Raw genomic sequence first — 72,089 nt, 5'->3', positions numbered from 1 at the left:
AAATGTTATCTCTAGATTTTATCTACTGTAAAATAGAAGGGAAAAAAAGAGTGATTCTTGAAACTATTCCAGTGACAACTGAACAGATTAGAATCAGTGAAGTTTTCCTTTAACTAATTATAACCTAGGATGAGAATAACTGAAAAAAAATATTGTTTACATTGGAATATTTCCAAAGAGCGATGGTTTAATGTTCAGTATTTCTTGCCAGTGTTCTTTTAGCTTTGCTCTCAGAAGACTCTTCCAGGTAAGAAGTAATTCTTTGACAATTATGGGACATGGAAGAAGTGCACTTAGCTGAAAACTGCAACCACTCTCACCACCAACACTCCAGATGTGTATGACTTTTGATGATTCTCATGAAAGTCTTAATCCCCCACTCATGAGTTCTCACTCTTAACAGAAATATATGTAAGACAGTGAAATATAGTAAAACATTTTAAAAAAATCTTGATTAATTATTACTATTATTTTTTTGCAGTACGCGGGCCTCTCACTGTTGTGGCCTCTCCCGTTGTGGAGCACAGGCCCCTGATGCGCAGGCCCAGCGGCCATGGCTCATGGGCCCAGCCGCTCCGCGGCATGTGGGATCTTCCCGGACCGGGGCACGAACCCGTGTCCCCTGCATCGGCAGGCGGACTCCCAACCACTGCGCCACCAGGGAAGCCCAATCTTGATTAATTTTTAAAGAAAAAAACAATACTTCAAAATTTCCATTTGTTTAATGCTATAGAGTTTTTACTCCCCAAAACAATGAACCACGTATTTTTAGGTACACATCCTTATGTAATTCTACATATACTGGCCCGAATACAATAGTAAGGAAACATTTCTGATAGGATAATCTATCTTCACTCAGTCACTCCACACTTGCCTCCCTGAACAAACTGCCCAGTGATTCTCACAAGATTCTGCCTTAGCTTTCCACAGAAAAGTAATAAAAGTAGTCAAGAGGCAGACAGCTATAATTTTCTATCTTTATTTAAGATTATATAGTGGTCGGATCAGCTTGTGTTTGCTGATTTACCGTTCTTGATTTCATGTCTGACCTCTATACTATATTGTCTGACTCTTAAATAGCATTTTGAAAAAAAAAGTTTTTGTTACTATTAAACTAAATATCCTATCTTCAGGTTCATTTACCAAATAAGAGTAATTTCTGACTTTTCTAACCTTTTTCATTTAGCATATGTTCTCTAACAAGTGGCCATATGAATTATAAAGAATGCAAGATAAAGCCAAGAGCTACACTGCATTGAATTCCTAATGCTTTACATATATTTTCCCCCAATATTACCCTCTACATTTGAAACTTTGGAATTTTCAGATATTCTTGAAATTATTTCCATATTTCTATTATACACCTAAAATTATCACTCTCTATAAATTAGAAATTTAACTATATATATTTTTTCTCTCAACTAAATCATGACACTAGTAGTAATCTTTTTCTGTTAAATGAGTATTGATCTAAACTTTTCTTGTCTGCCCCTAAGTGATTTGTCTATAAGGCAGTCTTAGAATTTTTGTTTATGAGAAATTTAACAAGATATTTTTAAAAGACCAAATCATGTTCATTAGATTTCCCATATAGAAATGTTTTCTTTCCTCTAGACTGTTCTACTAGGTTTATATCAAATAATTTCTGTTATTATTAATTCTACTAAGATAGGCATTTGACTTATTAGTGACTAGTGCATGTATGTTCAGAATCATTTATGAATTCTTATTATATAAAGCACCCACAGAGTCACTTTAATACACTTTGTGGAAATGGTAATTTATAATAATGACCCAGAATTTGTATTAGCATAATTTTATCCTTGATTGTTCATGAAATCCTCAGGCTCTTGCCATCTGATTTTAGTATCTATGCTAGTCAGAGAGTTCTAGAAAAAAAATCTATTCTCTAGGAAAATTACAAGTATTTTATAGGATGGAAGCCTTATAGGATATTATGATTTGACATGAATATGTACAGTGAATTCTCCATGAGGAAATTGACTTATTTTCTTCAATACTTAAAAATATTGTAAAATAGTATATTAAAGACACTATTTACTTAGAAGTATTTGATTAAAATATGATAATAAAAATAATATCCCAATTATTCTTTTTGGTTTCCCTAGGTTTAGATTTTCAAAAGAAGCAAGAGTAAGGATTTGTTACTTAAATTTCCTTTTGTCATAAAGACCAGAGCATTACCTAAATTTAACTGAAGTTTCATTAGTCAAACTGATGTAATTATACATCATAGAATATAATAAACAGAATATAATAAGCAGTCTGAAAGTGTATATCTTATCTTTGGGGGAAATATAATTTGAGAATAGTTCAGTTAAAGCTACTATTTTTATCTTCTAAGAATGTACAATGAGGTGGTGCCATAAGAAAATGAATTTCATGCTGTCATTCCATTATTTCACTTCTGTTTTAGGATTAACCTGACACCATGTTAAACTTTACAGAGGACAGAGTTATCTTTAACTCCACCTCAATTATTATTTTCCTTTCATAAAAAATGCACTTTTAGGGAGTTTAAGCATTTGAAGCAAAATAAGATCAGAATAAAATCAGTTATATCATCATTATAAGGAGGAACAACATATTTGGACTCAGTGTGTATTCGTTTTATTCGTTTGCTTTTGTTTTGCTTTGACAAACGTAAGCAGAAATGTTGCTTCATTTTGTAGTTAAATTTGGATCAATTTTGGAAAGAATTGTTAAGATACATAATTCATATTATAACTATTTGAAGGAAGCAGATGATCTTGTAATAGCAGAGACATATAGACACTGGAGTCAAAAGAGTTTACCATAATTATTTGGGACCCTAAGAGTTTACCATAATTATTTGGGAGCCTAAGAACAAAAGACATTTATTCTCAGTCACTGTAGGGCTTATATAGGGGTGGTCATGACTAAATGAAAAGATACTTGAACTTTAGGGTGAAAAGTGGAGGAAGCAACTAAGATGTCTTTTAATAGGTAAATGAATAAACAAATTTAGTGAATCCATATAATAGAATAGTATTCATTATAAAAAATGAGTTATCAAGGTATACAAAGATATATATAAATTTAAATGCATATTGATAAGTGAAAGAAGCTAAATTACTGTTGGAGTGGTAATCTACAGACAAGCAAGGGAAGAGGTAAGATTACTCATGTGATAATGGATTAGAGATGGAGACATCTGTTAAAACTCATGTTAAACTTAGTAAGTACAGAGATGGTACACATAGAAATATTCTATAGATATGTGTGTATACATGGATTAATATGTAGGCATATATTCCTTTGTTCTGTCCACTGACAGGGCCTGGAATCAATGATAATCCAACCAGTAGAAAAAACATTCCGAGCATCCGGATTTTGATTTCTAATACCATTCTCCAATAAAAGGAATCAGAGTAACTTGGATAGATAGTTCTAGGACTGGAACAGGACATATACAAGGGCCTGGAGCATCTTTTAAAGACAGAAACTGGGCTTCCCTGGTGGCGCAGTGGTTGACAGTCTGCCTGCCGATACAGGGGACACGGGTTCGTGACCCTGTCTGGGAGGATCCCACATGCCGCGGAGCGGCTGGACCGTGTGCCATGGCCGCTGAGCCTGCGCGTCCGGAGCCTGTGTTCCGCAACGGGAGAGGCCACAACAGTGAGAGGCCCACGTACCGCAAAAAAAAAAAAAAAAAAAAAAAAAGACAGAAACCAAGGAAGTGTTCAGACAAAATACAATACTGAGTTATGTCAAAAGGGCACAGGAGCCAACAGAAAGAGCTCCAGTGGCCAAAGCTGGGCTATTAAAGCAACAAAATTAATAAAATAGTACTAGATTATAAGCCAAGGCATAAAATAAGTATCCAGTGGTCCATAATAATTCAAATAAACAATTTAATAAACAAATAAATGGAAACGGAGAGACAAATTTCCTGTGCAGAAGAACTGCAAATAATTTATATAAAAACACTGCCCTCAACAATGGGGAGAATTACTCCCCACTCTTTGTGTGTGAGTTACATATAGTGACTTCCTTTCAATTAGTACAGTACAGAAATGGAGAAAAAAAGGAAAGAGTAGTTTTATAGTGGAGAAATCTGGCAAACAGTAACTCAGCCAGGTGATCAAGGCCAACATAAACATCAATAAGTTATGTTGACAGGATGTGCCCTTGATGTGATGTGATGAGAATAGCACTTGACTTCTGAGCTATTCTCCTCCTTCCCAAAACACAGACACAGACACACACACACACACACACACACACACACACACACACACACAATCCCTGTATAATCATAATCAAAACATCAAATTGTGACTGAGGGATATTCTACTCCTCAAATCTGTCAAGGTCATTAAAAGCAAGGAAAATCTGAGCAACTTTCACAGTCAAGAGGAGCCTAAGGAGACTTATAATTATAATACAGTATCTTGAGAGAGAAAAAGGACATTTGGAAAAAAATAAGGAAATCTAAATAAAGTATAGACTTTGGTTAATTATAATGTGTCAATATTGGTCCATTGACTGTGACAAATATAACGTAATGCTAACGTAATACTTTAATAATAGGGGAGGCTGAGTGTAGGGTAACTGGGAACTTGCTATTTTTAAGTTATTTAAATATTTCAGGCATTTTTCTAAACTAAGGAGAATGCAGTGGATATAGAAAGAGGTACATGGATTTTGCACATAGGGAGTAAAGATCAGCAGGACTTGTTGGTATACACAATATGGATATTAGAGTAAATGTAACTTGTGTTTTCTACTTTGGGCCAAAAATAGGAATTGAATTGTCTTACCAGATTTCTTGTGTGACTGGATTAGCTAAATGGAGATGTTAAATAGATAGTTTCTACAGGAGATATGAATTTGAAACTCCTACACACAAGTTATGTAGAGAGTTTAGGAATAAACCTTAGTAATGCTACAATTTAATGCCTGGATTGATCCAAGAAACCTGAGGAGGAGAGGTAAGAGTGGATAATGGAAAACCAGAATGTCTTGTTGTTCCAGAAGGAAAGATAAAAGAATGTTATAAAGGCGAACTAGTTAATAGTAGCAACTTGTTATTAAGAATTCAAGTAAGTAAAAGACTGAAAAATATTTTTTATTGGATTAAGCTACAAGCTGCTTACGAGAGTCATTTTGGCTGAATGATGGTGGAATGGTGGGGATGTCAACCAGATAGGCTTATGGTGAGATTGGTTCACCTTAAACCTCACTTGAAGGTCCCAAATTCCCTTCATCTGTCATCTACACAGAAGCAACTGTACTGAAAAGAGAGCAATAAAACTTGAGTTGAGATATGATAGGATTAAAGGAAGAATTTACCTAAAGTTTACTGAAAACACTTTGTACAAAATTGTCTGAAGAGATAGTATATCTTCTGGGGTTACATTTACATCCATGGCTTCAATTATCTGTATTTTAATGACTCAAGCTGGTAATTTTCATAGTCAATCTATTCTCTTAAGCTTTGAGTCACCTATATGTGTCCTACTGATATGTCTATATTTGTTACTATTTAATTACTTGCTTATGATATGGAAAACACTGGGTTGACATCAAGTATAAATTATTTCCAAGTTTCCTGATACTCAGTAGTGATAGCTTTTCCATTTTACAAGTGAAATAAGTGAAGTGTGGAGACAATTAACGTGCCTGAGATCTCAGAGTTAAATAAGAACCAGAAGTCATGTATGTCTACCTTCAAAGCCCTCACTATTTTGGTGGTGTCATCCTACATCCTAAATAGAAGACATTGGATTATTATTCCCAAACTTTCAGTTCCTCCTCCATTCCATATTTCAATTAAAAGATCTTCCCCAACCCAGTCATTTAAGCCTGAAAAATGGCCAAGATCATTCTCTCTTCTTTACTTTCACAACTGAGTGCTGAAACAAAAAAAAGTCACCTATTCTACCAAATATCTGCCTGTTCTACATTTTCCCATCTACCCCATGCCACTGCCAAATTTGAGGTTATAGTTTCTTTTTCCCGAATTATATCAATAACCTCCCTCTTGGACTGTCTTTAATCTCTTCCACATACACAATGCATTCTTCATAGAAATAAATAAAATCTCTGCATGTGGGTTCCCTGGTGTTTCCAAGTGAAATTTCTCCATGGTGCTCAAGAATAACTGAAATCTCATAGCCTGACACAGAAGCTTTATATCACCTGGTCCCAGTGTAATTTGCCAGCATTATATTTTACCATATATATCCAGGCATATTTTCTTTAGCCATGGGGAACTATTTTAAATCCCATGAATATGCTGTGTTCTCCCATATGTCTAGAACATTGCTAATTCTTTTGCCTTGGCCTGAAATACCGTTTTTCCCACTTCCTATTTGTCTGCCTGCATAACTTTTATTTTTCTTTAAAAACACACAACTTAAGAATTATTTCTTTTTAGAATTTTTTTTTTCTCTGCCACTGCTGTGTTGCATTGGCTGTGACAACTGCACAAACCGTCCTTGTGTTGATCATCTTGACATTGTTGAGAAGTCCTGGTCAAGTTTTTTGTTTTTTTCAGAATATAACTCACTTGGGGCTTGTCTGATGTTTTAATCATGATTGTATAGGGGTTGTTTTTTATTTGGGATGGGGGGTAGGAATATCACAGAGGCAAAGTGCCATTCTCATCACATCATATCTAGGGTTACTTTTGCATTTTCTGCAGTACATTCACAGCCTGCTTATATCATGAATTTAACCTTTTAATTCATATTATATTTTGTGCAATTTTTCCTCTTTTGATTGTGAATTCTGAAGACATGTTCTCTTGAACATAGTAGCTGCTCCATTAATGTTTGCTTTCCTTGAATGAAAATGATAGTGCAGATTTTAGAAAATGCCTCAGATATTATTAGAAGCTTGAAGTTAAATAATAAATAAATTTTTAAAAACAAATAATCACCAGTGAATATGTTTTCCATCAAAGTAGATATAACTTGAATCTGATGACACAAGACAAAGGAAACATTAAAGCAAGAATAATAATGGTTAAAAGTTCATCATCAGTAAGAAAATGGTGGGGACAACTCTATTGGCCATGCCGTCTAGTAGTGGCATATAAGAACTTGAAGAGTGTTATTGTTATAATAAATGTCGAGAGCATTATGATAATATAAATTTCCTGGGTGACACTAAAACAAACCTTATATTTGTATATTAATGTGTGTTTCAAACTGATGACCTAACGATCATTTAGTGTTAAAAAAGAAAAAAGAGGTATGCTTATTCTAAAAATACTTCTGCTTGAGTCTAGCGTGAACTAATAATACAGTTGAACTATTTTCTAGTTTAAAACACATAATTAAATAGTGAAGTTGGGGAAAAAAGACAAGGGGATAGGAAACTAGAAATGACAAACTAGCAATGAAAGCTATAAGATGACTAAAGTAGAAATGGAGAATAGAATCCACTTAAGAGAGAACTCAAAACTGTCGGTAACATAAGAATTGCTAAAATAAACTACTTATTCAATATGGAAAGGGAGGCAAGAGTAAGTATCATGAAGTTGCTGAGCAAATTAATTTAATTTTAATTTCAGGTTAGAAGGGTTTTCAGGACTTAACATACTACAAAGAAAGGCTCTAGTGTTCTCATTGATTGGGAACCTACTGAAAATCACAGATTAGCCCAGCCTACTTTCAACGTGCTCAGAACACTCACATTAGCCTACAGCTGAACAAAATCAACTGACACAAAACTTATTTTACAATAAAGTGTTGAATATCTCATGTAATTTATTGAGTACTGTACTGAAAGTGAAAAACAGTATAGTTGTCTGTGTACAGAATGGCTGTAACCATATGGGTTGTTTACCCTTGTGATCTCTTGGCTCACTGGGAGCTGTAGCCGCCGCCCAGCCCAGCATTACCAGGGAATACCTTACCACATATTGCTAGCCTGGGAAGAGATCAAAATTCAAAACGGTTTCTACTGAATGGTATTGCTTTTGTACCACTGTAAAAATCATAAGCCAAACTATCATAAATTAGGGACTCTCTCTAATTGCACTCTAATAAAATAATTTCTTATCCATATCAATGGCTGCCTCCTTAATTGAAAATGTGAAAGCCTTGTCATACTAACGGTTACAGGAGAGCAGTGAGGAGATTTGTCTCTGGTTACTGTAAAAAGAGAAAAAGCTTCTAAACCCTATCAAAAGTTAGCTACAATTGTAGACATTAGATAACTGTCACAGTCTTGTTTTGGCGGGGGGAAAAGCATAATCAGACTAGTAAATAAACTTTTGTCCTCAGCCTCTGAGTGCCTGTCATCTAGCAGTGGTTTGAAGGTCCAGTGCTTTCCTTAAGTATGTGTTTATTCCTTGTTATTTGCATCATTCTTCCATCTCTGTAAAGTTTTCCTTCCTCTTAACTTCTCTTTTGTCCTTAATCTTAACAGGTGGTAAGGTTATTCGGTGGCAAGTACCCCAAAATATCAAACATTGTCCTAAGATATTTGTTCTGGGATAAACTTTATAAACTTAAAAAGATTTGCTAATTCAGGAAATACACACACATACACACAAACACCCATACACACAGCAGCAGAATTTTGAGCTACAACAATTCTGATGACAGGACAATCAATTGCTTTCATGACACTACAATATAAATCAAAATATGTCTTGAAGAAATTTTAAACAGAATAATCTTGCAAAAGTAAAATTCTAAAATACTGTCATCTGTGCAACAAAAATTTCATACAAGTAGATATCGAATTTAAAATTTCTTTATATTCCTTGGTGTTATCTGCTAATTTCCTTCTTACATGAGGTATTTAGTGTAGCATATTTGTTAAATGATGGGCTAGACAAGTGTCCTATGATAGGAATGCATTATTTTTTGATGTTTTATCATCAATTATTATTTAATTTTACTGAAAAACCTTAGTGGTAAAGAAAACCTTTACTTAACTGTAAAGCAACCTTTATTTAAGTTTAAACTGACGTTTCCTATCAGTGATCTTTCCTATCGGATGAATTAATAATAATACTATTGATCAAAGGAGTAATAAATTTAATATATGGAAATGTCTGCATTATTTTACTGTACAGAAAACAAAACCAAAAAACTTTTGAGAATAAACAAGTCTCTTCATATAGATTCACAAAAAAGAACTATACGTATATTATCCATGTAAAAATAAGCTATTTATTGAACACTGAAATAAAGGTAGTGAGAGAGCTTAGGGAATGTGTGTGAAGAAATAAAAAGGCAGATGGTTTCTTAAAGGACAGCATTGAAACAGTAATAATGCATGTTTTGATGATTTATTATTATATATATGTTTTAAATACATATTAACATATACACAGGTTTTAAATATTATATATATATTCATATCTATCTACATCTATCTATATACAAATGTAATATAAATAAATAAATCCCAGGTAGTGTGGATACTGATGGCCAGTGGAACGAAGTGTTACAGTAGAATCACCTGGAGTGCTTTGAATAAATACTGATTCCTGGAATCCACTCTTAGATAATCTGATTCAGTTGTTATGGGTAGACTTCATATACCGATTTACTATAAAAGTTCCATTTGCTAATTTTAATGTGAAGTTGTTTTGAGAAATAGCATTCTTGAATAGTTTGGAATAATCAATCACAAATATGTGTGAGTGTGTGAATGCATGTGTGTGTTTGTGTATGTGTGTATTTGTTAATTTGCAGATGCTTTTTCGCTTTTTGGTTTGGGCTGGTGAGCTATTCGAATAAATCCCAATGGTGACAGCTCTCCAACAATTAGGAATCTCCATCTTATAAAAAAATCTTACTAGAAAATAATCTTGTTTTTTGTCTCCTTATAATCAGCTGTTAAAATTTCCATAATTAATTCCATGTTATGCAGTTTTTAAATTGGCAGATGATTATGTAAAGGAACTGCAAGAGATAAGGCAAACCATGCTGGAAAGCAGATTTTTTCCCCAGAAAACCAGACTTCAATTAAATAAATACAGCCTGTTTCCACTATTCAGTAAATTGTCTTTAATATAAGTTCTGTTTCTTGGACCAGTGTTGAGATCAGAATATATACAATATATACTTTGCTCTGTAGTATTTGTCTGAATAAATGTATACACTCTTTGCTTTTCGGGATGCATAAATTGAGAAAAATTCAAAAATGAATGTATTTTCTCCAAACTAGAACACACATATCTTCTTGTATCTTTTGCTTATAAAATGTTTTGCTGTTCAAACTTCTCAAGATCTGTGGAATGTATTTAAACATAAGAAACAAATGTTTAATGATAATAATGCTTATAAGTAAAATTTATCCAAATTAATCACCAATAACCAATAATAAGGAGATTTACTGAATATTGATTTGCATAAAAACCTCTATATGAAATGAAAGGAATGGGTATCTGAGTACTAATGTATGTTTTTTTCCTTACTATATGCTCTGTAGTTATTTTATTTTGACTACCACTCAGGGATTGATGATTCTTCACCACAGCTCTCAGGAAGGGTGGCTTAGTGAACAGTGAAGAATCTATAAAAGACAATAGACTGAGCCTTATCTTCAAACATGGGAGTGGGCAAGTGCCTTATAACATAAGGATTGCACCCTAAAGAAACAGAGTGCTTTGATAATATTCATATATTAGGCAACTGCCACAATCACAGTAAAGTTTAATATCTAATTCACTTAAAATACAATGTCAATAAGACAAATTTCCAGATGCCAGCACCTACAGATCAAACAAATAATTATTCTACTTCTTTATTTTCTACAAAGATAAACATTGCATGATATTTGGACTTTACCAAACTGATTTTAGCCTTATGCCTGTAGTTCAATTCCTTTTTCATATATCTAAACATAACTGGATGCCTCATATTTATGATAAGAGGGCCAGATGGCTTTTCCCACAACCAGGTATATAGCTTCAAAGAGAGAAGCATTCTGTGCCTCTTTATAAGTGCTCTGTGGACAATGTGATTGGCAGTGATGATGTCAATCATAATTCCATGACCTCATTTAAGCAACATTAAACATCACCCTGGTATAATTTCTTATATAATCTTTGCAAAGATTCCAGATTTCATGTATTGAATTAGTTTAAGGCTTGTTTTTGATAAACATACACACAAATTTCTGAAGGACTTAAAAACAGTAGCTACTACTTAATAATAATATTTAACAATTATAATTTATTACTTTTGTTTTTTCCCAAGAGTAAAGAAAAATTCATTGCTAAACTGCTTAAGCTTTAAAATGACTAATGTTATCCTGCAACAATTATTAAAATAAATAGATGAAAACTTTAAAATGAAAAATAACTAACAATAATCTTCCTAAACACAAAACTAAGCAAACAAAAAAGGCCTTAATCCACAAAAAGAGTTTCATAAAACCATAACTTGCCTGAAAGCAGTGACTCTCAGGTTCTGTTTCACCAGATGTGGTGGGTGATATAGACAGGTCTAGGTATACATAGGATTGTGTGCGATTCTGTGAACTCCTGCTTTAATATCATCTATTTCTTATCCATTCAAGGGAGCAAATCCAAATGTGCATGACCGTGAAATAGAGTCCACTATATTTTTAAAAAGTATGTCATGCACACATTTAGGCTTGAAATTGGTAACTAGTTACTTGTGAACGGCACTATGCTAAATTTAGTACACCACATACCACGAAACTGAGACAAAGCCTCAGTCTCAGAGATATTACGAGGTATTCTGTTCTCATCTTCCCTCCCCATGTCACGCTTGGAAATAAACTCTGGGAGCTGGGAGATGTTCTAAGACCTAGAACGATCTCATTGAGAGAAAGACCCAGAAGAGTCATCATTAGCAGCAGTTAACATCTAAAACCAGGAGCTGCTTCTAACGACTGTAGGTTTTGTAAGGATTGCCTTGCCAAGGGGGACTTTTGAAGATACTGTTAGGAGTTGTTCATAAATTTTATATGCACCTCTCCAATGGGGTTGACACCAGAATTTTGCCATTGGGAAGAATAGAGAGAGTAGGCGCGGAAAGAGAATTTCAGTCTACGTATCGGTTCTGATCCATTAATAGTATTCCCAGAAATACTACGTTGAAATTTTATATAGGCTTACTGTGAAATAAGTACACACACCTGGGTCGGAGGAAGATATGAAATGTTTGCTAAACCTGGACAAGTCTTATTTTATAGCTAAACATAATTAGTAGGATAACTTTAAATATTTGAGCTCCAAAAAGAAAGAAATTGGTGACTGGCTATATATATATTTTAATAAGTGAGTTATATATATATATATATATATATATATATATATTTATTTATTTATTATTATTTGTGTGTGTGTGTGTGTGTGTGTGTGTGTGTGTGGTACGTGGGCCTCTCACTGCTGTGGCCTCTCCCCTTGTGGAGCACAGGCTCTGGACGCGCAGGCTCAGCAGCCATGGCTCACGGGCCCAGCCGCTTTGCGGCACGTGGGATCTTCCCGGACCGGGGCACGAACCCGTGTCCCCTGCATCGGCAGGCGGACTCTCAACCACTGCGCCACCAGGGAAGCCCTATATTTTATATTTTTGATGAGTAAGTTTCTGCTGGAAATTCAGTGAACCCAAAAACACAGTTACACAGACGACAAAGACCCTGAACATGTCATTTATACTCTCTGTGCCTTAATGTCCTCATCTATAAGATAAGACTTCAAATCTATTTTACAGAGCTGCAGTAAATGAGTGACATAGTGGAAAAATCACTGAACTGAGAATCAGATAATTTTGTGTTAGTTCTTGCTCTGCAACCAAGTAGCTGAATTGTTTAGACAATGCATTTGATATATCTGGCTTAGATCAATATCATCCTCCTCCTCTTCATCATCAGCGAGGACTTATCGGGCACTTATTATTTGCCAGACACAGTTTAAAATACTTTAAATGCATTAACTTATTTCATCTCCATAGCAGACCTATAAGGTATATAAATACAAAATGAAGTATTTTCAAAGTATAAATATTTATAGTTCTTTGATCCTGACTTGATTATATCCAAATGGAACAAGCATTCCCTCACAGAAACAAATCAAACAATGAAGTTAAAATACAGAAAGAGAAAAGCAAGATAATAATTATGTGCTACCAAAATAATCATTCAAATAAGTATAAAATCATTTGGAATTTGTCATTTCTTAGTAAACATCAATGTCTATTTTGTTAATTTGTTTTCTACAATATATATCCATTGTTATAAACTTATCTTAATAAGTTTTATATAGAAACAATATTGAATATTATACTTTCAGATTCGCTACTTCTTATTACTTTTAAATTTCTAATACATTATTTTGCATAGAATTGATGGGATGCTAGACACTGTTGAGATAAACAGAGGATTATACAAATTTAAATAGGGTGTCAGATGTTAGAAAAAGACATGTAAGTTTTAAGAAAGAAAAACAAACTCATTGGTGTCTAGTTAACCCTTCTTCAAAATCTGACAAGAAAACAGCTCCATTACATTTTGCATTAGAAACACCAAACAGACAGACAAACAAAACATAACCTAAATGTAGATTTCTAATGATCAATAAATTAGTTAGATAATTAACTCCTCTTTTTTCTAAAGGATCCTTCCAAGGTGACTGTTCTAAATTTTCACCATTTCTGAAATGAAATGTTCTTTGGTACATTTATCTGTCTATACACAATGTATTGGCTATTTATGATAGGGTTGAAAATGATCACAATGTTAAATTAATGTAAGTTTTAGGTACATTTGAAAAAATTAGAAGCAAAAAAACTTAAATGAAACAATATTTACATATTAAAAATATAAGTAATATAATGATTAATTAAAATAGAAAAGATTAGAGACAGTTGGTTGAATCAACTCTTTAGCACATTTTATTGCTTAGAGAAAAAAAAAAGAAAGCAATTTGACCTGAAGCTAGTGTGAAAGGAAAGAAAAAGGAATGAGAGTCTGTTTTATTCTCACAATTCAGTTAACACCACATACTTAGTTCCCTCCAGTCCTGAGGCTGAAGGACTGTGCTCTACACTCTTGGAAACCTGCCTTGACAGATGGTCTTAGTAATTACTACAATCATGACACCCCCAACTTACACCTCTCACTTCAAAGTCACTTTTGTTTATTAAAGCTATACCAGAAAGAGGGGCATTGGAACTACTGCTTTAAAGACAATATTTTTTCCCCACAAAACATATGCAAAAATTAAACATGTAGGAAAATCAGGAAGTTATTATTGATGCACTACATAGATATCTTGAAAACTTTGGGAAATACAAAACAAGTTATTTAAGATAACAAAAAATTTATGCTTCAGTATAAAACAAGTGTGTATATAAAATCCCTCAAAAAAAAAAAAAAAATCCCTCACTGTCCCAAAGAGAACTATTAAAATAATAATTTAGCCAATAACTAAAGAAACCTAATCAATCAAAAATCTTTTTGTATATTGAATACAGCAATTGAGATACAAATACATGCTTAAAATCACACATACACATGCATGTTCATATATGTATATATGCGTATGTGGAAATCTTGCTTAATCTGTCAAATTCATGAAATAATTTAATTTGCACTTTGGTCTTCATCATCAGAGTTGTGTTTTGACTCTAACCCAGTTTCACGTTAGTCATCTTTACTTCCATCTAAAGTCTTTGAGCGTTTGTATTTTTAGACTCCATATATGATGCCATCATTGAAAATTTAATCCAGAACTACTATTAATCATATTTAGCATTTTTTGTATTGCAAAATATATACTTTGATGTAGCATAATCTTGCTTTTTCTATTATTTTTTAATTTGCTAGGAATAACAAATCCAAATTTTGTAGAATTGTTGTAAAGAGAAAAATTTAACAGAAGGCAGTAAAATAATTTGTATCTGCATTCCTCACGGGAACATTAGACTCCACTGTTGCTCCATGCAACATTGCTTAGCATAGCAAAAATATGAAACACTTTAACGATCAGTGATGTGGTGATAGGTACAGTTAATTATGGCACATCTACTAAAGAGAATAATAGATACTTTGCTGTCATTTGAAATACAGTGTAGAGATATGTTTATAAACATGATATTTTAGAATTATATTTCCATATAGATATACTCACAGTATATAACATAAAATAACAGGATTTAAAATACATTTTGCAATTTTAAATATATATATTTATTTAACTATATAATACATACTATACACACATTTGAATAATGGACACATTAAAACAATGTCACACATTAAAAAACTCTAAGTCTATGAATCAGTATGTCAAAAATTGGTAGTAGCCAGGTTATAGCATTACCAATGGTTTGTATTAACTATTTTTTGCTCAGTTCTAATTATAGAAGTTAAAATAATAAAAACAAATATGTTAATTTTTCCAAAAGAAAAAAAGTCAATGTAACTGACTGATATCTGTGAAATATAAAGATATAAATAAGTAGTCAATTCAAAAGTAAAGCAGCATTTGGTGGTATTTCAAAGTGTGCCCATTGATTCCCAATGTCTCTATACCTACTATTTTAATTCTTTGATTACAGTTTCTTCCTTAATGTAGTGACTATTAGTTTTGGCAGTTTGGTAATTCTCAACCCTTTGGTTTCATCTCCCCTGAAAACTTCCATTACACTAGATCCTAAATCCTCAGTAGCTGGTAGAAAAAGAGAAGTAGTTAGTGGGAGGAGTTTTTAGAAATCATATAAAATATATTTTAATATAACTTAATTTGTCATCACCACTGTCAATTCCTAATCTTCAGAACTTTGGAAAATTTTGGGGTTTTCATTGAAAACCCAAAAACTAAAGATTTTTAAAGCTTCATTGTGTCTAAGAATCACGTGGGCTGCCTGTTAAAAATAAAAATAAAGCGTCTCTACTCTGGAAATTCTGTTTATGTAGATCTGGGCTCAGCTCTAAGGACCTGAATTTTTAACAATTAAAGGATTTTCATGTGAGTTATTGGCCGACCACATTAAAGATATTGTATCACCATTATTTTATAAATAAAAGGCAGATTAAAGAACGGTTGTAGACGTGAACTTCTCTAAAATGCTTCGTTAGAAATATGCTTTCATTCTCCTGTGTGCTCGATTTTATAAAATACTACTGATACTTACTAGTATTTTAAATGATTTGAAAAAAAAAACTAACAAGCATCTGAAATGGGGAAGTGATTTTTTTTTCAACACTTCTGTGGAGTAAATTAGTTTTGATCATACTCCCAACTTGTTTGCCATGATTGATAGTCATATGGTCATTTTTTTCTTTTAAAATCATCTATTTATAAATAGCTGTTTTTAAGTTTGAGAATGACAAGAGGTACACTAGTTTTATGCCAGGAAGATCACAGAACAAAAACACGGAAAACCTAATAATTTTCCTTCAGCCTTGATTGCAGAAGCAAGTTTAGCAAGACCGTTCTTTACTGCCGTTTAAATATGGGTACTTTAGCCTCAAAAAAAAAAAATGGTTATAATGTTGGCAATGAACATAGAAATTACTCAGGGGAGTCGGGGGGTGTGGAGACGACAGTGGTTTGCCACAAAACTATTTCAAAACTTTAAGGGAAAAAAAGCCCTGCAATTAAAGAGTACTCTTTTAAAGAAAGGTGTATTTACTTGGATTTTTAAAAATCCTAACCTTTGAAAAATTATTTGCTACTGAATGTCTTAACACAGGTGTTCAGGTGTTCTGTATAAACAATTTGTCAAGAATAATTGGTGGGTTATGTTACCTTAAAAATAGGTAGTTATTTCATTGGTGAATAGAAGAGGAGGTGTATGGGGGAAGTTTTATATTCTTCTCAGTGCGTCAGGTTTTTAAAAAAAGTCATCCATTGATTACATAATTTCCCTATATATTCATAACTAAGTTAAATTAAAATAGGTGACATTATTTGATTTTGCAGTCCCTTTATGGGAAAGTTTTCTTAGATCTTAAGGATATAAGGAAGCCTTTAAAATAAATCCAAAACTGATATAAAGTAAATTAGGAGTTTTTCATAGTGACTGCAATTTTCCTGAGTGCCCTCCATTCTATAAACCTCATCTGCCTTCAGGGAAAATATCTAAAGTGTCTTTCTGTTATCATACGGGTTTGATCAAACTGCATTCTTGTGTACCGAGTCTGTAATTCATAAGCATCTTATCATTTGCCATGTATGGAACTTATGAACTTTCCTTATACCATTTAGATTCAGAAGACTTCTAAGTCCTGTGATATTTTTTTTTATTTCTAATGGCACTTCCTTACCTCAGCATACAATGGAAATGTGATATAATATAGCAGGGTATTTACTAGAGGGGAGCAAACTGAAATCCTTATTTTTACTTCATATATGCCCAGAATCAACTCATGTCTAAAACGGTACTCTGAGTTCATATCAATTTTTTATACAATAAGGTGAATTACTGTTACCTTAGTTCCATGTGAAAAATAAAGGGCATGGGCTCAACATGCAATAGGACTCTAGATTAACAAATATTGTACCACCATTTTATTTAGGAAAAATATTGTAAGGAGTTTCATTTTCAATATTCTTTAGAACAAATTCCAAACTACTTGTCTGTATTCAGACAAGTAGTTTGGAATTGAATATTTTGGAATTTAATATTATTTGTATTCTGATTTCTTCAAATACAGAAATCAGCTATTAAATTACATCATCAGTGACTGGAAAGATTAACCCAGTTACAATAACTTAAATCAAAAACTGTGTCCAAATCTTTTCTATAACCAGTAATATTCATGAAATCCCAGTCTTACAGATTCTAATAATATTAACTCTTCAATTATCTGAACAATGAGAATTAAATCTCTTCATTTATAAATTTACTCAACAGAAATGATTTCTCTCTTTCTATTTCTCTCCTCTCCCTTCCCACTGTCTTTCTTTTTCTTTTTCTTTCAACCTGGGACCTTTCATTCAAATGTAAGTTTTATTTAAAACAGTATGTGAAAAATATAAAAATGGAACTAAGCTGGTTGAAACAGACTTAGATGCCCAATCCCCTTCTTCTCCCTTTTCTCAACACCTTCCAGGTCAAAGAGGAAGGTCTCTTGTGCATAATTCAAATTCCCTGATCTAAGACTTATGAAAAAAAAATTAATGAGGAAAAGAAAAGAGATAACACACTGGTTTCACATTTTATTTTCCTTTCAGAAATCTGAAGCCAGAACTGACTTGGAATTACCATAATTTTAAAACATCTTTCAAAATATTACACATGCTAAGTGTACAGAGTTTGAAAATATGATTAAAAACAAAAATAAATTAATTAAGCTTACTACATAAGTAATCAATAAAGGAATTTTTCTATAATGTTAAAAAATACATAGATGATAACATTCAGTGCTATTTTTCTTACCCCAAAGGGGGTGCTATTTGGAATAGGTCTTCATCATCATCATACACACGTATGCACACAAGAAAATATAGGTAGTAAACTCCTTGACATTGGTCTTGGCAGTAAAATTTTGGATATGACTCCAAAAGCAAAGGGAACAAAAGCAAAAATAAACAAGTGGGACTAAATCAAACTAAAAAGCATCTGCACAGCAAAGGAAACTATCAACAAAACTAAAAGGCAATGTAGTTAATGGGAGAAAATATTTGCAAATCATATATTCAATAAGAGGGTTAATATCCAAAATATATAAAGAACTCATAAAACTCAATAACAAAATAAAAATTAGATTAAAAGGTCGGCAGAGGATCTGAATAAACATTTTTTTTCTGAAGAAGACATATAGTTGGTCAACAGGCACATGAAAAGATGTTCAACATCACTAATCATCAGGTAAATGCAAATCAAAACCACAATGAGATATTATCTCACTCCTGTTAGAATGGTTATCATCAAAAAAAAAACAACAACAAATAAGTGTGGGCAAGGATGTGGAGAAAAGGGAATCCTTTTGATCACTGTTGGTGGGAATGTAAATTGGTACTGCCATTATGGAAAACAGTATGAAGGTTCCTCAAAAAATTAAAAAAATAGAACTACCTACCATACTATCCAGGAATTCCACCTCTGGGTAAAGAAAATAAAACACTAATTCAAAGTCATGTATACACCCAATGTTCATTGCAGCATTATTTACAATAGCCAAGGTATGGAAACAACCTAAGCGTCCACTGATGGATGAATGGATAAAGAAGATGTAATATATAGAAATCACACACACCTATATATGTAGACACACACACACACATATATACATATAAATATATGAACACTACTCAGCCATAACAAAGAATGAAATCTTGTCATTTGTCACTACATGGATAAACCTTCAGGATATTATGCTAAGTGAGATAAGTCAGACAGAGGAAGTCAAATATCACATGGTTTCACTTATATGTGGAATCTAAAAAGCATAAAAAACAAACAAAATAAAACAAAACAAAACTCAGATACAGAGAATAGATTGGTGATTACCAGATGAGAGGGGTGTTGGGAGGTCGGGAAATGGGTGAAGATGGTTAAGAGGTACATACTTCCAGTTATAAAATAAATGTCATGAGAAAAAATCTGTCAGAAATGTTGCTTTTTTTTTTTTTTTGCAGTATGCGGGCCTCTCTATGTTACATAAAGTTGAATAAATACACTAATGACTGAGTCTGCTGCAGTTTATGCTTTTAGAACTGCCACTTCACATCTGAGTAGAAATCTAAGAGGCAGTATTTATAGTATATAAGACTGCCCATTATATATCCAGTACTGTCCAATACAGTCATATTATACTGTCCTTAAAAGTAGAGAGGTGAGGGTATAAGGGGAAATATGTATTAAAAGCCAATAGGTAAATCAACAGCAAACTCCACATCTTTGGCTACTAAGCAATCTTATTCATGCTACTACCCATATTTAAACTTCCATAAAGTAATAGCAGTGATAATTTGGCTTTGTCCAGCATGATGGAACTATTTCTCATGCAAATGAAGGTATACTAACACTTCTGCACAAAGAGGATAATTACAGGTGCACATCAGTCACTAAACGCATTTCTGGGTGATGCTAATTCCTCTCTTATTCAGACACCTGAATATTCTATGACCTAAAAATACATTGTACAATTAATCATGACCAACACTCCTTATATAAAGTAGTAGGAAAAATGGTAAGCAGAAAAATTATTAACGTCTACAAACAAATACCAAAAAGCAAGGAAGCCAAAGTCCATAACTGCCAAGGTCTTCAGTTTGGTAATTAGAAGCAAGTGAACAGTTGATATTTACAAATTACACATCTAATGTTCTTCTCATGTGCCCTTTGCCTTCAGACAGTACCTAAAACTCATCATAGTTCTTGAGCTGGTGAAGTGACCCAAACCTCCAAAATGAAGGATCTGAATCTTTTGTGGTCTTGATTTTATTAGGTTGATGCCATCTTACATTTACTTGCTACACAACATGAAAGTAATAAGAGAATCTCCAGATAATTTTTAAGTTCAAGGCGTAGGCCTCTCTATCTCCACTGGACAAAGCCAATCCTATTTCCCCACAGCTTTAGGATTAAGCCCCTCAGCCATTACACTGAACCTTTTCTGTGCATACTGATTCAGTCTTATATGGAGCCCAATATAACCATTAGGCTGTCTTAACTTCCATCCCAAGGGAACTATTGCTGTGCTCCTGGAAGAAGCATTGGGATATAAGACCTTTGAATCACCAGAGACCAGAGTTGACATATCACACACCGAATATTTTGTGAGTGGCTTATCAGGTGTAAGTGAAACCAAGCAAGACCCTGCTGGGCCCTGCTGGGTACAAAAGCCTTTCCGTGTCTCCCATTTCTTGTTTGAAGGAAAAACGCTTTTGGCCTCCTAGACCTTCCCTGAGTTCCAAAGGGCAAATTCAAACAGTTACTAATTAGGAGAGCGAGAGAATGCAGAAATAAATAACAGTGCAGCAATGGGGCCTGGTCCTGCCTGGTTCCTCTTCAGGGGGATGTGTATAACAATCTGACACACATCTGTAAGTTCTTCTGCAGGAACTAAGGTCCCCACCCAGATGGAGGATGGTAACATCAGGCTGAGCACAAGCATGTGGACCCCAGACTGGTTGAAACCAGAAGGGTGACGACTGAGATTCCTGGAACCCCACCCTGTTACCTCACCACCAACCAATGAGAGGAGGGTTTACATATGCTGCCGCCTTCCCCCCTAAATTTTGTCCATAGAAACTTCTTCCCTGAAATCCATGGGGGAGTTCGGGTCTTTTGAGCATGAGCCACCTGTTATCCCTGCGTGGCCCTTGCAATAAATCTTTCTCTGCTCCAAACTCCAATGCTGCAGTTCGTTTGGCCTCACTGTGTGTTGGGCACATGAATTCGGGTTCCACAACATAAGAAGTAAGACAGGTAGCTAGGACATGCTGGGGAAACAATGGAGCCCCAACTGTCAATGTTTCAAACAATATATACTTATTTTTCTCCTATTTAAAATTGCATAATTTAATTAATTATTTCATAATTTCATTATGGAGTGGCTTAGGGCTCTGTTCCGTGCTGATCTCATTCTGGGATTCAGATTGGCAGGGTAGTCACCCTATTATATTAACATATGTAGTGACAGCGGGGACAAAAATAAAGCTATGTTAAATGGCAGCCTGATTCTTAAAGAAGTGACATGTAACAGCTCACACTTCATTGATCAAAGCAATTCATATGGCCGCACATAAATTCTAAGGGGTCAGGGAAGTGTAATCATGCCAAATAAATAAAAAAATGAACTGGAAATATGTGGTGCACACAACTGGGTACTACCACCTTCTGCCTTCCTGATAAACAAGTGTTTGGTTGATTTTCCCTTTCACCGTAAAATACACTTGCTGTTTCTGCAATTCGTTGTATCAAGCTCAAAATCTAGCATTTCAGGGCAGTTTGGAGTAGCCTTTCTATCACAAGCTGATGCAGAGAAGAAATCTGTCTGCACCAGATTTCTACTAGGGTGCCTTTTGGATTCAGAAAACGAATAAGAATACAAGCTCCTTTCCACACACTTCCTTCATGGAGAAGCAGGATGTATACATTCCTGCAATAACCTCTGTGGGAGGTCCTACTTTTTCCATATTTTCCTGTGATTTCGTTTGGTGCTGAGCCAATGTCTCATTCTGCTACATGCTTGGAGAAATTTATTAGCTAATAGTTCATGTTAAGTTTCAAACATTGCTTCTTTTACTCCAAGTTAATAGACTTTTTGGCACTAGATGCTCAAAAATTTAATGGCCTCATATATTTTACCGTAGTCAGTTCCATATACCAATATCATGTCTAAGTTGTTCTTAATAAACGTCTTAGCCTGCCTGCCCTCCTTCTTTCCTTCCTTCCTTCCTCCCTCCCTCCCTCTCTCTCTTTCTTTCTTTCATTTTCTTTTTCTTTTTCTCTTTTTCTCTCTCGCTTGACTTAATTGAATATACTTTTGTCTTCTCAGGCTTTGGTGGGAGAACTACATCTTTCATCTCTTTCCCTAACCTTTTTGTCCAACTTAGTGGATTTAATTAGTGGTATGCCCTTAAATAGCCCTTTAATCTAGAACACATTAATACATACAGAAATTTTAACAGTGAGAGTGTCAGATACTCTTGACTGAATCCTTTAATTTCAATTCGCATTTTTGTTGTTGTTGTTCAAGACCTTCTTAAATTTATCTTTTAGCAGCTGGGTTTCTTCTAGAAATCTAAGTTCCTGGATTCTGAATTTTACTCCATTTTATTCCTGTATGTATACTATCCCTTTTCTGAGGCAATCTCTTTCTGGAACTACCTTGTCCAGTTTAGCCAAGAGCAACCAACACACAGTACAAACACTCCGTTTTATGGCCTCTAGACTTAGAATATAAGTGCACACAATTCAATTCCAAAATCACCACAGGGAATATTTCCCAAATGATCCACTGCTGCATTAAAGGGGACACCATCCTTCCAGGCACTAACTCTCTGCTTAATAACCAAGCACTACAGTGTTGGCTACTATTTAATGCACATATATATTTAATATATAATAAATACATAATATATAATAAAATGAAACAATAGATGGTATCTTTCTTTTTTGTCAGTGCCTGCTTATTATTATAATGTATTTTAATATTTCAGTATGTGGTACAAACTCAAAATTCTCAGTGGTTTAAAACAAAGAGTTTCATTTTTTGCTCATCCTACATCATACATTGGCTGAATCTCCATCTTGCCAACGTTAGTCTGGGAAACAATCTGAGGGGGCAGCCATCATCTCAATTACCGCTGGTCATAATACGAGAGTGAAAAAGTGCTATGGAAACCTTACTGCTGAAACTTCTGCATGGAAGTAATACATATCATATCCATTTTTAGTTTATTGTTAATGCAAGTTCAAAAGTGGCAGGATGTGCATCTGACACTGTGCCCACACACAGCAGTGAAATCTTTCATATATATCCATGTCTTGATTTCTAGTTCTATGTATTCTGGCAACAAAAGAAATAGAACAAAGAAATGGTCCATATTTCAAAGTCTATATATATCGCCTCATAGAACTATCCCAAACTTACAGTGTTGTCTCTTAGCTAGAGCCTAAACTGAATATTCAAGTGATAATTCCCACATTTTATGAGGCCAACTGCTTCTTGATAATGGAATATGTCTCGAGGAGTAAACTTCATGGATGTGAGGCCATCAGTACAGTTATTTTAATGAAAACTAATTTTCTTTGATAGAAGAAAGACTTTTTATGATATCATAGCAATGAATACTATCAGACATTTATATATTGTGGCTGACATAGCATTACAGGAAAGAAGATATTCCATTAAGGATAAATCACTGTCTATGATTCAAGGGTCATATAAATGTAAGCAGTCTGCCTCTAGGCAACTTGGTGGTCTCTTTGGTGAAATGTGCCATAGCATAAACTTAGGTTGATCTCTGTTCTTAGGAGCTTTGACACGTGTTGAGGCGGTAGCTGAAATAGTGTTAGAGAAGAAACTCCTAAATTGTTAAACACACATGCAACCTCCCTTCCTGCTATTATTGCCTCTTTGTACCTGGTTATGTGGTACAAGCACTGATGTTAAGGAAGGAAGCTAAATGACAGCCAAACAATGGGTCATCCTGTCCTCCTAGTTATTTCTAGCCTCCTTTGCAGTGAGTACTCTTTGCAAGCTTTCTTGTTATGCATAAATATCTACACATTCTGTACCCATTCCAAAACGTCAACGGACATTACTCTTGCCCAGATTTCCTTTTCATCTATATTCCAATTTTGTTCAAGTTCCTGACCACTTGGCCAAAACGTTGGCCACTATCCGTAAATTCATGCAGGATCTTTGGCTATAACACATCCAGTCAGAGGTAAAAAACGAATGTACTTTGTGATAGATTGCCTACTAGGAAGACTTTTCCTTCCTATTGTCTTCAGGCACATTCCTGAGTGGGATTTTGATGCTACAGCAGTCAGTTTCCAGATGATGTTGACATAATATGAAGACCCACCCAAAAATTAGGTGTAGACATTTTTTGTTCGTTTTATTTCCTCAGCCTAGTCATAAAGAACAGTTTATAAGGCTATAGGTGTGACGTGTCTAATTTTAAAGGACGGTTTATGTGCAACCTGAAAATTCAAAACTGGCAGCCTAATGATTATTGTCCAAGAGCCAGTGAGAATTTAATACTTCAAATCTCTAGATACTCTTACTATTAAAATTATTGAAATGGAAGAATCTAAGAATGTATTGCATTTGAATGGCAAGAAAAGATGAATCAAGAAAATAAAAAATACACAGAAGTAAACTGTGACATAAATAAACAGCACAATTCACAAGAAATGAGGCTCAACAACAAAATATAATGTCATAAACTGGAAGATAAATCAAACTTGTTCAAAATTTGAAACACTCAACTTAATAACAGTATAGATGAGAAAGTATTTTATCAACATATGCCTATAATTTTTTATATAGTTTTGTAAAATCTCTTTCTTAAATACGGTTCTCTTCAACTGACTTTCAAAGGAATAATAATTAAGAAGAAAGGTGTGCTCCCTGCTGGTTTGTTACTGTGTGCTTTCTAGTTTTCCTTAACTGTTAAACTGGAGTTTTATTAAAACTTCAAAGTGCACTATAATGTCTTTAGTCAAAACAGTAATATGACAGGCAGATTTAAAACATTAGTTTAAGAATATTTATGGGGGGGACCTTGAAGATGGCGGAAGAGTAAGACGCGGAGATCGCCTTCCTCCCCACGGATACACCAGAAATACATCCACACGTGGAACAACTCCTACAGAACTCCTACTGAAGGCTGGCAGAAGACCTCAGACCTCCCAAAAGGCAAGAAACTCCCCACGTAACTGGGTACGGCAAAAGAAAAAACAGAGACAAAAGAATAAGGACGGCACCTGCACCAGTGGGAGGGAGCTGTGAAGGAGGAAAAGTTTCCACACACTAGGAAGCCCCTCCGCGGGCGGAGACTGCGGGAGGCGGAGGGGGGAGTTTCGGGACCGCGGAGTAGTGCACAGCGACGGGTGCGGAGGGCAAAGCGGGGAGATTCCTGCACAGACGATCGGTGCCGACCAGCACTCACCAACCCGAGAGGCTTGTCTGCTCACCCGCCGGGGCGGGCGGGGCTGCGAGCTGAGGCTCGGGTTTTGGTTTTGGACGGAGCTCAGGGAGAGGACTGGGGTTGGCGGCTTGAACATAGCCTGAAGGGGTTAGTGCACCACGACTAGCCGGGAGGGAGTTCGGGGAAAAGCCTGCACCGGCCGAAGAGGCAAGAGACTTTTTCTTCCCTCTTTGTTTCCTGGTGCGCGAGGAGAGGGGTTTAAGAGCGCTGCTTAAAGGATCTCCAGAGAAGGGCGCGAGCCGCGGCTAAAAGCGCGAACCCCAGAGACGGGCGCGAGCCGCGGCTGAGGGCGCGAGCCCCCGAGACGGGCGCGAGCCGCGGCGGGAAGCGCGAGCCCCAGAGACGGGCGCGAGCCGCGGCTGAAACCGCGGAGCCCAGAGACGGGCGGGAGACGCTAAGGCTGCTGCTGCCGCCACCAAGGGGCCTGTGTGCGAGCACAGGTCACTCTCCACACCCCTCTTCCGCGGAGCCTGTGCAGCCCGCCACTGCCAGGTTCCCGGGATCCAGGGACAACTTCCCCGGGAGTACGCACGGCGGGTCTCAGGCTGGTGCAACATCACGCCGGCCTCTGCCGCAACGTCACGCTGCCTCTGCAGCTGCAGGCCCGCCCCGCACGTAGTGCCCCTCCTTCCCCCATCCCCCAACCCCCGGCCTGAGTGAGCCGGAGGCCCCGAATCAGCGGCTCCTTTAACCCCGTCCTGTCTTAGCAAAAAACAGACGCCCTCCGGCGACCTACACGCAGAGGCAGGGCCAAATCCAAAGCTGAGCTCCTGTGAGCTGTGAGAACAAAGAAGAGAAAGGGAAATCTCTCCCAGCAGCCACAGAAGCAGCGGATTAAAGCTCCACAATCAACTTGATATACCCTGCATCTGTGGAATACCTGAATAGACAAGGAATGATCCCAAATTGAAGAGGTGGAATTTAGGAGCGAGATCTATGATTTTTTTCCCTTTTCCTCTTTTTGTGAATGTGTACGTGTATGCTTCTGTGTGACATCTAGTCTGTATACTCTAGCTTCCACCATTTGTCCTAGGGCTATATCCGTCCATGACTTTTTTTTAAAAATTCTTTTTCTTAATAATTAAGTTTAATTGTAATAACTTTATTATACTTTACCTTCGTTCTTTCTTTCTTTCCTTCCTTCCCTCCCTCCTTTAGACAACGAATCACCCCAAATTGAGGAGGTGGTCTCAGGGAGCAGGATTTATGATTTTTCCCCCTTTACCTCTTTTTGTGAAGGTGTATGTGTATGCTTCTGTGTAAGATTTTCTCTGTATAGCTTTGCTTCCAACATTTGTCCTAAGGTTCTATCCGTCCCTTTTTTTTTTTTTTCTAAATATTTTTAAATTCAATAACTATATTATACTTTACTTTATTTTTACTGTATCATCTTTCTTTCTGTCTTTTTTTCCTTCTTTCCCTCCTTCCTTCCTTCCTCCCTCCCTCCCTCCCTCCCTCCTTTCTTTCCTTCTTTGCTTCTTTCTTCCTTCCTTCCTTTCCTCCTTTCCCTCTTTCTTTACTCATACTTCTACTAATTCTCCCTACTTTTTCTCCCTTTTATTCTGAGCTGTGTGGATGAAAGGCTCTTGGTGCTCCAGCCAGGAGTCAGGGCTCTGCCTCTGAGGTAGGAGAGCCAACTTCAGGACACTGGTCAACAAGAGACCTCCCAGCTCCACATAATATTAAACGGTGGAAATATCCCAGAGACCTCCATCTTAACACCAGCACCCAGCTTCACTCAACGACCAGCAAGCCATAGTGCTGGACAACCTATGCCAAACAACTAGCAAAACAGGAACACAACCCCACCCATTAGCAGAGAGGCTGCCTAAAATCATAATAAGGCCACAGACACCCCAAAACACACCACCAGACGTGAACCTGCCCACTAGAGAGACAAGATCCAGCCTCATCCAGCACAACACAGGCACTAGTCCCCTCCACCAGGAAGCCTACACAACCCACTGAAACAACCTTAGCCACTGGAGACAGACATCAAAAACAACGGGAACTACGAACCTGCAGCCTGCAAAAAGGAGACCCCAAACACAGTAAGATAAGCAAAATGAGAAGACAGAAAAACACACAGCAGATGAAGGAGCAAGATAAAAACCCACCAGACCTAACAAATGAAGAGGAAATAGGCAATCTACCTGAAAAAGAATTCAGAATAATGATAGTAAGGATGATCCGAAATCTTGGAAGTAGAATGGACAAAATGCAAGAAACAGTTAACAAGGACCTACAAGAACTAAAGATGAAACAAGCAACGATGAACAATGCAATAAATGAAATTAAAATCACTCTAGATAGGATCAATAGCAGAATAACTGAGGCAGAAGAACGGATAAGTGACCTGGAAGATAAAGTAGTGGAAATAACTACTGCAGAGCAGAATAAAGAAAAAAGAATGAAAAGAACTGAGGACAGTCTCAGAGACCTCTGGGACAACATGAAACGCACCAACATTCGAATTATAGGGGTTCCAGAAGAAGAAGAAAGAAAGAAAGGGACTGAGAAAATATTTGAAGAGATTATAGTTGAAAACTTCCCTAATATGGGAAAGGAAATAGTTAATCAAGTCCAGGAAGCACAGAGGGTCCCATAGAGGATAAATCCAAGGAGAAACACGCCAAGACACATATTAATCAAACTGTCAAAAATTAAATACAAAGAAAGCATATTAAAAGCAGCAAGGGAAAAACAACAAATAACACACAAGGGAATCCCCATAAGGTTAACAGCTGATCTCTCAGCAGAAACCCTACAAGCCAGAAGGGAGTGGCAGGACATACTGAAAGTGATGAAGGAGAATAGCCTGAAACCAAGACTACTCTACCCAGCAAGGATCTCATTCACATTTGATGGAGAAATTAAAACCTTTACAGACAAGCAAAAGCTGAGAGAGTTCAGCACCACCAAACCAGCTTTACAACAAATGCTAAAGGAACTTCTCTAGACACGAAACACAAGAGTAGGAAATGACCTATAGTAGCGAACCCAAAACAATATATAAAATGGAAATAGGAACATACATATCAATAATTACCTTAAATGTAAATGGACTAAATGCTCCCACCAAAAGACACAGATTGGCTGAATGGATACAAAAACAAGACCCTTATATATGCTGTCTACAAGAGACCCACTTCAGACCTAGAGACACATACAGACTGAAAGTAAGGGGATGGAAAAAGATATTCCATGCAAATGGAAACCAAAAGAAAGCTGGAGTAGCAATTCTCATATCAGACAAAATAGACTTTAAAATAAGGACTATTAAAAGGGACAAAGAAGGACACTACATAATGATCAAGGGATCGATCCAAGAAGAAGATATAACAATTGTAAATATTTATGCACCCAACATAGGAGCACCTCAATACATAAGGCAAATACTAACAACCATAAAAGGGGAGATCAACAGTAACACATTCATAGTAGGGGACTTTAACACCCCACTTTCACCCATGGACAGATCATCCAAAATGAAAATAAATAAGGAAACACAAGCTTTAAATGATACATTAAACAAGATGGACTTAATTGATATTTATAGGACACTCCATCCAAAAACAACAGAATACACATTTTTCTCAAGTGCTCATGGAACATTCTCCAGGATAGATCATATCTTGGGTCACAAATCAAGCCTTGGTAAATTTAAGAAAACTGAAATTGTATCAAGTATCTTTTCCGACCACAACGCCATGAGACTAGATATCAATTACAGGAAAAGATCTGTAAAAAATACAAACACATGGAGGCTAAACAATACACTACTTAAAATGAAGTGATCACTGAAGAAATCAAAGAGGAAATAAAAAAATACCTAGAAACAAATGACAATGGAGACACAACGACCCAAAACCTATGGGATGCAGCAAAAGCAGTTCTAAGGGGGAAGTTTATAGCAATACAAGCCCACCTTAAGAAGCAGGAAACATCTCGAATAAACAACCTAACCTTGCACCTCAAGCAATTAGAGAAAGAAGAACAAAAAAAACCCAAAACTAGCAGAAGGAAAGAAATCATAAAAATCAGATCAGAAATAAATGAAAAAGAAATGAAGGAAACAATAGCAAAGATCAATAAAACTAAAAGCTGGTTCTTTGAGAAGATAAACAAAATAGATAAACCACTAGCCAGACTCATCAAGAAAAAAAGGGAGAAGACTCAAATCAATAGAATTAGAAATGAAAAAGGAGAAGTAACAACTGACACTGCAGAAATAAAAAAAATCATGAGAGATTACTACAAGCAACTCTATGCCAATAAAATGGACAATCTGGAAGAAATGGACAAATTCTTAGAAATGCACAACCTGCCAAGACTGAATCAGGAAGAAATAGAAAATATGAACAGACCAATCACAAGCACTGAAATTGAAACTGTGATTAAAAACCTTCCAACAAACAAAAGCCCAGGACCAGATGGCTTCACAGGTGAATTCTCTCAAACGTTTAGAGAAGAGCTAACACCTATCCTTCTCAAACTCTTCCAAAATATAGCAGAGGGAGGAACACTCCCAAATTCCTTCTACGAAGCCACCATCACCTTGATACCAAAACCAGACAAGGATGTCACAAAGAAAGAAAACTACAGGCCAATATCACTGATGAACATAGATGCAAAAATCCTCAACAAAATACTAGCAAACAGAATCCAACAGCACATTAAAAGGATCATACACCATGATCAAGTGGGGTTTATTCCAGGAATGCAAGGATTCTTCAATATACGCAAATCTATCAATGTGATAAACCATATTAACAAATTGAAGGAGAAAAACCATATGATCATCTCAATAGATGCAGAGAAAGCTTTCGACAAAATTCAACACCCATTTATGATAAAAACCCTCCAGAAAGTAGGTATAGAGGGAACTTTCCTAAACATAATAAAAGCCATATATGACAAGCCCACAGCAAACATCATCCTCAATGGTGAAAAACTGAAAGCATTTCCACTAAGATCAGGAACAAGACAAGGTTGCCCACTCTCACCACTCTTATTCAACATAGTTTTGGAAGTTTTAGCCACAGCAATCAGAGAAGAAAAGGAAATAAAAGGAATCCAAATCGGAAAAGAAGAAGTAAAGCTGTCACTGTTTGCAGATGACATGATACTATACATAGAGAATCCTAAAGATGCTACCAGAAAACTACTAGAGCTAATCAATGAATTTGGTAAAGTAGCAGGATACAAAATTAATGCACAGAAATCTCTGGCATTCCTATATACTAATGATGAAAAATCTGAAAGTGAAATCAAGAAAACACTCCCATTTACCATTGCAACAAAAAGAATAAAATATCTAGGAATAAACCTACCTAAGGATACGAAAGACCTGTATGCAGAAAATTATAAGACACTGATGAAAGAAATTAAAGATGATACAAATAGATGGAGAGATATACCATGTTCTTGGATGGGAAGAATCAACATTGTGAAAATGACTCTACTACCCAAAGCAATCTACAGATTCAATGCAATCCCTATCAAACTACCACTGGCATTTTTCACAGAACTAGAACAAAAAATTTCGCAATTTGTATGGAAACACAAAAGACCCCGAATAGCCAAAGCAATCTTGAGAACGAAAAAAGGAGCTGGAGGAATCAGGCTCCCTGACTTCAGACTATATTACAAAGCAACAGTAATCAAGACAGTATGGTACTGGCACAGAAACAGAAAGATAGATCAGTGGAACAGGATAGAAAGCCCAGAGATAAACCCACGCACATATGGACACCTTATCTTTGATAAAGGAGGCAGGAATGTACAGTGGAGAAAGGACAGCCTCTTCAATAAATGGTGCTGGGAAAACTGGACAGGTACATGTAAAAGTATGAGATTAGATCACTCCCTAACACCATACACAAAAATAAGCTCAAAATGGATTAAAGACCTAAATGTAAGGCCAGAAACTATCAAACTCTTAGAAGAAAACATAGGAAGAACACTCTATGACATAAATCACAGCAAGATCCTTTCTGACCCACCTCCTAGAGTAATGGAAATAAAAACAAAAATAAACAAATGGGACCTAATGAAACTTCAAAGCTTTTGCACAGCAAAGGAAACCATAACCAAGACCAAAAGACAACCCTCAGAATGGGAGAAAACATTTGCAAATGAAGCAACTGACAAAGGATTAATCTCCAAAATTTACAAGCAGCTCATGCAGCTCAATAACAAAAAAACAAACAACCCCATCCAAAAATGGGCAGAAGACCTAAATAGACATTTCTCCAAAGAAGATATACAGAATGCCAACAAACACATGAAAGAATGCTCAACATCATTAATCATTAGAGAAATGCAAATCAAAACTACAATGAGATATCATCTCACACCAGTCAGAATGGCCATCATCAAAAAATCTATAAACAATAAATGCTGGAGAGGGTGTGGAGAAAAGGGGACACTCTTGCACTGCTGGTGGGAATGTGAATTGGTTCAGCCACTGTGGAGAACAGTATGGAGGTTCCTTAAAAAACTACAAATAGAATTACCATATGACCCAGCAATCCCACTACTTGGAATATACCCTGAGAAAACCAAAATTCAAAGAGAGTCATGTACCAAAATGTTCATTGCAGCTCTATTTACAATAGCCAGGACATGGAAACAACCTAAGCGCCCATCATCGGATGAATGGATAAAGAAGATGTGGCACATATACACAATGGAATATTACTCAGCCTTAAAAAGAAATGAAATTGAGCTATTTGTAATGAGATGGATAGACCTAGAATCTGTCATACAGAGTGAAGTAAGTCAGAAAGAAAAAGACAAATACCGTATGCTAACACATATATATGGAATTTAAGGGAAAAAAATGTCATGAAGAACCTAGGGGTAAGATAGGAATAAAGACGCAGACCTACTGGAGAACGGACTTAAGGATATGGGGAGGGGGAAGGGTGAGTTTTGACAGGGCGAGAGAGAGTCATGGACATATACACACTAACAAACGTAGTAAGGTAGATAGCTGGGGGGAAGCAGCCGCAAGGCACAGGGATATTAGCTCGGTGCTTTGTGACAGCCTGGAAGGGTGGGATGGGGAGAGTGGGAGGGAGGGAGATGCAAGAGTGAAGACATATGGGAACATATGTATATGTATAGCTGATTCACTTTGTTGTAAAGCAGAAACTAACACACCATTGTAAAGCAATTATACCCCAATAAAGATGTTTAAAAAAAAAAAAAAAAAAAAAGAATATTTATGGCATTTCTAGTGGGAAAATTACATGTTTTAAATGGACGTTATTATTTTTCATAAAAGTGCCTTAAAACCAGTATAGGCTTTCCACAGGATCTGGAACTAGTCTTCCTGGGCATTTTTGTCACTTACTGACTGTGCGTCTTTGCCAAGTTAAGTTACTTCTTTATGCCTCAGTTTCCTCACTTGAAAATTGAATATATAGGCATAATAATATTACCTACCTTTGTAAATGATAATGATTTATATTTACTGTCAATAGACTCATATATAGGGTATCACTGATAATTTATCATGGACAGTTTCATGGATTTATGGCATAGAATCTATCAGCAATATTTATCAAATGCAATAGAAAATTCTCTTACTTCACATCACTGCACTTGCTGGAGAAAGAAACTATCAACTGGTATCTTACATTGTTCTCATCTCCTCCATGGATCAAAATGGATCAAAATATTTTCTACATATATTTGCCTGGTCAATAATTCTCTAATCATTGGGGAAATTCAAATCAAAATCATAATGAGATATCACCTCAAACCTATCAGAATGGCTATCATCAAAAATCAAGAAGTAACAAGTGTTGGAGAGGATGTGGAGAAAAGGGAACCCTAGTACTCTAGTGTTGGTGAGAATGTAAATTGGTGCAGCCGCTGTGGAAAACAGGATGGAGTTTCCTCAAAAAATTAAGAATAGAACTACCACACCATTCAGCAATCCCACTCTTGGGTATTTATCTGAAGAAAATGAAAACACTAATTCAAAAAGATATATGCACCCCAATGTTCATAGCAGCATTATTTACAATAGCCAAGATATGGAAGCAACCTAAGTATCCATCAACAGATAAATGGATAAATGGTTAAAGAAGATGTTTGGCTATTTGCAGCAACATGAATGGACCTGGAAGATATTATGCTTAGTGAGATAAGTCAGACAGAGTAAGACAAATAGAATATGTTTTCACTTGTATGTGGAATCTAAAAAAAATAAAACAAATGAACAAATGTAACAAATGTAACAAAACAAAAACAAACAAAGAACAGATCAGTGGTTGCCAGATGAGGGAGGGGCAAAATGGGTGAGGGGCATTAAGAGGTACAAACTATACTAGGTATAAAATAGTAAAATAGGTAAGTTACAAGAATGTAATGTACAGCACCGGGAACATATCCAACATTCTAACCTTATATGGATTTCAATTAAAAATATTGAATTACTATGTTGTACACCTAAGACTAATATAAGTCAACTATACTTCAGTTGTTAAAAATTCTCCCTTTATCAGATAAGTGTATTTTAATTTGTATTGTCTTTGAGAGTGGGAATTCTCAGCTCATAGCCATTCTGTTTTGTTTGTTGATATCTAAAACAATATGGAACAGAACAAATATCTGCAGCAAGATTGCCTCTAATTTATTAAGGTATTTTAGTGTGTTTAATAGGGTGAATAGTTGTATAATAAGTGAATAGCTAGCTAGCTGTCAAATCAATTTTAGAAAGCTAAATAATACTGGATCAAATTTAAAAGTCCTTCTCTAGGCAACTTGCATATTAAATATCTCAGTTGCAAATGAAAATGGTTGTTTTATTTAGGCCTACCATTATTTAGGACAACAGAAAGAATGACCTAACCTGTAATTATGTGTCACTAATTATTTGGAAGAGATTCATATACTCAGTTGTGCCCAGGGAATCCCAGGCAATGTTTCCTAAATGTCTGAAATTTGTAAATAAGTGCTTTGTCACCTATATTTAAATAATATTTGAAGGCAGCTATTTTATTGAATTTAAAAAATAATTTAGTCCTATAAAATGCAAGAAAGTTTCTGTTATTGTTATCTTCAGCATTAACATTTCCTGTATCATGTTCACAACTAAAGAAAAGTCTGGCTAATGGGATAATAATCTGTGTTTATATAATAGGGACTTCAGATTTTATAATAATATAATGAAAGATGATTTGTATCAGGTTTCCAATTTCAGGTACATAATTGCTTCTTCCATTCATTCTTACCAGGCAATTTTTTCAAAGTATTTCTTTATGGGAGATATTTCAATTGACATAATTATTTGAGACAGTGCAGAATTTTTCAAATGTGATTACAGTGAACAGACTCTAGGGTGGCTTCTGTTGGGTAGACATTTATAACTCAAAGTTGTTTCTCTCCTAGAATAGAATGCTCTTTGTGTCTATACAAGAAACAGTGACCAACAATTTAATTTAATATGAAGAGCCGAATTTTTCATGAGATTTAGCGGTGGCATTATATTTTGCACCTGCATTTTTATAAGCATAGAATTTAATTGCTCCTTTATTTGGTTAATTATTTTTATATTTGGCTGTTTTTGCCACTACACCAAGATTCAATTGTGCACTTATTGATCCCCTTGGGAAATTTTGCTCAATACTGACAATTCATAGTCATAATTTAATTGCAGAAATGATGCATGGAAGAAAAAAAATGTGTGTATTAAATCTATTGAGAAGAGGAAGGAGATACAGTAGGATTTAGAAATAAATTTCCAGAAAGAGAGCTATTATTGGCAAATACTTTCAAATCATTTCACAATTACATTTTTAGGGAGACATGTCTGATTATCCTTTATTTTTATTTTATATGAGCTCTTGCTTTCAGGGAGAAATAAGTCATAACACATACCACTATGTACATATACATAATATATTAATGTATATAACTATATATATTATTGTTGTACATTAGTTGGTAACTCTACTGCTCCTTCATAGATTAAATATCTTGTCCCAAACTAGCTGAGTAAACTTTATTTTGCCTTTATATTGAAGAAAGACTTATGAGAGACAAAAGTATGTTAATATATCTATATAATTTTAAATTCTGTTTTAGCCTGAAGCTCCTCCATATTTTGTCTCTTGTAGCATTTGTTAAAATGGCTTAGAATGAAGACATCTGAAATTTTCAACTGTATAATAAAAAGTAACAAAATAGTGGAGGGCAAGGCTTAATGGTTTCTATTTTAAGACAGCTTTAATGTAAGAAAAAAACCCAAACTAGTATATGTACAAGTACTTGAAACCTTTAAATCAAGTATCGAAAGCAAGCTATCAGGTGCTTTCATGAGCTCTGATTCAAAATTTTACTTTGATACCTTTACCAATGTAATGTAGTATGTATGTGACAAACAAAGTTTACAGAGTCCTATAATGAACAAGGCAACTCTAAACACCTCAACCTTGTCACACTTTCTAGAGTCACAAATTTTAACTGGTTCTCATTTTAGTTTCAATGTAGTTTTTAAATTACAAAACAAAGCTTGTATTATTACTTTTTCATGTTCAAATATTGATGTCCAGTTTAAAAAGCAAAGATTTAATTCACATTCCCCAATCTCTACTTCCACTCAATCCCTCCTGAAGAAAATTTCCTGCACAATTGATTTTACCTCTTCTAGGGCTTTTAGATATAACTTCAGATAATATGCTTGAATCAACATTTTCCTTCAGCTTTGACTCCCACAACATAAAGTGAACATTTTAATGTCAAAAGCCTTTCCTTAATAGATGCTTTTTCACCTCCTAGTTCTTTCAGCTGTACCTTTACATTTATATTTTCAAGGCTGATTGCATTTGCATTCTGCTCACTACCTTAAAATGTCCATGCTTTAATTTTTTTCTTTCTGTCTTTGAAACAATACATGTATGTCTTCTTTACTATATTCCCAAATTTAAACTATTTTAAAATAGTGCATGAGGGACTTCCCTGGTGGCGCAGCGCATAAGAATCCGCTTGCCAATGCAGGGAACACAGGTTCAAGCCCTGGTCTGGGAAGGTCCCACATGCCGCAGAGCAACTAAGCCCCTGTGCCACAGCTACTGAGCCTGTGCTCTAGAGCCTGCAAGCCACAACTACTGAAGTCCGCGCACCGAGAGCCTGTGCTCTGCAACAAGAGAAGCCACCGCAATGAGAAGCCCACACACCTCAACGAAGAGTAGTCCCCTCTCGTTGCAGCTAGAGAAAGCCCGCGCACAGCAACGAAGACCCAACACAGCCAAAAAATAAATACAAATTAAATCTTAAAAAAAAATGCACGAAATCTATTTTTCTTGAAGACAGCATTTTTACTTTGAGTGGACTGCTCAAATTAGTACCAATTGATACCTCATTGATATCAATGTTCCTATTCATTGAACCTCTGGTTTACTCCCACCAATTCTTATATCTCACAGTTTCCTCTTTACTGTTTTTATTTTTTAATGTTGAGTCTTCTTTTAATTTATTTATTTTTAATTTTGGCTGTGTTGGGTCTTCGTTTCTGTGCGAGGGCTTCCTCTAGTTGTGGCAAGCGGGGGCCACTCTTCATCGTGGTGCGCAGGCCTCTCACTGTCGTGGCCTTTCTTGTTGCGGAGCACAGGCTCCAGGCGTGCAGGCTCATTAGTTGTGGCTCACGGGCCTAGTTGCTCTATCTCTTCTCAGTACTGAAAATTCTAATACCTTCTGTAGTTTTCTAAAACTCACATCTGAAACGAGGGCCTAAATTTATTTTGCGTTCCTTTGACTGCTAACTAGGTTACATATTTTCTAACATAACCACTTGAATAAATCTATTAATATTTTATAGAAATCACTTAGCTGGTTTTATTCTTTAAAAAGTATTTTCCATACTGAAACCTAAAAGTTATTCCCTTACATTTTTTTTCACTTATTTAAAACCTAAATGTATTTGGAATTCATGTTTGGAATTAATGTCTTATATATGAATAAAATTATGTTTTTTAAAACACTTAAAAACTGTGCTTGGACAAATTATTCAACATTACCAAATAGTCATACATTTCTCCACTCTTCCAAAACGTACCTTAATTACACATGGATTTTTTATATTTTGAAGAATCAACTTCTAGGCTTTCTTATGCTTCCTTGAGCAATGTGTCTACCCTTGTAAGAATACTAAATTCATTTGATTAATGTAGCATTTTAGTTCATTTTATTACTTGTGGGGCAAAGTTCACTGAATAATTTTTCATTTAAAACATTTCTGAGATTTTTTCCATGGGTCATTCTTCTCAGGTTAAATACAGACTAATTTGCCATCTTAAAAATGATATATGAATGGGGCTTCCCTGGTGGCGCAGTGGTTGAGAATCTGCTTGCTAATGCAGGGGACACGGGTTCGAGCCCTGCTCTGGGAGGATCCCACATGCCGCGGAGCAACTAGGCCCATGAGCCACAACTACTGAGCCTGTGCGTCTGGAGCCTGTGCTCCGCAACAAGAGGCTGCTATAGTGAGAGGCCCATGCACCACGATGAAGAGTGGCCCCTGCTTGCCACAACTAGAGAAAGCCCTCGCACAGAAACGAAGACCCAAAACAGCAAAAATAAATAAATTAATAAACTCCTACCTCCAACATCTTCTTTAAAAAAGAAGATATATGAATGAACAAAATCAGTGAAAATTTGGAATTTTAATAAATCTATTAAGATATTTGGTGATTACAGAATAATCTTTAACAGCAAGCCTTTGTAATCACAGAGAACTGAGTCTGAAGCAGAGTTCCTCTGTTTACTAATTTCCAGGTCTAATATTTCTCAACTGCAAAAGGAGGATAACAATATAGACATCACAAGGATGTTGTGAATTTTAAAACAGATAATTATTTTAAGTGCATACCCAAGACCCTGGTTCTAAATAACCATTCAGTAAATGGTTGCAGTATTAATCTAATTTTGTCAGAGGACTGAGTAGGAATGATTTATTGATCACCCTCAGCCCCTTTTTTTTTTTTTTTTTTTTTTATGCGTTACGCGGGCCTCTCACTGTTGTGGCCTCTCCCGTTGCGGAGGACAGGCTCCGGACGCGCAGGCTCAGCGGCCATGGCTCACGGGCCCAGCCGCTCCGCGGCATGTGGGATCCTCCCAGACCGGGGCACGAACCCGTGTCCCCTGCATCGGCAGGCGGACTCTCAACCACTGCGCCACCAGGGAAGCCCCCTCAGCCCCTTTTTTATTGACAACATGGGCTGATTTCATCTCTGCAGTACTTTTGAAAATTAAAACATTAAACCCCAGCTTTCTTTGTCAGAACGAGAGGATTATTGAATCCACAAAAGGTGTTATGATACAATATAAAAGTTATAATTATGTGTGATGACGACTAAGCCTGTTAGAAATTTTCTGGCTTTGCCTTATGTTATATTAATGACCTCCAATGAATCATGCCTCCCTGGGTCCATGGCTCTCTGCACTGTGACATTACCATTGCTACCATCAAAAGTTGAAGTTTATCTACCACTGTCTAGTCTGTTCAGTTTGCTATAATAAAATATTACAGATTTGGTAGCTTATCAACAACTGAAATTTATTTCTCACATTTCTGGAGGCTGGACACCCACGATCATGGCACCAACATGGTTACATGAGGGACCTCTTCCTGGTTCATAGCCCACATCTCTCCCTGTGTCCTCACATGATGGAAGGGGCTAGGGATCTCTCTGGAGCCTCTTTTATAAGGCACTAATTCCATTCATAAGGGTTCCACTTTCATGACCTAAGCACCTCCCAAAGGCCTCACCTACTAACACCATAACCTCTGGTGGTTAAGATTCAACACATGAATTTTAGTGGGGGGACATAGAAATTCAGACCATAGCAACTCCCTTAACTCTGAGCCTTGCTTGTAACTTGCCTTGACCAATAGAACATGGCAGACATAGCATGAAAGTTCTAGAGCCTAAGCCTTGAGAGGCCATACAGTTTCTATTTTCACATTCTTCTGAGAACACCATGTTGTGAAAGTCCAGTCTAGCCTATTGGAGGATGAGAAGCCACTAGGTAGTGAATCAAGATGCCCAGCTGACAGCTTGCACCAACTGCCAACTACGTATGTGCCTCTTGAGCCCTTCAATCCTAACAGAGGACTGCAGCCACGTGAGTGATCCCAGCAAGATTAGCAGAAGACTGCCCAGATTCCTGAACATAGATTTCAGAAAATAATGAAGCATTGTGTTAAGCCATGGACTTTTCAGGTAATTTGTTTGACAGTAATAGAAAAATAAAAAAAAAATAGAACAAATATGCAGGGAGAGGTGAATGTTCTGTCCCTCCACTCATTCTGCATATAAACTGCTTGTTCTAGGGATGTGGTCTAAATAAGAGGAGATGGAACCTCCTGTCTTAACAATAAAAACTAAAAACCAAAATTTCTTGAAGGATAAATCAAAAGGAAGTTCTTCCAGTTTCATTTTATATAGGCCCAACCTGTAACTCAAAAAGACTCTTAGAGACATCTGGGTAAAACTCTATGTCCCTCTCTTTTCTGTGAACGTACTAAAAATTAAAAGAAAATGAAAACGAAAGAAAACTCCATACCCATACACTGAAACAAACGCAATTCCCAGCAATGATTTTTACAAAATGGCTCTCAAATACAGTGACATTTGAAACAAATCTGGGGAATGTGCAGATGCAGATGGATTTTGCCCCAGGTATTAAACAGTATCCAGATGAAACATGCATGCACAGAAGATGCATAAAAGATCAACAGATGCAGAAAAAGCTTTTGACAAAATTCAACAGCCATTTATGATAAAAACCCTCCAGAAAGTAGGCATAGAGGGAACTTTCCTCAACATAATAAAGGCCATATATGACAAACCCACAGCCAACATCATCCTCAATGGTGAAAAACTGAAACCATTTCCACTAAGATCAGGAACAAGACAAGGTTGCCCACTCTCACCACTCTTATTCAACATAGTTTTGGAAGTTTTAGCCACAGCAATCAGAGAAGAAAAGGAAATAAAAGGAATCCAAATCGGAAAAGAAGAAGTAAAGCTGTCACTGTTTGCAGATGACATGATACTATACATAGAGAATCCTAAAGATGCTACCAGAAAACTACTAGAGCTAATCAATGAATTTGGTAAAGTAGCAGGATACAAAAGTAATGCACAGAAATCTCTACACTACTACTCTATACACTAATGATGAAAAATCTGAAAGTGAAATCAAGAAAACACTCCCATTTACCACTGCAACAAAAAGAATAAAATATCTAGGAATAAACCTACCTAAGGAGACAAAAGACCTGTATGCAGAAAATTATAAGACACTGATGAAAGAAATTAATTAAAAATGATACATATAGATGGAGAGATATACCATGTTCTTGGATGGGAAGAATCAACATTGTGAAAATGATTCTACTACCCAAAGCAATCTACAGATTCAATGCAATCCCTATCAAACTACCACTGACATTTTTCACAGAACTAGAACAAAAAATTTCACAATTTGTATGGAAACAGAAAAGATCCCGAATTGCCAAAGCAATCTTTAGAATGAAAAACGGAGCTGGAGGAATCAGGCTCCCTGATTTCAGACTATACTACAAAGCTACAATAATCAAGACAGTATGGTACTGGCACAAAAACAGAAAGATATATCAATGGAACAGGATAGGAAGCCCAGAGATAAACCCACGCACATATGGTCACCTTATCTTTGATAAAGGAGGCAGGAATGTACAGTGGAGAAAGGACAGCCTCTTCAATAAGTGGTGCTGGGAAAACTGGACAGGTACATGTAAAAGTATGAGATTAGAACACTCTCTAACACCACACACAAAAATAAACTCAAAATGGATTAAAGACCTAAATGTAAGGCCAGAAACTATCAAACTCTTAGAGGAAAACATAGGCAGAACACTCTATGACATAAATCACAGGAAGATCCTTTTTGACCCACCTCTTAGAGAAATGGAAATAAAAACAAAAATAAACAAATGGGACCTAATGAAACTTCAAAGCTTTTGCACAGCAAAGGAAACCATAAACAAGACCAAAAGACAACCCTCAGAATGGGAGAAAATATTTTCAAATGAAGCAACTGACAAAGGATTAATCTCCAAAATTTACAAGCAGCTTATGCAGCTCAATAACAAAAAAACAAACAACCCAATCCAAAAATGGGCAGAAGACCTAAATAGACCTTTCTCCAAAGAAGATATACAGACTGCCAACAAACACATGAAAGAATACTCAACCTCATTAATCATTAGAGAAATGCAAATCAAAAGTATAATGAGATATCATCTCACACCAGTCAGTATGGCCATCATCAAAAAATCTAGAAACAATAAATGCTGGAGAGGGTGTGGAGAAAAGGGAACACTCTTGCACTGCTGGTGGGAATGTGAATTGGTACAGCCACTATGGAGAACAGTATGGAGGTTCCTTAAAAAACTACAAATAGAACTACCATATGACCCAGCAATCCCACTACTGGGCATATACCCTGAGAAAACCATAATTCAAAAAGAGTCATGTACCAAGATGTTCATTGCAGCTCTATTTTCAATAGCCCGGAGATGGAAACAACCTAAGTGTCCATCATCGGATGAATGGATAAAGAAGATGTGGCACATATATACAATGGAATATTACTCAGCCATAAAAAGAAATGAAATTGAGCTATTTGTAATGAGATGGATAGACCTAGAGTCTGTCATACAGAGTGAAGTAAGTCAGAAAGAGAAAGACAAATACCATATACCAACACATATATATGGAATTTAAGAAAAAAAAATGTCATGAAGAACCTAGGGGTAAGACAGGAATAAAGACACAGACCTACTAGAGAATGGACTTGAGGATATGGAGAGGGGGAAGGGTAAGCTGTGACAAAGTGAGAGAGTGGCATGGACATATATACACTACCAAATGTAAAATAGATAGCTAGGGGGAAGCAGCCGCATAGCACAGGGAGATCAGCTCGGAGCTTTGTGACCACTTATAGGGGTGGGATAGGGAGGGTGGGAAGGAGAGAGACGCAAGAGGGAAGAGATATGGGAACATATGTATATGTATAACCGATTCATTTTGTTATAAAGCAGAAACTAACACACCATTGTAAAGCAATTATACTCCAATAAAGATGTAAAAAAAAAAATAAATAAATGTATTCTGCTGTTAAAAAAAAAGAAATTTTTTAAAAGTAAAAATAATAAATAATTTTTGCATTTCAGGATGAAAAATTCTTTCCTAAGCATAATGACAACAGAGGAAAGTAATATATTGCTATATTTGATTTCATAAACTTCTAACATTTTATATATATATATATTTATATATATAAATTAAAAAGAAAACCACAAAAAGTAAAAGGCAAATGATGAATTGGGGATGATCTATAATATTTATGACAGATTTATATAGCAAATATGCAAAGAAATTTACAAACAGATGTCAATAACGTACCAAGAAAACTGATGATCATTTTAGAAAAGAAGAAATATAAATATCACAGAAAAATATGAATACTGTACATATGTAGCCACATTAGTTAAGCTAAATAAATAAATAAATAAAGTAAGCAACTTTGAATTTGTTAAAAATGGTGGGGGGTTAGAAAAGATGGCGGTGAATGTGACCCTACAAGTGCATTACCAGTTTTTAAAAGAGCAATTTGTGGGGAGTTGGTGGAGAGATTGAGAGCTGGAGGGCAGCAATTACAAAAATGGCTACTGATCCAGGCAGGAGAATGTATATGGGCGCTATAATCATATGAACAATTTATAATCTACATAGCTTCATGCAAAGTTATCAAAGTCTTCTGATCACTCAAGAGTGAGAAATCCAGACTGCTGAGAGCACAGAGTGACAAAATATAGATTAAGAAAAAGTATTGTAGGATATTATACTGAATTTCAAACTGTTATATCCCTCATACACTCCTCAGCTACTCCCACCCTATAATTCTTATTAAACAGTTGGCATGAATAATGAACCTAAAAAGGGAGCAATTATTATTAGAAATGGATCAATGTGGTGCCAGTGCATACCTACTCTATATTTTTTTTAATAGGAAAGGGCCATTTTACATACACACATACACACACACACACACACAGGCATGCACACGCTCCCTCACTCGTTCTTTGAAAACAAACCAGTACCCTAAGTGGAAAATCAAAGAAAAAATTGTAAAACAAGAGACCGAGAAATATCTGATAACCTCAAGAATGGAATTAAAGGTAAAATATATTTTAAGTAGCAGAAAGGAGAATAATAAATACTGTTAAAAACACAATTGTGTATATAGAAAACATACGTAAGAAAGAAAACATACAAGACAATGGAAAAAGACAAAGGATTCTGAATAATTAATTGAAAACTAATAGATACAGACAACTAAGGTGACCAAACATCTAAGTGACAGAGGTTACCAAAGAAGAGGAAATATGACAAAATATCAATAATTAAGTTTTGTCTTGTTACAATTGCATGTGTGGTAAGAGGAGACTAGATCAACCTGTGCAAATGCACCATTGTAAAACAGAGTTCTCTTGTCATAATTATGTGACAAAAAATAACAAAGATGCATTTTCTGAAACCTTTCATCTTTGCTCTTCACCTGTACCATTTCTTATACATTGCCTCATAGTAATTTTTTTTCACATTTTTGGCTGCTGTTATATACATAAACACACCACCTCATTGACTTTACCTTAAAATATGACTCAATTCTGTCATAATAATTTGACAATAGGAATTTCCTTATTCTTTTTCTTCACTAATTACTTTGCTTATCAATGTATCTTTTTCTTTGTGCTACGTGTTTCTCAATGCAGCCAGTCACAGTATTCTTCAGTTTCCTTGTTAGACAGCACTAAATTCAAGTTCAAATTCTTATATTATTAGTATCTTAGAAAATTAAGATCCCTTAGTTTCTTGTTTGCAAAAAACATAATTATTTTATTACCAGGCTGTAATGAGGATTGAAATGGATAATAATGTTGCACATGTAATGGAACACAATAAGCACCTGAAAGAAATTTGCTATCATTTACTATAAATTTAGTAGTTAGAGAAAAGTATATTTGAGATACAGTTTGTCATCATTTCCAACTTTTTGCATCAGACATCACAGAAATTAAAAGGTCACATACCTGTCACTCCCCAACCCAGGAACCAGGCACTGAATTGTAAGCAGCATATTCCTAGGAAGAAAGAAAGGGCAAATTTCTCTGAATATAGACTATTTTGTAGATTTAACTTGGGAAATATAAAATATTTTACATAATGTAAAACAAAATTATAATTTTTTAAATAAAAAACAAGGTCTAAAAAACGAAAGCAAAATAACCTAAGTCTTATACATTTATGCATATCTATTTATACACATAGCACAGAGGTGAGATGATACAATGTCTGCTACTTGTTTCAAAATTTCAAAATACATTTATTATCAGCATTCATGGTCAGTCTCCTGCCGCCTCTCCTTGATTTTCTTTTCTCTGTCTCTCAGAAATATTCCATACAGTTATGAAGTTTCCCTCATGGATCATCTATCTCCTGGATATCAGTTTCTGGGTTACAGTTCTGTTAGTAGCTCCTTTGTGGAGCAATTCCTTTGTTCTAGTTTATAATTGGCTCCCCAACCACAGAGTTTTACTCCAGAGTATTTTCCAAAGTGTCATGGATTACTTAGCTTCTTTCTGTGGCTTTACCAGGCTCTTACTTTTTTTACCCTTTCTGTTTACTGTCTTATGAAATAAAGTTATGAAAGAAGGCTATCTCTGTAGTCATCATAATGTTTTTATCCTGAGTAGAACACTTATCTAGACTGTGATTTTTTTTTTTTAAGCAGAAGGTCAGTCTCACGGCCATTCCGAATTCATGATCGCTTTTCATTTGTTTCATCAAAGATATAGTTTAAACTGTACTTCTACACATATATTTATTGCTCAGTTTTGACATGAATATTTGTATTAATATCTATCATTTTCTTCTGTGATCTGTATAATTAAGGAGAAATCATAGAAGGGTCATAGTTAATTTCACGACTTATTGATAAGTAATGTAACAATTTATGGATCAATAGTGTAACACGTATCTTTTGTTTTATTCTGACATTCACAACCTTCCAGGATACAGAAAATACTTTACATTTGAGGATTTTTTTAAACAGTTCTTTTCTTATTTAACTGTTGTTACAGTTTGTAAAATGAGGAATGTGAGCCATTTCCTATATAAAGATGAACACCTTCGTGCTACCCATTTCAACCTTGACAGTACTTGAATACATTCTTAACACGTTAGATTCAGGGAAAATACAGTACCAAGCCAGTGTGAAAATGTGATCTGGGTACCTCTGACCATGCCATCTAAAACCCTGTGCAATTGAAGAAGTATCTGTAGGGAATGGAGTTCTGGGATCTGCATCTCAATGAGCACCTCAGATAATTTTTCGTACACACAAAATCATTTGTGAACCATGCATATTTTCAGTATTGAAGCAGCTGTTCCCAACATTTGCAAATCAAGGAAATCTTATGCATTCAATTTCCTTAAGTAATAAAAACATTCCCATATGCTATGTATGTGTGTGTGTTTGTGTTTTACCCTATTAGGTTTTGTGAAATATTCAAAATGCCATATTCTCCTACCTCTGTCAGAGGAGTTTATGAACCTCCCAAACCTATAACTATCCTACATCCACAGTATGTATTTTGTTCTGATTATCAAATTTTATCTTTCAGAATATTTGGAAAATACAGCAAAGTAAATATGAAACTAAAACCAACCAAAGATAAATGCTAAAAATGTTTTTTTGACTCTTCATTCTATGCATGCATATCTGCATAAAATTTACAAAACAATCTACATCACATGTTGTATAATTTATATTTCTTTTTAACATTATAAATTTATTTAATTAATATTTGATTAGAAAATACATTCATATAGTTTTAAAGTAAAATCAAAATTGTATTAAGTGAGGATTCTCTATTTGCACTGCTTCCTATCTTCGGTTATTCCCATGACATCCCCAGAGAGTAGGTTATCACTGCTACTAGTTTCCTGTATATTCTTCCAAAATTTATATGTTTGTAAAAGTGGATGGATATATATTAGTTCCCTTCTTGTTTTGCACAAATACTTGCTTACCAATATTTGCTTACCAGCAACGCTGGGCTTCACCAATGGGGTATCTGTGCGTGTGAGTGTTCTCTATACACTTGATGTCATATAGAATATTTAGATTTTATATTCTGTTGCCAATTTAAGAGAAAAATTAGAATCTTATACATTCACTAAATGTTTTGATTCCTATATTTTGATCTGCATATTCCTTCTCTTTGTCTTGCTTTTATATTCCCTGTACTTGGAGTTTTATTAGAGTGCTAATCTCATAATCTGTTTAAGCTCTTTACCATACAAAATAATAATTTTTATCTGTCATTTCTTTTATGTAGTACAATATACCAATACCACCTTTGTACTTTCATTTGTGGCTTTAATTTTCAAAAATAGATTTCTAGTCAGATATCAATTCACTTCCAATTTATGTCCTTAAATTTCCTCATCTGTAATCCCTACCAATTTATTTATCAAGCTTATTGTAAAGAGTTACACACAGTGGTATGCCAGTAAATGTTTAATAACCAGCTCTTTGCAGAAAAAGTAAAGAAACCCTTGATTTGTGGATTTGTCAATTTTTATAGTGTAAAGATCTATAAAATCTACCTACTGCTCATGAGAAACCCATGTCAGGCAACCAACATGATGTTTACCAGCTCACAGAATTCTGTAATTCTTTCACTCAGCTCTCACCTATCACAGAGTAAGCTCTAAATAACTGTTTCCTCTTATAGTTGTTTTGTATTGTCTAATAATTTTATAGCTATATTTTTCATCGAAGTTTTTTATTCCATTTTAAATTTATTTTGATGTAAGTTGAGAGTGAGGCTCTAAACTGTTTTTATAATTTCCAGAAATATAATCAATTGTTTCAATTAATTTTAGTGCACAATCCACTAATTCACCATTGGCTTATGATCATGGAAACGTTTTTACTTATTTGCATCCACACACCTCATTTTAAGTAGCAAGAGTTATGAAAATTAATGGGAGTCATTTCATTTATTAACATATCAAATAGGCTATGGTTCAAAGACTGTTCAACATTTAGAACTTGGAAGTAAAAATTCTTAATGATTCTTCATTATACATACGCATTTAGTAATAAAGATACTGAGAACAAAAAAACTTTACCTTGAACAAGGACCTACAACTAATTATACAGTTGTTTATTGAGTTTCTTATTTCCCAGAATAGCCCTATACTATTGTCTTACTGTGAATCTGGGGGCTTAATCAAATGTTTAACAATGACATTTATGATGACTTTCATAAGTATGCAACTGATGGAAATAAAGTTATACAAAATAAAAGTAATGCCTCTGTCTGGTGCATAGTAGTAGGTGTTCATGACTATATTCCAAAATTCAATTTATCTTTGTATTGTATCAACCTTCTATTGAAGAAGATATGACTTCCAACTACTGAAAATTCCATAGACATAAGACATGTAGGAACCCTATGCCAACAGATTATCAGGCCAAATTTTGAATTTCACTAGTCTCTTAAAAATAGCATCTCCTCTGTCTTCTAGTTTGTTATGTTTACTATCTAGTCATTAGGTCCAGATGGCACTACATAAAAATTCAGGTTAGTAATTATTTGGAAATATGAGCAATAGCATAAAATCAACATAAAGATGCTAAGACTAAAAATTCACTTTTAAATTTTCCTTTGAGGAAACTGAAATTCAAGTAAAATTAACCCTAGATTGTTAGTTATATAGTCATTCTGTCAGAATGTAGTAGGGTGTAATTTTTAAGAGTCTGTTCTGAATTAACAGATTCCTTGCATTACAGACATTCCTAATTAATTCTTAGTAGTTATTAACAGGGGGTTACTATGAAGCCACTATCATGGCTTCTTGATTAGAGATTGATTTGTGAATACTCCTACATTTATTCCAGGTACTGCTGTTTAACATTTTAGAATTGTGATGATAAATGAGATTAACAAAATATTGCCCTTTTGGTTGAAGTAATTTTTAGTTAATGTATTTAACTAAATACATTAGTTAAATACATTAACTAAGGAGAGCATTTTTAGTTAATGTATTTAACCTTGTATAAACCCACTGACCAACAGATAGTTCAAGTATTCCTAAGAATTTATATAATCATCACTTGGAAATATTCTTAGATGATATAAAATTCAGAAAACTCATATTTTGCCTTAAGATATCTTTGGTATCAATATTTTTTAAGGAAAGTCTACATCAGTACTGAATAATCCTTGTTTTATAGACGAAGTCAACCTGTTAAGTGAGATCTGAGTGTATGATATCACATATAATTCTATTTCAGAGCTATTTTGCTTCATTGTTTAATTTAAATATGGGTATATATAATACGGTTATATTCAAATGTGGAACTACATAACTAAGTATATAATCATATACTTACATGTTTGTATAAATATATGTTCTTATGCATAAACATCTTGTAAATAATTTATATTTCAACACATTTACCTTATTCAAAGTTTATCAGAAGTATTAAAATTTAAAAAAACAGACACAAAATTAAAGATTGTAATTATGCTCTATGTAGAACTTTATGTTATTTCATTAAAAATCTCACAACTGATATTGGGAAAATATAGATACCACAAATGAATTCAAGAAGAGGGAAAAACCTGGATATGCAAAAATCAGGAAAGAAGTCAGTAAACTGATTAAGGAATTATTCTCCAAAGAGCTTCAAGTCACACAATAGCATTGTTATTTTACACATAGGGGAAATTTCTTTATTATATAAAATTCCCAAGTGATAAGAAAAAAACCACATCTTCAGACTTTATTATATGGAACTCTTATGAACCAGAAACAAAAATACGATAAATAAATGATGAAAATACCTACTTTTTAGTGATATTTTATGCTTTTTAAAAGAATATGAGATGTTAATATTATAAAATAAAACAATGTATTTCATCAATGCATGAAGTGAAAGGAATTAGATATTTGAGCATTTCAATACATCAAAATGTTAATCCAGTTTAAAAAATAACAATTATTAATAAAGAAGAACTTTTTCAAAATGCCTCCTTTGCACTGATTAACTTCATTAGCTTGAAGCTGTACACACACACACATTCATTTAGGTTTACATAATTTATATGTATTATATGTATGCATATAATACATATAAATTGAATACATATGAATGTATTTAATGAATACATATATGAACACATATATATGCATCCATATATACACACATATTTTTATTTAAATTAAGGTAAAGAAATTGTAAACCACTGTCTTTACTATTTCTTAAAATGTTCATATCATTGCAATAAATATTGGAGTGGAAATATGAACATGAATATTCAAAAAGAGAAGAAAAATGTTGTTTACCTAAATTAATAATAAAGAACCAACTGAAATACAATTAGAATAATAAGAATTCAAGTAATGTGGCTGAATGCAGAATAATTATGTAAAATAATATGTAGTAATCATAACCAATTTGTTTATATATTTTCAGAAGTTTCACATTTACAGATGCCACTAAATTGGTAAACAAATAGAGTAAGACACTCATGAGAACTGTATTAACATTATAATGTTTATTTATTTTTTTTAAAGTTGGCTTTTCCCCCTTACAATAAATGGAAAGATGTTATATGATTCTGAATGAGAAAACCAAATGTTAGTCCAAAATACCACATCTGCCATACAAAAAGCTCTCAAATACTAATCTTTTTGAAATGCTGCTTTGTGACAAATCCTTATCTAAAGTGGCGTGAACCTTTTTGTAGCTCTTTTCTCCCTCTTAAAACAAAAACACTGTGTTTGAAGCTCTGGACAAAGGAGGAATGAATGTAAATTTCATTACAGTCTTTTAGTATAGTTCCCATATTAACATTTCAAAATTTGAAAAATTCTGGCCTGGAGAGTTTTAGATGAAATTTTTAAGATGCTTTTCTTCTGCAAAGTAGTTTACAAATTAAAATTTAATGGAAGTGCAGTCCCAATAGACACTGTCTTTTAATACACTAGAATTTTCTACTCTAAAATATTTCTAGTTTCTTTATATGGCTACATTTCTAAATTTCTGTTTCTAATACTATTTGGCAAACACATCTGCTTTTGATTTGCTTTCTCTGCTTCTATATGCCTTATTTAGTTCTTTAATGCCTCATATTAAACTTTGAACATAGCATGAGACATCTTCTACTGTCTTACTTATTTTTTGTTTTCGTTCATCTCTAGTTTATTTATCAGTATTCCCTCTTTCTGTTCTTACCACAGCCATTGATCCACTGTTTTGTTATTTTTCTCTTTATTTTCCTAAAATCCCATTTTGCTGCTTTCCTGTCATTCTTCCTCTGAGTATCCTGGATTCATGTATATGTGGTTTCTGTTTTACCCCTTAAACAAGTAAAAATGAGAAGTCAAAATACTTTTATTAAAAAGACACCTGTTAAACTTGAAATGAGAAGAAAAAAACTGAATAACAATTTATTCTCTAATTTGCACTCAATTTGTTTCTATTTCAAGCTTTCTTTTATGTTTATTATTATCATATTTTCTTCATCTATTTACTATCTAGGTTACTATTCTACAACTTCACCTCAAATCTCTAATACTTCTCCTTCCCTCCAATACTCAACCAATGACCAGGGTTGGTACTTCACTAAAATATAAAAGTAATTATAACAACGACAAATGCTGTCTCTCAATGACTTTAAACCACTTGCATTTTTTTTTTTTTTTTTTTTTTTTTTTGGTACGCGGGCCTCTCACTGTTGTGGCCTCTCCCGTTGTGGAGCACAGGCTCCGGACGCGCAGGCGCAGCGGCCATGGCTCACAGGCCCAGCCGCTCCGTGGCATGTGGGATCTTCCCGGACCGGGGCACGAACCCATGTTCCCTGCATCGGCAGGCGGGCCCTCAACCACTGTGCCACCAGGGAAGCCCCCACTTGCATTTTTATTTCTGCCTTCCCTACAATGGATTACATTTTTTAGTTCTATCCAAATCCAATTCCTTCACACATTTACTGGATTCCATGATCTCTTTTCCACCTAAGAATCTTGCTCCAGAAAGCCTTCTGTATATGGACAGTTTCTACTCTATACTAGATGAGTTCCATCATGATATATTTCTCATCATTAAAAACTAGTTTTTCTTTGCTCATCATCCCCTTCCATTCTGTCTTTTTCTCTGCTACCAATTAGAGCAAAGTGTTCAATATAATTGTTCAAATTTATTGATAATGTTGTCACATGCTTCTTGGAATCCACCAGGATACTGAAACAGCTCTTGTGGGGATCATCAGTGAGCTCCATGCTGCCAAAGCCAATGGTCAAGTGTCATTTTTCATCTTACTTGGTTTATCAGCAGCAGCTGACAAAGCCAATCAAAAATCTGAAAGTTTTTTTCCTTTTTTTGTTTCTTGGGACACTACTCCATCAATTCTCCTCCTCTTTCACTAATTAATCCATCTCAGTTTCCTTTGCTTCCTTTTCTCCTCTCCCTAGTCTCAAAATGGTTTCAACACCCCAGGGGATCATTTTCCTGACCTCCTTTTTCCCTTCACTTTAGTTGATCTCATCTAATCATAAAAACAACCAGGAAACCAATACATGTTCTATATGCTAATAATTTCCAAATGCCTATGTCTTGCCCTATTATTTCCCCTGAATTCCAAACTTCTATATCCAAAACCGTTTGGATGCGTAAAAAACATTCTAACTTGATATGATCAAAACAGAACTCTTGATACACAAACCCCACCACAAATCTGATTTTCATACAATCTTCTCCATCTCAGTAATTACAACTCCATATTTCTGATTGTTCAGGTTGAATACCTTGGAATCAACCTTGTACAGCTCTTTCTCTCTAACACTGCATCTAAACATCAGGAAATTCTGTAAGCTTTGGCTTCAACATATAGAATCTAATTAAATCAGTTCTTACCATTCCTACCACTATATTCTGGCCCAAGGTATCAACATCTCTTACCCTGATTATTAAAATAAACTTTTAAATGGTTTCTAGCTTCAGATCTTGCCCTTCTATATTTTATCCTTTACACAACATTAAAATATCCTATCCTATTGTATCTTATTCTATTCTATGTTATCCTATCCTACCCTGTTCTATCCTAAATTATCCCTGTACTTTTTATGCTTCAAAGAACTTTTTCATCATCTGATATAAAAAATCCCCTCCTGTCACTCACAAAAGGTTCAGGACAGATTTGTTTTGTTGACCACTGAATCTCCAGAAACAACACACATACAAACACACTCACACATACACATACATATATATGTATAAAACAAATGAACATATATATGCACATATATTTTGATATATATGAAAACATGTATGCCAATAAATATGTTGTTTGAATGAATGAAAGTTAAATGAATGTATTACCACCAAGATATAGACTTAGAACGGTGTGCTATTCCACATTTACATTTATAACCAAAGATAAAACCTTTCTCTTGGTTCACCTCGTATAGTAATAACAGCAAAGGTACATTAAAAAGTATGTAAGTAACTCTGAATACAATTGTCCAATTTAAACTTCACAGGTTTTTGAGGTGACATTAATGAGAATATTGGTGTTACTAGGTGTGTCTGAGTTACACTTTCTACAGGATTAAGCAGTGACTCAGCCCTCTATCCTGTATTTTCTTTTCTACTCCTCAGAGCCACCCGAAGATACTCTATTGGTTTCAAATATTTATCACCATTTAATTAATAAGCAAATCTTATTCTGATAATTTTCTGGGGTGGGAGAATCAGGATATGTAAATGAATTTCACAAACTGGTAAGCACTCTTACAGAGGAATGGAATTGATGTTCTGAGTTAAAGATCAGAATCTCAGTTATTAGCAAACTGCTTGAAGAAGTCTCTATCCTCAGTTATTTCTTATGAGTTACTATAGGGAGTATATCTTCAGTTATTTGTTATGATTACTATAATTACTATACATGAATATATCTGGGATTCCAACTATGTCTAATATAAGAATTTCCTTGAAATCGTTTAAAAAACATATTCAAATCCTACATTTCCATTCCCAGTCCAACAAAAAAACACTGGATACTACCGAGATTCAGATGGTGGGGATAGTGTGTGGTCATTTTTAAATGATTTTTTTAGAGTGATGCCAACATAATAACCAATACAAATTCCATGTATTAAAACTCATCAGTGATTCCCGTTGTTAATTGAATAAAGCATGTTTTGTAGCATTTAGTGTATAAAACCATCTGTGGTCTAATCGCTCATAGCTTCCTGCCTCAACTGTTTTCAACCCTATTCTCACAGTTCCTGCTGTGCAGTACAGAACTACTTGAGTTCCTAGAACACACGACTGTGTTTTTGTTTCTATGCCTTTGTTCATGTGATTTCCTCTGTACTGAATTTGCTCCTCCCCTCCAATTTACATCCTCCAAGAGTCAGGTTAGATCTGATTGGTGCTAAGACAGTCTTGCTTAAATCTCCTCTTTTTGGCTCCTCCCCCAACACTTTTCACTATATATTAAACATTTATGTATAAATGAATAGACCTATGGTTCTTAACTGTTGTGATGTCAAAACAGTTTGAAACATTCTTCTTTAAAAGTATGTCCACACCCCACACTCTCATCTCCCATGCACCAGGGGACATATTGATAGTGACAGGGTTAGGATGGTGGGAAGAATGAGGTGTTTCAAATGTTTTTAGAGTGATTCTGATTAAAAAAAAAACAACTGAACAAGGTCTTGAATTCTTAGAAGGGACTTTTAAAAATTGTAAATTCATCATCTAGCAATAATAATTGTAAGTTTTTGATATTTCTGTTATTTTTAAAATTCAGTGCATTTATTATATTCTTTCCAATCCTGAAACTAATCATCAGATATCATACTCACACAGATAAATCAGCACAATTTATCCTAACAGGAAGAGGTAATGGGGGCATCATATGTGTCATGTACATGTATTTCTGACCACCTAATACCCTTCAACTCTATTTCTGCTCTGAGAGACATTACATTTATGCTTATAATTTATGTAAAGAAGGAACTCACTTTTTAAGAACTTTCCACAAATTACATCCAGTAAGATGATGCTACTCTACTTTGGAAGCTTCCTTGATATATAGATATTTTTTTACATCACAACCATAACATTCTTGCTACAAGACATATACAATCTCAGAAAAGTATCCTTCTAGATTACCTGACTTCCATCACAGAAAATTTTAGTAAGCCCATCTGGAATTCCCTGCCTCTTTTCATAACATACCTGTAAGCTTTGCTTTCATTAATTTCTTAAAGGGACCATGGTGTTCTTTTTGTCCACAATTGAAACATAGGCAGTATTGGGAGGTAAGATGGGAGGAAATAACTTTCAAGGTAGGATTTGTTCTATCTAATTTCAAGAGAAGAGAGTAGATGCTCAGTTGAAACCTAAAGGGGTTAACATGTATAATGATCTGGACGCCAACTTCCAGTTTAATTTCCAGGTAAAATGAGGAAAATAGTATATACAAAACGTGGCAGGCGGAATAATGCTCACCCTCAAAGATGTTCCTAATCCCTGGAATGTGTGACTATGTTATGTTACATGGCAAAGGGGAATTTAGATCTGCTGACACTAAAATAGATTATACTGGATTATCTGGGTGGGCACAGTATAATCACAAACATTATTAAAAACGGAAGAGGGAAGTAGAAGAGAATCAGAAGAAGATGCTTCTAACCTTCTACAGAAGGTTGGTTAGAGAGATGCAATATTGCTGGCTTTGAAGATGGAGGAAGGGGGTCATAGCCAAGGAATGCCTCTAGAAACTGGAAAATGTAAAGAAACAGATTACCCCCTAGATTCTCCAGAGAGGAAAGCACCTCTGCTGACAACTTGGTTTTTATCCTGGTGATATCCGTGTTGCAATTTTAACCTACAGAACTCCAAAATAATACATTTGCATTCTTTTAAGCCACTAAATTGTATGCTAATGCATAACAGTAGCAGTAGTAAACTAACTCACAACACAGTAAGAGGATATGTACTTTTGAGCCTTAGTTAATGGATATGTATGATTTGTTACTTATTCCCTAAGGAAAGAGTAACAGGGTTTCTGAAATCTTCAATAATGATCTAACATGGAATATCTCAATCTTTTTTAATATTATGCCTTCTTGGCTCTTGATATACATAAACTAAACACATATAGTTCTATGTGACATTTCAAAATGAATTGAATATATTGACAAATCAGAGTAAAGGGGAAAGGAGAAGTTTTGATTTAAACCTTTTATATATAAAATTAGACTAAATCACATTGTAAGGTGCTTCCAAATCTGTGACATTCTACTCCCTATTACCTTTCAAACATTAATTTGTAAAAATGTGGGAGATGATTATGCTAATATTCAAATTTAGCATCATTGTTGCATATCCTCATAGGCTTTCCTTATAGTTTGCAAATTTATGAATATGAATATGAAGCCATTCAGTAGCTCCTGAGCTATCTTTGGAGGTGGGCTTATTATTCACTTAAGGGAGAATTTTAAAAAGACGTTTTACCTGATTCTTAGGACATTTTAAAATATGGGTCTGTCAACCTTCTCAAGAAGAAAAGAATCTAGAGGTAGGTCAGAATTTTTTAGAGAAAAAGAAGTTGGGGTATTGAAATAGACTGCATGGGGTGAAGGAAGAAACATCTAGCCTCCATTGTTTCAGCGCACAGTCCATCCACTGTGTCCTTATATTGATTTTCACTAATTATAATATTAAAGAAGTACAACAAAAATAATCGTATAAGCACTAATATTCTTATATAGTAATATGTGTTGCTAAAACCTAAACAAAGCTTAATTTCTAGGATTTAAGAAGCAAATAAAAAAAATTACTAGATCTACTTGTTCAGGTGTTACTGAATAACTTCCAAAATACGCATTTTTTATTGTTGTTGTTTTATCCTTTTGGGAACCAAAAAAAATGCCTGAAAAAACTAGAAGGCCTAATATAACTTAAATGACTAGTATTAGCTTTTCTTAATCCTGAGAATTCTGACCACAAACTGGTGAATTTACTTTAGCAGCAGATGGTAGTTTTGAAATTCTAGCAATCCCCAAAGAAAAGAACATATTGTTGATTTTAAGACTAATATTAAAGTGAAACTCAGCCTTTTGTCTGACTGCTCTGCTGTGCTCAGAGCTTTCAAAGCTTCCACCACTGAACTCTGGTTAGTTATCACTGGGATCTTAGCTTTACCTAGACCCCAGCTCTCTCTCTCTAATCCAGTGGCTCCTTCAGACATCCATTGCCTTTAATGTCACTTCTGAAGTTTGGTTTCTTACCAAACTTCCACAATATATTTCTCAATTTATCCTCCCCATTTCCTCATACCTTACCCACCATCATCATCAAAAATGCACTAATTTTTGTTTTAACACTTGGTAGCTCTGGTTCAATTCAACTCACAGTATTTACTATGATCGCTAATGTTCTAATGATTGAGTTATCTCTAATCAAAGCTGATTATTGCCAACATTGCTTTTCAAGAATTTTTTGTTCCCCTTTGGGAAGTCAGAGAATGCATCAGAATGAAGCTGGCATATGAAATGTGTCAAATTTTTACAGAAGTAGATAATATGGTAGAGAGAGTTAGAAATGTGTTCTAAACAGAATGAACAATGGGAAATAAAGCACAGAAGTTAGGAAAATTCAGTGAGACCTTTGTTTAAGTGAGTTTATTTAAATGAAGCTAAATACAGTGTTTCCCTTTCCATATATCACTTTCTGAGCATGCATTTGTTGTGTGCAGGCAGGTTGGAACAAAATTGGAAAAAAAGCTGTGTCATTACTAAGATACGGTTTGAGAAATATACTCATCTATTTATTCAACAAATATTCAGTGAGCACCTAAAATGTGACCCACAGTAGTTTAGGAGCTGGTAAATCATTGGTGAAAAGAAGAAGTGCCAGATATAACTGGAAAATTGGTGAGATTTCACAGAGAAGATAGATTTGATCAAGTCAATTTATATGAGACAATTTCCAAGAAGGGTTTTGGAAACAGTGAGCAGGGATATGTTTGGGATAATAAGATAAGGGAAAGGTTGTTTGTTTTCTTTTTTAGACATTTGTCACTTGATCCAGCTTCTTGGAAACATGCCTGAGACTTACGGAAGACAGAGCTCTAATTTGAATCTGGAGGAACTGCCTTCACCTTGGAATTTGTGCAGAGCTCATTTTAGGCCCAGATGGCGAAGTGTGACATGGAGTCAGGGATGCTGGCTACATTTTATTTCCTTTTGTATAGAAGGAACCTTGGCTTTGGGGCTTTGAATTTTCTATAAAATGCAATGATAACTTAGAAACTTGAAGTCTGTAGCTTTTGGAGTCAAAGGTCTTGACACAAACACCAGCTCCATTAGGGGTAACAATGTAAGGCTATCAAAAATGGTGGAATAAGTACCAGGCCTCCAAAAGACTTCCTAGAAGAGCTACTAGGTGAGATTTTATGGGGAAAGGTATCTTAAATTTATAGTTGCTAAGAGACTACCTTTGTTTTCACAGAGAGCTGGATTTGAGTTCAGAAACTCTTACTTCTGAGTTTTGAAACATTTAAAAAATGTTTTAAACTGTTTCATTTTTATCATCACTAACATGGAGATAATTAACAGAAGCTGCCTTAAGGGATTGTTTCCAGGACTACTTTGCATAAAGCAGGTAAAGTTATTAGCATGGTGATCAGAATAGTGTAAATACCTCCAAAATTAAAAATTTTAATCATTATAGAGCATTATTTTTTAAAAATATGCATTAAAATATTAAGAACTGTATTTATAGATTCATATTAAACAAAGATATCAAGAAAAGCACTAGAAGATTATACTGTATATAACAAACTCATTCACTTATTCAATAAAGTAATGAATTGAAGATACAGACATGCAATCTTTCTTTTGGAAAGCTTATCCAGAATGATATATATTATAAATGATCATTTTAAATGCATTACAATTAATTACATGAGAGAGGTGTATGCAGAAAATTGTTATCAGGTAAACAACAAATTCCATATGTGCCACAGATTCTGCTGAGTACTGAAGGCACAATAAGACTGAACTGGATGAAAAAGTTTTATAAGAGTGGTTCAGGAAGAAAGAACAACATATGTGGAAGAAGGAAGTATTAATATAAATACGACAGTACATTTAAGGCTCTGCAAGCAAGCTGACTCCATTGGGGTAGAAGTTGGGGCAAGAGATACAAGATGGGGCAATGACCCCTCTCTGTTAGAATCCTACATAACCCAAAGGTACAAAGGACTCTGAGGGGTAGAGCATTGCCTTTTAGTGAAATGGTTTGTCATTCAGAGTATCTTTATTATGGCATATACTTATTATAGTAGTATTTGGGGTCCTGTAATTCCTGCTTGGGACGTATAAATGACACTGATGGAAATTCTTTGTGTTCTAACTACATTACACAATGAGAATTGGCATGAGTAAGTAACAGTAAGTACTTTCAGCCCAAAAGTTAAGCAAATGTATATTTATGAGTGCTGAAATTTAGGAAATTGTTAAGTAAATAATAGCCCTTGCTTTTATTGTGGCCTCTAGCTTATCTGCGTTTTTGTTCATTAACACAGCAATTTCATGGTGACCAGAATTTTATTTTCTGGCTAGATTTCTCACAGACTCTCTGGCTTTGTCAAACATACATAAACCAGAGTGGTATATGTGGTACATAAATCATTTGGTATATTTGATCAATCTAGGTAGTTAATATGAATAACTTACAGGCACAAAATGATGTTTCCCAACAATAGCAACCCGTTTTGCCTTATAAATCTATGGCTACTTTTCAATTTCTCAATTTAGGATGCTATGAATATACTTATTTTATATTAATTTTATTTATAGATCCCAAATTATGGATCTACATATTTAAACTTATCCTATTGGAAATCCAATAGCTCACATATCCGGCAAATATCTTCCCACTGACAGCCAGGTAGACACTAACTAAAAGTTTTTGAAAACTAAAATATTGCTTGTATATTATAAGGGCTAAATATAAAATTTTCAGAATGGCACATATGGTAATGGATTTATTATGAATAATGGCATTCACTTGGTCTACTTTATTGAAAAATCCACCTTATTAGTGAGACATGAGTTATAAACATTGTCATTGGGAGTCAGATAAACGTAAAACCCATCACAAGGAATTATCTGCAGAGGTCCAGCACAACTTACTGTTTACCTTTCTTGTTACAGGCAAAGTCCTTGGAAGGTTTATTAGAGTTACAACAAAGACAACTGGCTGTGTGATACATTATGAAACAATGTAACACCAAATTACATAAATTGTACAGCTAATATTTTATCCTATTTGAATGGCAGTAAAACTGCTATTTATTATTTGCTTTCATTTTATTTCAATTTTAAACTGAAGAGGAGAGGAAAACCTACAAAGATAACTTAATAAAATTAAAAATTGGTTTTCAACCAATAAACCTTCACTTTATAGTCTCATATGGCCTTACTACTGAATAATGTTTTCTTGTTTTGTTTTGCGGTACGTGGGCCTCTCACTGCTGTGGCCTCTCCCGTTGCGGAGCACAGACTCCGGACGCGCAGGCTCAGCGGTCATGGCTCACGGGCCCAGCCGCTCCGTGGCATGTGGGATCTTCCCGGACCGGGGCACGAACCCGTGTGCCCTGCATCGGCAGGTGGACTCTCAACAACTGCGCCACCAGGGAAGCTCAACTCCCTAATTCTTAATCCACAGCATGGACTGCTCAGAAGATGTCTCCATAAGCGAATATGTATTTCACTATAGGGTCTAATTAACCAACATTAAAAAAAAATTAATTTAATCTAGAAGCCTCATAGTAAGGCAATTCAAGAGATACCCTTGGTCATATAAAGGACAGGCTTTATCATTTTCATGAAGGCGTAACACAGCCTATAGACCTTTTAATTACAAATGTAGGCATTTAAACTTTGGTCCACATATATTTGAATTAAGGACCAACTTATAGTACCTGCTTTAAAGTATCAGTAAGGGTCTGGGTCTGTGTACAGTAAACTTTCATAATATAGAACACCAGTTTTCTCCATTTGAGACAAGAACTGTATCCACATAACCCCCTATTATTTTACTACTTCTTAATACTCATTTAAAGTAATTAATATTTTATAGATAAATATTAAATCTAAAATGTTAATGTATTAAAAGAAAATATATAGGCATAAAAGTAGTAAGAAAGAAAACTATGAATGCAAATAGTTAACAGACTTTATGGATATCCAAACTTTAAAGGTAGGTTTACAAATAACTTGGATGCATAAATATGTAATTATTTTCACATCATGAAAAATTAGTATTTTAAATATGTAACATGAACAAAAGTTGCATATTAATAAATTAATTGTGTAAAAGGAAGTTGTTAGATAAGACAAAATCAAATATAAGGTTTAATAGTCTCAAATACAGACAAACTGTACCAGGGATTGGTATAATTTACTGGGTTTCTGAGGACTTAGTATATTTTCAGAATGGTATTTCTTATTCTGAGATTGATGCTGACTCAAATGTTTCTCATATTTACAGAGTGTATAAGTATCCTCAAATTTGTGAAAACAGGTAATCTAATACTCTTTCTGCAAGATCGGTAGACATAAAGGGGATTCTCAGGTAACCATCAAGTAACATTCCCCTCTCTTGAAGCCCTGATATGGCACCTGGGTATAGTGGATATGTGACACAGAGAGGAAATATAAATATCTTCAGGCTGTACAAGATAATATGCTCTTATTTCTAACTTAGGCTGTTCTCTAGGGATTCTAGAATGGTAAAACGGAAAGGTATGATCTGAAGAGTGTGATAAATTTTACTTTTGTTATTTTGTTATGTGTAGTGAAGTCAATTGCTCTATGAGGAATAGGAGGGATTTTTAAAAAGTTAATGTATGGAATGGATTACTCAAATAATTTTGCATTTCTTGAATTTTTAAATGATTCTCTAAATTAAAGGCAAAGCTGTTATAGTACTATATTTGTCATGGATCATAACTATGACCATCGTTTCTCTGTATAACTGTGATATTTCAGATAATCATCTTAATTCAGGATTCAAATGGCATATGTTAATTAGATGTGAATTTTAGTACTGTCAGTAATGCAAGATGGAAAAATATGTCATGCCATAATGATATGCACAAGTTCTGTGGATCAATTAAACACAATGTAAAATAAATGTATACATTTCAATCAAAATAGCAATATATTGGCTCTATAATATATTGACGGTTTTCTAAGAGACTTTTCTTTTCTTTACTTATCTTGCTGTAGGAAAGTTAAGCTACAGGTTTTAATATTTAGCCCAGAGAAAAGGAAACTTGATATATCCTGGCCTTTCAGGTATAGTGAAATGCAACTAGATTGAAGAAAGTAGGATTCGGGTTTTCATCCGGGTATTTGGATATCTACCACATGTATTCAGAGGTTTCTGTGACAGGTACCATTAGAAAGTTAATCAATAGAGAATTAAATAAGGTTCCTTTCAGTTATTCTTTAACGTCATCAACGATTCCTATTTGACTTGGCATATATGTTTGCTTGTAGTTAAATATTTCCAAATTTACATCTCCAGGTTCTCTTGCAGTTTTCTTCTCTTTTTAATCCCTGCTACACACTAATCTATGGCTTCATCTTGATATAATGAACTAATCTCCTGATCAGTTTCTCATTTTGTCCACCTGTGTGCTGTCACCATTATATTTTTCCACTATATTCTCCCACTATTTATCCATATGCCTCCTGTAATATGAGAAATTTTGATTTCATATATATAGATACAAATAATTGTATAAATATTATATGTATAGTTATATATATATAATCTTTTTCATAGTCATGCTTCCACTTAGAAAATATGCTCTCCCAAGTATACCTATGACAGTTCCTCTCATTTATCAAGACAGAGTCCTAAATAACTTTGAGGAGAGAGATAGAGAGATTTTAAACATCAAGAAGTCATGGGTATTATGTTTCAGGGAGGCGGTAAGCCTCGGACAGTTACCTGATTGAAAAGGAATGGCTCCAAGCAAAAAGAAAAGCATTTATTCTTAAATAGCGATTATCATTAAATGTTTATTAAGCATTAACTATAGACCAGGTAATTCTAAGAACTTTATATCTATTAAATGATCCAATCATTATAAGAAAATGTTAACTTAGTAATATCACCTTGTTAGGTAAAAATAATTTTCCTAAACTCACAGAACTAGCAAATAATAAAGACAAGAATTGTTTTAATGTAACTACTTCTTTAATGCTTTCAACAATATAATTTTAATCCCACTGATTAATCAATGTGATGCCTTTCTCCCTCTTGCTGCTCTCCCAATCTCCCCAAGAATGAATGTCTTTCCTCACCTACCATTAACTTCATGTCATTTGTCCTAGGGAGAATTCATCACTGCTACCCATGCCTTTGTTATCACATGAACACCACTTTACAGATGTATCTAGCCCTTTGGCAGGTGCATAGTCCCCTGTGATCTTTGTACAGGTCTTGTTGTACATTCATGCACTTTCTATTTTGGGATGTTTATTTTTCCACAGGGCTCTTTGTGTGTTATTGGATCTGCCTGAAGATAACTGAAATCAGTAGAAAAAGCAGTAGACGCAAAAAGTCTAATTAGCTTCATTGATAGCTACAAAAATTTTCTGTGAATTTATAACCTATGTTTTCCTATCTCCATTACCTCTATTCAACTGAATTTTTAGAGTCTGAAATATTTTCAGGTCATTCTGTGACCAGTAGGAGCTAAGAAAGAAAAAGCAGCCATTTAATTTCTGTCAATTTTCAATTTCCTATGCCAAATCCATATGTAAACTGAATGACATTTAATATTGCTAACTTTATCACCTTTTGTGCAAAGTGATCTTTAGACTATAAATGTTATTCCTTAGTAATTTCAGATACATACGGGGTCTAAAGAATGAAAATTAATTTGTTTTGGAGTGAACTTTTTTTTGCCTAGTACACTATAACTCTTACACTTGAAGAAAGCTCTACAGGTTTTAATGGTTTGGCATTACAATAGATTTTACAGCGTTGCTGAAAGCATTTTGAAATTCAGTAGTAGCAGTGAAGTCAATCTCATTTGAAACGTAAGGCATAACTCTGAAAAAGGTGGCTGCATTATCAAAACATCTAGGATGTGAGAAGAAAATGCCACTAAGTTGCTTCTAGAGCTTGTTTGATACTTAGGTGTACATTTCAAGTCCTCAGATGGCTCTAAGCTGCTGCCAAGGAAGTTTTTTTCACATCTTTATTGGAGTATAATTGCTTTACAATGTTGTGCTAGTTTCTGCTGTACAACAAAGTGAATCAGCTATATGTATACATATATCCCCATATCCCCTCCCTCTTGCATCTCCCTGCCACCCTCCCTATCCCACCCCTCTAGGTGGTCACAAACACTGAGCTGATCTCCCTGTGCTAGGGTAAGCTGGGATGAAGTGAGAGAGTAGCATTGACATATATACACTACCAAATGTCAAATAGATAGCTAGTGGGAAGCAGCTGCCAAGGAGTTTTATATGAATGCAAAACCAGTAAAAGGAGCAAGATGTTGCAGTGAAGAGACTACCTTTGAGGGTACATGGCTATTATTCCTCTTTGGCAGGGGTATGTGTAGAAAAGTTGAATTGCTGGCTTTGAAGGTGATTCATATTGAAGCTCCTGATTATTAAATATTTTAAAATAAATGAGGATCCTTTTACAAGAGACTCTAGCTTAAATTGTTCCTACATTTATAATGAAAATAATTCATTCTACTCTGTTTTCATTCATTTAGTTATCCCACAGATATTTACCATGTGCTATCCAGTATTCTAGAACCTGGGGACATAGTGACAAAGAAGACAGAAAAGATAACTAATCCCATGACATTTTCTATCCATTTTATAATTAAGGATTGGTAAGCAGTCTCTAAGAACTTTTAGAGAGAAATGAGGACCATGGGTTTATTCTGTAAGTCATAAGGGAAAATAATAGATATATGGGAAATGAAATCACACAACAATTAGATATTATAAAGAAAGAAATCATAGTATCTTAACTGAAATGAAGGGTAAATGCCTTTTACCAGAGGAGCAAAATATCATGGGTAAAATATTGAAAAACGCTATTATTTTGAATGATTATTTAATTCCCAAAACAATTAGCATCATAAAACAGGTTGTTAGGGGACACGGTTATCTGGAAACAGAAATACTTTGATCATTACTGGAAATGGCCAAGAAAAACAATGAAAAGATGAAAGCTTCATGGGCCATAAATTTTTATTTTTTCTCATTTGAAATCACCACTTACTTGAGAGTAGAGTGAGTTTAATAATTTTATTATCAATATTTTCACTTATTTTCCCTTTGTGAAGAACAATGTGTGTCTTACTCTGCATCCATGTAAGTGAATATTTATAATTCTGGCAGAGTAATCATTTGAAATAACCTTTTCTCAGGTAGCAGACATACGCTATTTGACTAAAGACATGAGATGGATATCTGCTAAGAATCAGAACAATTCAGCATCAGGCTTTTTGATCCAGTGTCAAGAAAACTTTATAATTGTTTATTTAAAAAAATTATCAATGTCAGTAGCACAATATCAGTATTTTCTCTTTTCTTTGGATCAACTAGAGTTCCTTTTAAATTTAAACTTTTACTGAGTAATAAGATATACAACTTTGAGTCAGAAATATGCTAAAATACCAATGTTGCCAATAAATATTTTGTTCTTGTTCTTTTCATACTGAAATTTTATTGCTCAGCTTGTAGTTTTTATCCTTTTTTGCCCCTTTCTTAATTGCTAGTAACCTTCTTTCCTCCCATAGCTTCTATCATGGGTAATGTGCCTTTTTCACATAACGAAAAATTGGGCCACTAGCCCTGATTTACTTGACAGAATAGTCAAGGTCTAAGTTATTGCCTTATTACAGTTATGAAAGCATTTGTACTCATACAACACAGTTTCCATAGTTATCCCCCTCCATCTAAATCTCCATACATGTACCTTATATTTAAGTTATATTTTTGACATATTTTGTGTCTACAAATATAAAAATCTTTCAACAAGAATGGAGAGTGAGAAGGCATTTGTGGTAAATAGAAAGTATTGAGAGGTTATTACTGAGTTGACTGAGGTCTCAAAGATTGCAAGTCTTTGCTTTGTTTCATTATCCTTAGTGAAAAAATATTAGTGTGAAAATGTGGTTCATTAATTAATGAAAATAAGCTGTATAACCATAAAACTATTGTGGTTCACACACTCAAAAATACTAAAACTGTATAGGCAATATATTATGCTAGGCACTAAGAAAACAAAGACAAATAAGACATAGCCCTTAATTTTCAGGAACACATAGTCTAACAGGAAGTACAAACAAATAATTAAAACACTTTATAAAAATTGCAACTTATACATTAGGTATATATAGGTCTGACAATTTCCCCTATGATGCAGACGTAGAACATGGCATATGACTTGGACATTGAAGACAAGTTTGAGTCTCTGTGATGAGAGAAGAAAGATGAGGAACCCAGGTAGCAAGTCATGTTTACAGAGGCACTGAGGTAGAATACAGAATCTTACATGTTTCTTGAACAATTGAACCTAGTTTTGTACAGATTGTTTGGAGAGAGCAATCTTGTTGGATATACAGAGAAATAGGTAGACTATATGGAAGTGCTGAGGGGCTTTGTGTGCCATGCTAATTGATTAGGATTTTGGAAATAAAATGCTGACTTGATAGAATTAGAGCATCTGAAGAAAAAGAGAGACATTTAACAAAATGCAGTATAGGCTGATATTTGCAAAATGTAATAAGCCTGTAAGAAATTTCCCATTTGATCTTCAAAATTTGAATATAAATGTACTTCAAATGTTTGAAAATACTATCCATCATAGCCAAAATACTAAACTTCACATATTTCTTAAGTGAAATTAAATATACAGATTTTTGATGTGTGTTTTCTAGTTTTACTTTTTACTATCAGAGATATAACGTGGCAATTTACTTATCAACTAAGAAAGAGATACTGAGGTTTTCTAGGAGAATAGAATTAAAAATAAAACACCTGTCAATGTCAGAAAAAAATGTTACATAAATAAGTAGAAGGAACAAAGCATTTACTATCACTGCTCAGGGTAAGAGGGTGCAACCTAATGCAGGCATACCTTGGAGATAATGGTTTCAGACCACCACAATAAAGCAAATATCACAATAAAATGAATCACAGGAATTTTGGGGGTTTGCAGTACATAAAAAAGTTATGCTTACACTACACTGTAGTTGATTAAGTCTACAATAGCATTGTATCTTAAAATGCAATGTATATACCTTAATTAAAAATACTTTATTGCTAAAAACTGCTAACTATCTCTGAGCCTTCAGCGAGTCCAAATCTTTTTTCAAAAGTAACAAAGATCACTGATCACAGATCACCATAAAATATAACAATGAAAAAGTTTGAAATGTTGTGAAAATACCAAAATGTGACACAGATACATGAAGTGAACAAATGCTGTTGGAAAAATGACAAAAGACTTGCTGAATGGGGGCTGCCGCAAACTTTCAATTCATAAAGAATGCAGTATCTGCAAATCACAATAAGCAAAGTGCAATAAAAAAGGTATGCCTGTAATATAAACTTTGAAAAATGTGCACAGATAGATTTTATTGTGAACTCTTTGCTCATCCTTTACTCCTATATACACAAAAATTAAAGAGAAAGGTAAAAACTTGCAAACAATTTGAGAATATATATTAAGTTACTTAAAATTAGTAATTAAATCATGGATTTTATTGGACATCAGAGAGAAAGAGCAAGTATCTAAGATGGAAAAAAAGCTGACTTTTTATGGTGGGTGGTTGTTTTTACTTTTCTTTTTCCACATAGCATTCAATGCTAGAAAAGAGTAGAGTAATTTCTGCAATATATTGAAAAAGAAAGTAGTCTTGAACATAATAGATCAGAGATATGTCACCTATATACCCTAAAAAAATAATTTTTAACATTACATCCAGCTAAACATTGTTCCATCTATCTAAGGGAGAACTTAAAAATCAATCCATCAGGAATGAGGAGCCATTACATAAAAAAATGTGGCAGTGAGTACTGGATTTAGTAAAATATAGAACAAAGGCTAAAAACATGAGATATTATTTAAATAACAAAAGTATTACAATGCTTTAAATAAATTTTGTGACATTTAATATTAGTACATATAATGTCTTAGTGCAACTATTTCTGAAGCTTCATAAAACATTTGGGAGTTTGAAATGATTTGAGGAAGGTATGTGAAATGAAATGCAATGGCACTTTATTTCTTAAAGTAGTAAATGAAAATATAAACTTGGTTATAATAATTAAATCTGTAAAAGTAATACTAGAGAAACTAAAAGATATATATATGTGTGTGTGTGTGTGTATGTGTATATATATATATATATATATATATATATATATATCTTTCCAGGCTCCAAATAAGAAAAATAAAAGTATACAGGAAGATACTGTAAGGAAAAACAATATATATGGAAATGCACTTTCACTTAAAATCTCTAGAAAGCATCTAATTTCACAAGAGGTAATCTCTCAAACTGTAAGAACACATCAGAGAAGCAGTAAAAGCAGTAAAAAATAATTTTTAAAGAGATGCTTCAGATCTTCTGGTCAGCATAGTCTCCCGATTGCAATAGCTCCCTCTCCCTATTGCAATAATCTCTTTTAACAACTTTGCAATAATTCTTTTAAATAAGGTCTCTCCTTAATAGAAACAACAACACAACAACAGAAAATTCTAAACAAACAAAACACTAGGGAGCTGAAAATAAAAAACTTAAGTGAACTAAATTTTAGAAAGTGACAAGGAAAGAAAGGAGACAATCTTCTTACCCCTGGAGGAGCATCAAGAGAAGGGGATCTAGTACAAATGGGGTTTTAAAATGCCAATTTTTAATCTTATGGTCAATATTTTGATTTTGAAAAAAAAATCAGTCTAAAGAAGGGATACAAGAATAGTGCAAGCATCTTTTTAAGATGCATTTTGAAGCCATTTTACTCCATACTCAAAAAATCAATGCAAGATGTATCATAGGACTAAAAACAAAAGCCCAGGACATAAAGCCTCTAGAAGAAAATGTAGGATAATACCTTTGCAGTCTTGGGATAGGTATAGATGTATTGGACAGGATACAAAATAACATTACCCATAAAGGAAAACCGTAAATTTGTTTCCTTAAAACTACAACTTTCTATTCATCAAAAATAACAATTAAAATGAATAGACAAGATACTGATTAGGAAAAACTAGTTCTGGTACATGTATCTGACAAAGTACTTGCATCTATTTTTTATAAAGACTCGCAAATAAAATAAATAAAACTATTCAAAATTAAATAGGCCAATCAGACTTTCTTGAGAATTCAGAAATTATGTACATATAAACAGAAACTAAGGAGAGTTAGTACCAGCTCATCTAATGGCAATCAACTACAGAGACATTCACACACTCTTCCTATTGAGATTCCTTTGTTCGATACTCAATTTTTTGGTTGCTTCCAATTATGAAATCTAAGTGATTCCGACACAAGTTCTATAAATTATTTTGGTGGGACTGTGTTCTCTCAGAGACATGGGGTATTAGAAAATGGGTATTCGGTTACTATGTGGTTAAAGGCAGAGTGATTTACATTTCAATTAAGTGGAGCCATGTATAGTGAGGAAACAATGAATCTAGATGCCATATCACCTGGGACAATGTTCCCACTGATGGGAAAACTCAGGTGGTTGGGGAAATTTTGCCTTATTCTTTTTTAATAGAAGATAAATAAGGTATAAACTATAGGAAAGTTTCTTGAAGGCAATACAATGTTAACTAATCAAGAGAAAAATATGCTAAAGTTAATTACGTAGTTATAATGGATGCTATTATTACATATTTACTCCCTTTTTGTCTTAACCGATTTTAAAAGCAATGGCATAAAAATATAAGTTATCATTGCGCCTGGAACAAATATATGTAATGTGTGTAATACATTTGTCAATAATGATCCAAAGCAGCTGTGTAGGAGCAAAGATGTAATGGAAAATGATGACAGATTGGGAAGTAATAATTATAACAATGTTGTTGAGTTTTTAACAATAAATATAATATGCAAAACAAAAATACCAAAAAAGGGCACTAGTTTGAGAAGAATCCAAAAAAGCTTGAACAGTAATCTCTGATATTTGGAGACCCCCCAGGACATGAAAGCATCAGATACTCATGATGCCCACTGCATCTTTCTAGCCTGAGGAAGCTGTGAGTCTGTGGTAACCATTATTCAAACTCAACTTTTCTGGGAGTGCAGAGAGGGGCAGGATGTGGAGAAATTGTAGAATCAGAACAACACAATTTTTAGAATAGTTTTTGAATATACAGTGGTTCAAGCTGAACCAATCAAGAATTCTATATCCACAAAACATGCATTCAATTCTCTCATTGAATGGTCCAGCCATTTTAACATTTCATTTCATTAATTAATGCTAATTTACACTGAATGGTACATAAAATCTTGATGTTTCTTGGCATAATATTCATGAACGAAAGGAAAGGGAGCAGTCTGCATTGCATCATTGGATAAAATGCGTGTTCAGCACATCCTATCATTCACTATATCCTTTACAAGAATCAGAGGATTTTGTGACCCTGGCCAGAGAATAATTGTTCTTGAAATGCTAAAGAGGAAGTTTCATTTCCTGATCTCATTGACACTGAGAGAAACTCTGCATGATCAGTTTATAGGACGCTGATCCTCTGACCACAGGGGTGATAACACATATCAAGCTAGGCCGACATGTAAATCTGAAATTGAGTTGAGACCACAGGAATGGAAAGACAACAGAGCTTAGAAATTGATGTTGTGCCAGAAAATACTGTGAGACCACATGCCAGGAAAACATACTGACATCTTAGGTTCTTATCCTTTTCTAAGCTTCATAATTCTGTTTTTCCTTTGATCATATGGGCTAATAATTTCCTTTTGCTGAAGTTTGGCAGAGTTGGTTTCTTTTGCTTTCTTTCAAAAAGTGCTTTTAAAAACTAATTTTAATATAATTACGTTGTATGTAATTGTTATGCTTTTTTCAGAATTCAATAAGAAAAAGAAATACCTAAGCCTATGATGATACATACATAATATCTGCCTTTCTGTACTTGTGATGACTTGCACTTCATCAAGGTCAGTCAGAATGTATGCAATAAACGTGTCTGCCTGAATTATCCTTGTCTTTAAATTTTACATTGGCATTGAGTGGTAGTTCCCCATTTATTCTCTACATGGGAGTGTCAATGAAAAAAAGACAAAAATGTCTGAAATATTTAGACACAGAAGTGGCTGTTTAAGTGATCTTGTGTAGTCTTTTGAAAGAATAGATACTTGTAATTTAGTATATTGAAAAACCAACCGATACTACATATATCTTAGTTTAAGTCAAAACCAAAATCCAATATAAACATATGTAAGAGCAAAATTTATCCTGTCAGTAAAGTACACCATGCCTCTAATGTCTAAAGAAAATTGTGAGTTACATGAGTATAAAGTAATGTCCAATCACAAGAACAGTGATTGAAATTTTTCATGTCTAAATAGTTGGTAGATTTTGATCACCTATTTATGAAGTAGCCTATTCAAGGAAGTTATTAGAGTATTAGGAATTTTAAAATTAGACAATGAAAAATGTATGTAATGCTTTTATGCAATTTTGGATAAAAGTGAGGAGAGCTAGGATATGTGATTTAGTTTTTGGCATTGCCTATTTGATAAATATGTGTCAAATAGATTCTTTCATCCTAATATTCTTTTTTTGTAAAATAGTGAACTTAATTCTTGTCTTATTTCACATGCTTTTTATGATTATGTAATATATGAAAGTGTTTTTAAAAATGAAACAATAATGGAGAGTCACCTCTGGAATAAGAACTGCAAAACCAAAACCAAAACCAAAACCAAACCAAACCAAAACAAAACAAAAAACTGTCTTTCTATAAATGTAATGAGAACACTGACAAACTTTGTCCAAATCAACCTTTTCAGGTCTCTGGATGTTAACAAAAGACTTGTAGGGCTTCCCTGGTTGGGAGTCCGCCTGCCGATGCAGGGGACACGGGTTCGTTCCCCGGTCCGGAAAGATCCCACATGCCTCGGAGTGGCTGGTCCTGTGAGCCATGGCCGCTGAGCCTGCTCGTCCGGAGCCTGTGCTCCGCAACAGTGAGAGGTCCGCATACCACAAAAAAAAAAAGACTTCTAAAAAAAAAA

Source organism: Phocoena sinus, chromosome 14 (assembly GCF_008692025.1).
Source record: "Phocoena sinus isolate mPhoSin1 chromosome 14, mPhoSin1.pri, whole genome shotgun sequence".
Taxonomy (NCBI): domain Eukaryota; kingdom Metazoa; phylum Chordata; class Mammalia; order Artiodactyla; family Phocoenidae; genus Phocoena; species Phocoena sinus.
Note: the sequence above shows the minus strand (reverse complement) of the source record.